The sequence below is a fragment of the Liolophura sinensis genome, chromosome 2, assembly GCF_032854445.1.
Source record: "Liolophura sinensis isolate JHLJ2023 chromosome 2, CUHK_Ljap_v2, whole genome shotgun sequence".
NCBI classification, from domain to species: Eukaryota; Metazoa; Mollusca; class Polyplacophora; order Chitonida; family Chitonidae; genus Liolophura; species Liolophura sinensis.
Genome location: NC_088296.1, coordinates 12,716,539 through 12,788,627, shown reverse-complemented (window position 1 = coordinate 12,788,627; position 72,089 = coordinate 12,716,539). Strand labels below are relative to the sequence as shown.

Genomic DNA, 72,089 nt, shown 5'->3' with positions numbered 1-72,089 from the left:
ATTTTGTTCTCACGGTGAGATATGTCTCGTGATGACGATTGTATCGCCAATATGAAAGTGCCGACATTGGTCAATGTTTATAACGCGCACCACCCTAGTCATCTCCCTGTAAAAAACACATAGGTAAAAAACAAAACGAGAATGTATGAAGGGAAAAACAAAACAAAAAAAAAAGCTGGGTAAGGGTGGTGCGGTTAAAACAAAAACACACTCACTCGGTCATCGTCTGGGTGGCCTGGGTAGCCTGGTCGGCTCGGTTGTTAGGTAGGATTGTAGGCTGCTCGTCAGGCGCGGAGAAGTTGTTGGCTGTCATCAAATACTCCACGTACATCTGGGCGAATGCCGGGTTCGATTTGTTGATTGGTGTCTCATTTAAAAACTGCCGCAGTTGGTCTTTCACACTCTTCTCAACAGCCCAGTGGAGGGAGGCTGCCTTACGAGCCTGGCGCATGAACTTGACCAACACAAGGTCCCTCTTTTAGGTAACGCATACGGGCCTCGTCCACGATACTCAGGGCCAGCTCTCGGTTCTCCAGCAAGGGAGGTCGGGGAGGAGATGGGTCACTCGCGGTGTTGACCGTACACATCGCGCTGTAACTTGAGGAGGTGAGGTTGGAGAGTTACATCGTAAGCTTGCCACAGCAAGGGGTTTAACGGCTCAACCTTTTCCACCTTTTCCACTGGGACGTCGGGGATGTTGGGGGTTGCAGTAGCAGCAGTAGTCGCATCATCAGCAGTCTCCTCATCAGCAGCCGTCACAGCAGCGATCAAAGCAGCACTCATAGCAGCATTCACCTCACCTCCAGTCCCTCCGGTCTCTCCAGTCTCTTCAGTCTTCCCCCCCTCCTCCGTCTCCATCATCATCTCCATCTCCATCCCCGGCTCTTGGGGCTCTTGGGGCTCTTGGATGTCGTCGTTATCACCAGCCTCGATCACCATCAGCACCAAGGCGTCGATGTCGGGGATGGCCTGGACTAGTTTTTGCCAGTAAGTCCAGTACTTGAGCGTGATACCCTCACTCGTCGGGTAGAGTCGACCGTTCGGTTGGTAGGCTCGCCATTTCTTCACATGAACGTACAGGACACCCTCCGAGTTCGTCAGCGTGGACGGAAAGTACCCGTTGGAGAGTGGCTCCCGCACAGGTAAACCCGCCTCAGGTAGATCAGCAGCCAGGTTCTTGAGCCGAGTCCACCCCACCCCGTCAAGCCTGACGCGTTTGGGTGGAGCGTTCGGATCTGTCGGTGATTGGCAAATCCCAATCGTCTCGTCTCTACACACCCCCACCCACAGCCAGGAGGCGAGTTGTAATTTGGCAAGAACCTCGCTGGGTAAGGGCAGGCACACCTTCCTCTTCTTCTCGGGAGGCTGTTGTTGTTGTTCGGCTATGGTGGATAGCCGGGCAGGTACAGACGCTGAGCGTTTCATCCTGATGGCAGCATGCAGGGGGTTCACGGTTGTGGAGCGTTTCATCTCGCCAGACAGTTAGGTAGGCAGGTACAGGTACAAGTAGGTAGGTAGGTCGTGTAGCAGTCTCTTCTCTTCTCTTCTCTCGGGTTTAACCTACTAACGGGTTGGTTATATACCTTTTGATTCTCATCAAGAATGTTATTTATTTTCTGGGTATGAAAGAACCTACAAAGAACTAACAAAACCAGTAGAGCATTATAATCCTCGTTTGTTGTTGTCCGTTGTAGACTTCAGTTTTGGATCCACTGTCTATACATCAAAACCTGAGTCTTAGAAAAGATATAGCGCTGTAGAGTGACGTGCCACCGAGGTGATCGGTCTTTTATAAGACAACCCCGGCTTGTAAAGTTGGAGGAAAACGCGGGGGCGCGGGCCTGGGTGAGAGCACTAAAAGTGATGTATCATTGGGCGGGCGTGTTTTCATATATCCATCTCGGCTACATTTTCCCGCGCGTTTCATCCAGAATCTCCCGCCTGGCAGTGCCTGGTAGTCCCTGGCAGAGTTGTGCGCGTGACGCTACATTGTTGTCAGCCGGGGTTGTGTTCACCTCGCCTGCTATGTATATATGTAATATATGTATATATGTCTAATACTGACAAGCCTACCCTCCACCGGCTGCACCGACTGACCTGCCTGCCTACCTTCCAACCACCCTGCATTGAAAATACATAAGTAAACACCAATACATTATACATACACACAAGAAAAATTTGGTGGGTTTTTTCCACACCGCGGTGGGGTATGTGTATAGACTAGCGTGATATTAGCGTGTAGTAGACTAGAGTAAAGTATAACAGTATAACAGTATATGGGATGTGGATATAGATAGATAAATAGAGAAAACAGTGGTTTGTTTGTTTCAGGCTGGGGTATAAATTAGGCAAAGTTTTAAGTAACTCTAAGTTTTTAGGTATGCATTAGGTGGAGTAGAAGGTTATCAGTATAACAGTATAACAGTATATGGGATGTGGATATAGATAGATAAATAGAGAAAACAGTGGTTGTTGTTTGTTTCAGGCTGGGTGTAAATTAGGCAAAGTTTTAAGTAACTCTAAGTTTAAATAAGTAACTCTAAGTTTTTAGGTATGCTTTAGGTGGAGTAGAAGGTTAGGAAGACCTTTGAGGATTTGGGATAAAAAAAAAATATCAGAACAAGTACAATTAAAAAAAAAATGGGAAGACTGTGTCTGGGTGTGGGGTTTCTTTTCTTTCTTTTTTTAGTGCTTAGATTGAGAAAGTACTCTTTCGGGAAGAGTTGGGTGGCCCTGAAAAGGGCCGTTGGAAAAAGTGCTGTTTCTTTTTTTCTTTTTTTAAACAGCCATGTTTCTTTTTTTTTTTTTTTTTTTTTTTTAAACAGCCAGCTGTTTTTTTTTTAGTTTTTTTTTCAAACAAATTTACACGAAAACGATTAAAAAAAACGAGGTATACAATTAATAAAATAAACGAACAACACGGAAAAATATATAGGTTACAAAACGGGCACCGCTGGGGGTCCAGTCTGCGGGCACAGGTGAGACAAATCGCCGCAATGCCCGCAGGGTAGGAGGCATGCATCCCACGGTCTCTCATAACAAATCCGACATGTCGGAACATCGTCGGATGCCTGTCCCCTACCCGGCGAGAACGCCGCAAGCCCCTCACCTGCGCCCGGTCCAGGTGCGATAGGTGGTGTCGCTGGTGGTGCTGCTGGTGGTGCTGCTGGTGGTGGTGTCGCCTCCGGTGGATTTGGTCGTCAACGGTAACCCACTAACCCCCGCGGGGGATGAGAAACCATTCTAGGGGCGGTTGAGCTCTTAACCGCTCCTCCCACATTCCTAACGAGGCTGTCGCGTTCCTCACTGGTTAGGTAATTGTTATTGTCGAGTTCAGCTGTGTGGAGCGGCATGTTGGGGTGAGCTCTAACCACCCCTACTTTCCCTAGCCGGGGGTAGAAGGCAAAGCCTGGGCTAGGGGTGATGATAACCGGTTCTCATCCTCACGGCGGTTACGGCTGGTGTCCCGTGGTTGGGGTGAGACCCGGGCTGTAGGGCGGGATGAAACCCCTCTCTGAATCTAGACGCGCTCGGGCCCGTCCCCGGCGTGCCGTCCACCCACCCAGGTGATCGTGGTGGAGTTGTTGTTGGAAATGGGTGATGGGAGTGCTGAGAGGGTGACGGTGGAACTAACCCGACCTGGGTTTGAACTCTCCGCTGAATTCAAATTCAACTGCCGGGGGGAGTCCCCGACCAATACCCCGCCCCACGGGAGCCCTCGGTGCGGTAAAAACGCTCCATGCGTGTTTGGGTGAGGCGGGGGTATCTCCGGCGGGTTGTTGTTTGTTGGCCGGAGGGGTAGTGGTGGGTGGTTATCTCCATCTACCGGACTCGATTCCCGTAGTTCCCCCCGCCCTACCCCCGCTCGCCAACCGGCTCCCCCTTCCCACAAACCGTAGGCAGGTGCAGGGACGGCGGTTTCTCCCCTCTCCGTCGGGTGGTGGTGGTGTCGGCGTATTGGGGATGATGAGGATTGGGGAGGGTGGGGATGGTGGTGGTGTCCACTGCTCTCTTCCGCATCCCGGTGATAAGAAGACGAAGACGAAGACTGATCCTCATCCCAGCCACTCCTTTGCTCCTCCCCGATACTTCCAAAAAAATTACCGGCCTGTTGATTTATAGTGTTTGAAAATAGCAAACTGAAGTCAACCGAATGTCGTAACAGTCTGATCAACTCAAACCCGCGGTTATGTTATATATACTAACAACCCTGGCCTGGGCGAAAGCACGACAAAAGGAATTATCAGCCCACTGATTGGATGATGAGTGTAAAAAAAAAACGAGCGGGCTTTTATGTTTTTTCTCTCCCGCCCGTTTCATACAGAATCCTCAGCCTGGTAGAGCTGTGCGCGTGACCGCTACATTGTTGTCCAGCCGGGGTTGTGTTTCAGCTCGCCTGCTATGTATACCAACATCGGCTGGTGGTTGTGATTTCTACGTGTATAAGTGTCAATTGAATAAGTGGTCATTGTAGGCTTACATGTCTTCTTCCTCCCCGAACCCGCTTTGCTTCTTGAAAGTTAATTGAAGACAGTAAGAGCTATCGCATGTTACATGTTTTGTAACAGTATATGAAAAAAAGTATAAAAAAACTTCTTTACTGGATATAATACGCAATAAGACAAGCTGCATTTCATTGCTGAAAATTACTATTAAAAAAGGGACTGTGTCAGTGTGTCATGCTAAGGCTGCTATCTATCGGAATGGTTCCTATGTATTATGTATTAAAAAAAATTTTTTTAGCGGATTGACGCTTCATTTTAATTAGTAGATTACCGCATAAAGTAGTTGTCTATCGATCACCTTCAGACGTTGTTGTTTCCAATTAATTAATATTACGTAATATTACCCTTCGTATTCGCTAGATTTCTTATGGAAATAACAGTAGTTTAGTTCAATATATTTAAAAATAGTTGTGTCTTTTAATAGTTTGTAACTCCAGTAAAGCTAGATAGAAAGCTTGAGTAGCTTAGAGGATATTTCCTTATGTATTTCGTAGTAGAAATCCACGAATGCGCGCGATGTCAAATGTATGTAAACCAGGGGGATAACTCCTGATGGAATACGCTTAGCAGGGGCGACTACTTTTGCTGGAATAATGGAAATAAGGGGCATAACTCTAAAGGTCAAACGACAATACGTGTCTGGAAAGAGTAATATATAGTCATTTTCTTTATTTTTTGTTCCAAAACTGTATAGGGGTTTTGCAGAGTTAACAATTGTATCAGTATATATATCTATATATATAGATTTATTTCATTTAGTTCATATTTGTGTAAAGCAAACTCATGTCACAGTTCATTTAAACACATTGTATGACTTTATTTCACTTAATTTACAATATCCCATGAAAAATTAATTATGATTTGTTGTTATTTAAATCGGGCGCTCATTTACCATCCTTGAGACGACCGCCAATAGTATGGGTCAGTGTGTCAGTGTGTCATGCCAGGGTTGATATCTATCGGAATGGCTCCTATGTATTATATGTATTATAAAATTTTTTAGCGGAACATATGTACATACGCACATATGTACAATAGTATGTATATAGAGTATGTCTAAGGTTTGGTTATAACGTCTACACCCTTCTATGTTACAGAGACCTGTTTCATCTACCACCACCACCACCACCACCATCACCGACGACAACAAACCCAGCACGAGTCAAGCTCAAGTGAGTTTAGCGGGGGCTACCTCGCTGAAAGAAGAAAAGAAAAAAAAAAGTCCAACGAGCCAGTTCGAGCCCGACCCGGTACAGCCTCACGAGGCTGTCTTACCGAGCGGTGACAGTGACGTGCGGGAGTTGTACCAGCGACATTGGCGATCGATCCGAACGCATTTCCATCGCCACAAACCAATTCAAGACTGTTATAATTACCGACTGAGTGATCTCGGTGCTATCCCAGCCTATGTAGACGAGATTTACGAAGACCAACCGACCGCTTTCACTATCAATTACAGTTTTGGATATATCCTCCACCACAAAGAGACGGGTCAGGTGCGGTATTATTACCCGAGCACCAACAACACCCGAGTACTCGACGCACCGTACCGCGTGGCGAGTCGGGCTGACCTGCGAGGATTCCACACCCAGCACCTCCTCACCCAAGACCCGCTTACCTGGGCCCAAAAACAACGCCCCAATACGAAATGGACCGTCGACCTCATCACCAACGTGCTGTTTTTCGTCCACAAACTCCCGCATCAGCCTATCGGTAAAGGTGGGGTGACGTTACCCTCTTACCTGAAAGGAAACAAGGGGCTACACACGTTGGTGGGTGGAAATAACGGTCCGTACAGGGACTATTTGTGTTTGTTTCGGTGTCTGGCCGTCCATCTAGACCAGGCCAACCCCAATAACTGCGACGCCCAGGCTGGGGTGTATTACCGCAGGTATCTGGAGGAAATGGAGATGGAGCCGAGGTATTTCCGCGGAGTACCGCTCAGTGCGCTGGACACGGTGGAAAGCCTGTTTCAAGTGAATATTCAAGTTTACCAGCTCATCCCCATGGACAGGTCGTACTCAGCACAACTCATTCACCGCAGTGCCGAGCGCTATTCTCCCCCTACCCTGCGGTTAAACCTGTACCAGCGGCATTTCAGCTATATCAAAGACATGGGACGTTATGCTCGATCTTTCACCTGCCAGGTGTGCCAGAAGAGTTTTCGGACACTGTGGGAGTTACGACGGCACGGTCAAACGTGCACCGACGCCATTCGACGAAAGTACCCGGGGGTGTCTTCCGCAATCAGGCCACCATTTTCGAAACGTTGGCGGACATGGGGATCGAACTCCAGGACGGTGACGACGACATCTTCCCGTACCGAGCGTGTTATGACTTTGAGGCGAGTAGTTGAGAATGTGGCTTTGGTGCCGTTTTGGGGAGGAGGTTTTGGGGAGTTGTTTTTTTTTTGAGGTGATGTGGTGGTGACGTCACACCTACCAGCCCTAAGGGCTGGTGGATGTTGCAGGTGTGACGTCACCCCTCAGTTGTGGGTTTTTCCCACACCGCGGGGCGTATGTGTGTATAGACGAGTGTGATATAGTGTATAGTATAACAGTATAGGGGAAAAAAGAGCGAAAAAAAAAGGCAAAACGTCGGCTTGTAAAGTCGAGTGGGACAGCTCGAAAAGAGCTCCCGGGGGCCAAAACGGACCAATGGGTGAGCCTGATTTGCCCCAAAACTGCCCAATGGGGGGCCCGCAAAACGGACCAATCAGCGTGCGAGAAGAGGTTACGTAAGAAAAAAACGAACCAATCAGCGCGTGGTGAATTTCCGCTTAGATAGGTACAAAAAGACAGGTGCAGCAGTAGCAGATCACTTCACCCGAAGACACCGACCGACCGAGCGAGCGAGCGACCGAGTAAAGAAGCAACGATGGATCAAGAGGATTTCGAGGTTAATATGGAGAAGAAGACGTTGGAGGAGAAGAAGACGGAGAAGCTATTTACCCTGCGAGGTGTGCGATCGAGGGTTCACCCGACGTGATAACTGGCGACGGCATCACCAAACACAACACGGCGATAAGGAGAAAAAGAAGAAGACGGAGAAGTATTTTTGCCGGGTGTGTGCCCAGCATTTTACCCGGCAGGATAACTGGCTCCGGCACCAGCGGACGCATCATCAACCCCAGACAAACACAAGATTCACCTGTCCGACCTGTGACCGGGCGTTTTTTCGCCGAGGACATTTGATCCGCCATCAACAGCGCCACGGCAACAAACGAGAACGTGTGTGGCATTGCGAAGACTGCGAGGAGTCTTTCTAACCGGTTGTGGGATTGGCGGACCCATCAACGTGGGAAACACGGCTCGGTAAGTTTTTTTTTTTTTTTTTTTTAATTATTTTATTTTATTTTTCTCTACCCCAAGCAGCAGGTTGAGTGACCTACTAACCCACGAGTCACCACAAACCTCCCACGCATTCCTCACCCTCTTCCCCTTTTTCCCCTTTCACCCATTCTCCCTGCCTTGGCTGTTGACAATGTATTATGCTGTATGTTATGACGTCATCATATGTAAACAAACACGTACAAACATGTACGGGCGACCGAGCCATTGTGTCCCTGCTCGGGTTGAGTGACCTACTAACCCACGAGCCTCCCTCACAGGCCTCCCCCTTTCTCCCTTTCCCCTGCCTTGACTGGTGACAATGCATTATAATGTATTATGATGTCTGTTATGACGTCGTCATATGTAAACAAACATGTACGGCGACCGAGTCATTGTGTCCTGCTCGGGCTGAGTGACCTACTAACAGGCCGGTTATATACCTTTTGATTCTTATCAAGAATGTTATTTATTTTCTGGGGTATTTATTCGCGTACCTCTAGGCCGGAATATTCGACCTTATAGACGGGTCGATTGTATGAAAGAACCTACAAAGAACTAACAAAACCAGTAGAGCATTATAATCCTGGTTTGTTGTCCGTGTAGACAAGGCGAGTGTATACATCAGACTGATACGGAGTTTGCTTGACTTCAGTTTTGGATCCACTGTCTATACATCAAAACCTGAGTCTTAGAAAAGATATAGCGCTGTAGAGTGACGTGCCACCGAGGTGATCGGTCTTTTATAAGACAACCCCGGCTTGTAAAGTTGGAGGAAAACGCGTGGGCGCGGGCCTGGGTGAGAGCACTAAAAGTGATGTATCATTGGCGGGCGTGTTTTCATATATCCATCTCGGCTACATTTTCCCGCGCGTTTCATCCAGAATCTCCCGCCTGGCAGTGCCTGGTAGTCCCCTGGCAGAGTTGTGCGCGTGACGCTACATTGTTGTCAGCCGGGGTTGTGTTCACCTCGCCTGCTAAGTGTATATGTAATATATGTATATATGTCTAATACTAACAAGCCTACCCTCCACCGGCTGCACCGACTGACCTGCCTGCCTACCCTCCCAACCACCCTGCATTGAAAATACATAAGTAACACCAATACATTATACATACACGCAAGAAAATTTGGTGGGTTTTTTCCACACCGCGGGGTGTATGTGTATAGACTAGCGTGATATAGCGTGTAGTAGACTAGAGTAAAGTATAACAGTATAACAGTATATGGGATGTAGATATAGATAGATAAATAGAGAAAACAGTGGTTTGTTTGTTTCAGGCTGGGTGTAAATTAGGCAAAGTTTTAAGTAACTCTAAGTTTTAGGTATGCATTAGGTGGAGTAGAAGGTTATCAGTATAACAGTATAACAGTATATGGGATGTGGATATAGATAGATAAATAGAGAAAACAGTGGTTTGTTTGTTTCAGGCTGGGTATAAATTAGGCAAAGTTTTAAGTAACTCTAAGTTTTAGGTATGCATTAGGTGGAGTAGAAGGTTATCAGTATAACAGTATAACAGTATATGGGATGTGGATATAGATAGATAAATAGAGAAAACAGTGGTTTGTTTGTTTCAGGCTGGGTGTAAATTAGGCAAAGTTTTAAGTAACTCTAAGTTTTAATAAGTAACTCTAAGTTTTAGGTATGCTTTAGGTGGAGTAGAAGGTTAGGAAGACTTTGAGGATTTGGGATAAAAAAAAATATCAGAACAAGTACAATTAAAAAAAAAATGGGAAGACTGTGTCTGGTGTGGGGTTTCTTTTCTTTCTTTTTTTAGTGCTTAGATTGAGAAAGTACTCTTTCGGGAAGAGTTGGGTGGCCCTGAAAAGGGCCGTTGGAAAAAGTGCTGTTTCTTTTTTTTTTTTTTTTTTTTTTTTTTCAAACAAATTTACACGAAAACGATTAAAAAAACGAGGTATACAATTAATAAAATAAACGAACAACACGGAAAATATATAAGTTACAAAATGGGCACCGCTGGGGGTCCAGTCTGCGGGCACAGGTGAGACAGATCGCCGCATGCCCGCAGGGTAGGAGGCATGCATCCCACGGTCTCGCATAACAAATCCGACATGTCGGAACATCGTTGGATGCCTGTCCCCTACCCAGCGAGAACGCCGCAAGCCCCTCACCTGCGCCCGGTCCAGGTGTGACAGGTGGTGGTGTCGCTGCTGGTGGTGCTGCTGGTGGTGCTGCTGGTGGTGCTGCTGGTGGTGTTGCTGGTGGATCACTCGTCAACGGTAACCCACTAACCGCCGCGGGGATCAGAAACCATTGTAGGGGCGGTTGAGCTCTTAACCGCTCCTCCACATTCCTAACGAATGAATGAATGAATGATTATGGCTTAACGCCACATCGGCAATATTTCAGCCATACCGTGGCGAGAACAAGGTGAAAGCAAGAGACGGTTAAGGTTTTCGATATGATAATATGAACACCAAAAGTAAAACAAAAAGTACAGACGTGATTAAAATCGAATAAAAGAAAAATAAGATCTAAAACTCGAAAACCAGGGTTATAGTACATGTATAAATATATATAACTGTTTATCTATAGATATTTATGACAATTAAAATTTATATTTTATGATATAGGCCAATGGCCTTCAAATAATTCATGACAACATCGCCAGCGATGCTGTCAAATAAATCATATATAGAGTTGACCGTGTAGAATCTCTGCCGAACATGGGCAAAGTCTACACAGTCAACCAGAATATGTTTGATGCCATATTGAGCATCACATCCAACACACTCGGGAGCACTGCTCCCATCCAAGATGAAATTGTGTGTTAGACGAGAATGTCCAATACGGCATCTGGTTAAAACGACTTGGTCTCTACGAGACATATCAAGTGTATATGAATTAAATCCAATGACAGGATGAATGACATGCAGTTTATTGTAAACCTGCAGATCCCATTCACCCTGCCAAAGGCGACGAATATATTTAAGAATATTAGACTTAAAATCATTATATGGTATTTTAACTTTTGACAAAGGTTTAGTAAGGGCAGCTTTTGCCTCCCTGTCTGCGACTGTGTTTCCATGGATACCAACATGACTTGGTATCCAACAGAATAGGATATCTTTACCTCTTTTAATTAGTTTTCGGTGTATGGTTAATATTTCGAAGATCAACGGATTTTTAAATTTATTATTCTGTATTGCCAAAAGGCTGGAAAGCGAGTCACTGCATATCACAGCCCTCTGAGCATGCCCAGAAGAGACATATGATAAGGCCAGGAGTATAGCCCTGGCCTCTGCAGAAAAGATTGAAGACGAGGATGGAAGACGAAGAGAAGAAACTCGCTGCTCTAAGACAGCTGCAGCTGCAACCCTATCCCCATCCTTTGACCCATCAGTATATATAAATTTATAATCCGAATATTTAGCCTTAATTTCAGCAAAACCTTGCTGAATTATAAGAGGATTTGTATTTGATTTATCATATTTACGTAGATCAAATATAAATTTAGGTTGTGGAAAAAGCCATGGTGGGGACTCCGGAAAAGACACCTGAGCTATGTCCCCAAGTTTAATGTTGGCTTCCACAATATGGTCCCTAACACGAACACCGAACGAAGGGATCTTGTTAGAACATTTATTATATTTGTCTACATATGATGGATTGAAAACACAGTCGTAGGCAGGGTTTGTTGGATAAGCTTTAAGTTTTGCAGCATATTGAAGGCTCAGTTTTACACGCCTGTGATGTAAAGAAGGCTCGTTAGCCTCTACGTATAAACTCCATGGATCCATAATCCATTTTAGACCTCACCAGAGAACGATATAAATTAAGTAAAACTGATCGGTCAGCACCCCAATCGGTGCTAGACACGACCTTAATTATATCGAGAGCCTTTGTGCATTTAGCTTTAAGCATTTTAATATGAGGTATAAAGGATAATTTTCTATCGAATATAACCCCTAAAAATTTATTTTCTCCAACAATTTTCACTGGTTTACCACAAAAATTAAGTTCAGGGTCAAGATGGAATTTCCGTTGATTACAAAAATGCATACCGACGGTTTTAGATGTTGAAAATCTAAAACCATTGGCAACTGCCCATTTCTCGATCTTATTGAGACAAAGCTGCAGTTGCCGCTCGATGTTATTCATATTTTTAGCACGGTAGCATATCAGGAAATCATCTACATATAAAAAACCCTCTGTGCCAGATGTTAATGTTTTAGCCAAACTATTAATTTTTATGCTAAATAGTGTTGGTGAAAGGATACTGCCCTGGGGTACACCCATTTCCTGCTCATAAGAATCAGAAAGAGTGGACCCAACCCGTACCTTAAACTGACGATCGGATAAAAATTCTGATATAAATATAGGTAATCGGCCTTTAAGACCCATATCCGTAAGGTCTTTTAAAATACCATATTTCCATGTGGTGTCGTAGGCCTTCTCAAGGTCAAAAAATATGGACACCACATGTTCTTTATTGATGAATCCATCACGAATAAAAGTTTCGAATCGAACAAGGTGATCCATGGTAGATCTACCTTGCCGAAAACCGCATTGAATATTAGATAAAAGCTTGTTGGTTTCAAGAAACCAAACAAGTCTATCATTAATCATCCGTTCCATAGTCTTACAGACACAGCTGGTAAGAGCTATGGGACGGTAATTATTTGGATCAGTATGATCCTTACCCGGTTTGGGAACCGGAATAATACACGCCTCCCTCCATGATGGTGGAAAATTACCAGTTATCCAAATACCATTAATCAAGTCCAAGAGAGTCTCCAGTGGCTCAGGTGGTAAATGGTTCAGAAACTTATAATATACATTATCAGGACCACAGGCAGTATCGTGGGCCTTTTTCAATGCAGTTCTAAGTTCCTCGATATTAAAAGGGTGATTATAATCTTCTAAATTCTTAGAAGAAAAAGGCAATTTAATTTTCTCCTTCTGGTTTTTAATATGTTGGAATTCTTTAGAGTAATTCTCAGAAGAAGATTTGTTTGAAATTGTTTCAGCTAGTTTATTTGCTATATTGGGTGGAGAAGTTAAAATATTATCTCCATCTCTTAAATGCTGAACTTTTGCTTTATTATTTTTGCCCTTAAGTTTCTGAACCATGTTCCAGACGTTACGCATGGGTGTTTTTGACGTAATGCCCGAAACAAAGTTCCGCCAACAAGATCGTCTCTTGGACTTGAGTAATCGACGAGCCTTAGCTCGAAAAATACGAACCTGGTTTAAGTTATTATCAGTAGGACATGTATTAAAATTTCGCTCGGCCTTTTTGCGGTCTTTAATGGCTTTGCGACAGTCCTTATCATACCAGGGTTTGCTTTTGGATTGTGGATTTGTCGAGGTTTTAGGGATAGTTCTATCGGCAGCTCGTAAGAAAAGCTCGTTAAATTTTAATATAGGATCATTTGTTGCATTGAGAGTCTCTGGAGAGATATCAGCCTCGCAGAACATCTCAAATGCGATCCAGTCTGCTTTATCGAATTTCCACCTAGCTACACGTTCTAAAGAATTAGAAGTGATATGCTCTAGGATAATAGGAAAATGGTCACTACCACAAAGATCGTCATGCACCCTCCAAGAAAAATCAAGGAGAAGTGATGGATCTGTGATAGTGAGGTCGATAGCAGAATAAGTGCCATTACCCGGATGTAAATAGGTATTAGAACCATCATTGAAATAACACAGTTCTTCCTTACATAAGAAGTCTTCGACTATCTTGCCCTTATTATTTATGTAATTACTGCCCCATAGAGGGTTATGGGAATTAAAATCTCCCATAATGATAAACGGTTTTGGCAATTGTTCTATTAGATTATATAACTGAGAAGCTGACAAAGAAGTGTTCGGAGGTATATACACCGAACATAATGTGACTGTTTTAGACAGTGAAATACGAACGGCCACAGCCTGAAGCTCTGTATGCAGAGCAACAGGGCTGTGGATAATACTGTTATTAATGAATATCGAGGAGCCGCCTGCAGCTCGCTCTTCTTCATTTGAATAAGTACTATATAATGAATAATTTTTAAGGGCTACTGTGTCTTTGTCAGATGTCTTCAGGTGAGTTTCCTGAAGACATAGGGCTACTGGATTAAAAGATTGAACTAGCTGTGTTATTTCAATAAAATTTACCTTAAGACCTCGACAATTCCATTGCATAATTTTGTCATATATCGCCATTATGGAGGAAGACGTATTGGGGATTTATGTCTTGACCGAGGACGACCCTTTTTGGGGGATCTACTAGGAGATCTCTCAGGTGCAGATGATGTATCCATCAGGTCTGCACATGAAGTTGAAGATCGACATCCTCCAAGGATCCAAACTTATTATAAGTTTGGATTGGGTCCCCTAGTGGCCTTAGAGGGACGCTCCAGGGGGCCACTAGGTTTATCCTTTTTATGATTTTTCTCAGATTTGTTTTTGTCACCCGTTGTTTTCTGTGAAGAATCAACGGGTTTATTAGATTTAGATTTATTATCACATGAAGTGTGGTCAGATAGAGAAAGTGCTGGATACTTAGGTAAGTTATTAGGTATTTTAGATGGGTTGATATCAGTCTGAGATGATGAACTGGCTGTCTTATTTACGGGTTTCGTGACCAGTTTCTGTGGCTGTTCTTTGTCAATGGGCCAAGTAAAAGTTGTTTGGACCCCCACAGAAACAGTGGTTTTCCTTACAACGTTGGCAAAAGTAGATGTTGTAAGGCCATGCGTGACAGAGACCATACGCTTCGCTTCCTGATAGGATATATTATTTTTACATTTTAAGGTTATAATTTCTTTTTCTTTTTTGAAAAGAGGGCAGTCCTTAGAAGAGGCCATGTGGCCTCCGCTACAATTGAAACATTTTATTGTTTTTGTGCAGTCGAATCCCTCATGCCCTGCTCCCGCACATCTAAAGCAGACCAGTGTGTTGCGGCATTGACTCCTGCCATGGCCAAGCCGCTGGCAAGAGAAACACCGGGTGGGGTTAGGTATAAACAACTCCACCCTCACACTATATGGCCCGATAAATATAGATGACGGAAGGGAAGGTCTGTTGAAAGTTACCATATAAGTGTTCGTTTTGATCAGGTTTCCATCTCGTTTTATTATGAAGCGTTTGACCTTTATCACTCCTTGATGTTTAAGTTCTTCAGTTATTTCTTGCTCTGTCATTTCAGTAAGGTCCTGGTCTCTGTCCCGAATTATTCCATGACAGCAGTTCAATGTATTATGTGGAGAAACAGAAACAGGCTGCTCTCCTATATTTTGAATTTTTAATAAATTTATATATTGTTGTTTTCTGGAAACTTCCAACAAAATGTTCCCAGATTTCATTTTTTTGACTTGTTTCAGAGTTCCAGCATAACTTTCTAATGTTTTTTTTAATACGAATGGATTTATTTTCATTTTGCCTTCATTTTTATTAGATATTACTAAGAAGGTAGGAAAATAAGTATTTTCTCCTTCAATATCTAACGGAACTTCATTTTTTCTTTTCTTAGCAACGACTGTTGTGATTTCAGATGAAGCCATGTTATATTTTATTTAATTTCACCCTGCGTGTCCCCCACCCGCCACGGAGTGCCAACAAGGGCGAATCTACCTCTGCGGATGACCAGCAGAGAATAAAAACAGGGAATCCACGCAAGGTATACTCGAACAGATTGAGTTATACCAAAAGGTTAAATTCAATCTACTCGATTGACCCATTAGCCACCGCCTTCTCCATTGACCCCAAAGGAAGTGCTTCTGAAGAATAGCCAACTTGACATCTCGGTAAGACAAAGAATAACAAACGGGATCAAATGTAGGGCTAGACATGACCAGCCGATTGATCGGACCGGGCCCATCCGACCTCCCGTCTCTCTCCAAGTAAGGGCCAAAGTGAGGTGTTGGGCGTGAGGATCTCGCAAGACCAACCCACCCTCAGCCACCAGGATCCCGTCCTCGTAGATTACGGGTCGCAACCCACGGCAAACAGGTCGCTCCCCGGTTGCCTCTCACACAACCGGGAAGATGTGAGCCTATTATATTCACCGGGCTCACACAGGAGAGCTCTAGGTTAGTCGACTTTTACGACAAGCTTGCCTAGAGGGCTGAGGTCCTATTCTTATCACCCCGGAAACCCCACGGGGGCATTCCTAACGAGGTTGTTCCGTTCTTCACTGGTTAAGTAATTGTTATTATCCAGTTCAGCTGTGTGGAGCGGTATGTTGGGGTGAGCTCTAACCACCCCTACCTCCCTAGCCGGGGTAGAAGGTAAAACCCGGGCTAGGGGTGATGATAACCGGTTCTCATCCTCACGGCGGTTATGGCTGCTGTCCCGTGGTTGGGGGGGAGACCCGGGCAGTAGGGCTGGGTGAACGCATCTCCGAATCTGGACGGGCTCGGGCCCGTCCCCGGCGTGCCGTCAGCCACCTGGATGCTCGTGGTGGAGTTGTTGTTGTTGGTATGGGTGACGCTGAACTAACCCGACCTGGGTTCGAACCCTCCGCTGAATTTAAATCCAATCGCAGGGGGAGTCCCCGACCAACACCCCGCCCCACGGGAGCCCTCCGTGTGGTAAAACGCTCAAGGCGTGTTTGGGTGAGGCGGGGTGTCGCCGGCGGGTTGATGTTGTTGTTGTGGGCCGGAGGGTGGTGATGGTGGTTACCTCCTCGACTTGATTGGCGTAGATCCCCCGCCCTACCCCCGCTCGCCTACCGGCTCCCCTCCCCACACACCGTAGGCAGGGGCAGGGACGGCGGTTTATCCCCTCTCCGGCGGATGGTGGTGGTGGTGTTGGCGTATCGGGGATGATGAGGATTGGGGAGGGTGGAGATGGTGTCCACTGCTCTTCTGCATCCCGGTGGTAAGAAGACGAAGACGAAGATGAAGACTGATCCTCATCCCAGCTACTCCTTTGCCCCTCCCCGATACGTCCAAAAATATTGCCGGCCTGTTGATTCATAGTGTTGGTTGAAAATACCAACTGAAGGCAAGTGAATCTCGTAACAGTCTGATCAACTCAAACCCGCGGTTATGTTATACATACTAACAACCCCGGCCTGGGCGAAAGCACGACAAAAGGAATTATCAGCCCACTGATTGGATGATGAGTGTAAAAACGAGCGGCTTTTATGTTTTTCTCCCGCCCGTTTCATACAGAATCCTCAGCCTGGTAGAGCTGTGCGCGTGACGCTACATTGTTGTCAGCCGGGTTGTGTTCAGCTCGCCTGCTATGTACACCGACATCACCCGCTTTGCTTCTTGAAAGTTATTGAAGACAGTAAGAGCTATCGCATGTTACATGTTTGTAACAGTATATGAAAAAAGTATAAAAAAAACTTCTTTACTGGATAGAATATGCAATAAGACATGCTGCGTTTCATTGCTGAAATTACTATTAAAAAAAGAGACTGGGTCAGTGTGTCAGTGTGTCATGCTAGGGCTGCTATCTATCGGAAATGGTTCCTATGTATTATGTATTAAAATAAATTTTTTTAGCGGATTGACGCTTCACTTTAATTAGTAGATTACCACATAAAGTAGTTGTCTATCGGTCACCTTCAGACGTTGTTGTTGTTTCAATTAATTAATATTACGTAATATTACGCTTCGTATTCGCTAGATTCTTATGGGAATAACAGTAGTTTAGTTCAATATATTTAAAAATAGTTGTGTCTTTTAATAGTTTGTAACTCCAGTAAAGCTAGATAGAAAGCTTGAGTAGCTTAGAGGATATTTCCTTATGTATTTCGTAGTAGAAATCCACGAATGCGCGCGATGTCAAATGTATGTAAACAAGGGGGATAAACTCCTGATGGAATACACTTAGCAGAGGCGACTACTTTTGTTGGAATAATGGAAATAAGGGGCATAACTCTAAATGTCAAACGACAATACGTGTCTGGAAAGAGTAATATATAGTCATTTTCTTTATTTTTTGCTCCAAAACTGTATAGGGGTTTTGCAGAGTTAACAATTGTATCAGTATATATATCTATATATATATAGATTTATTTCATTTAGTTCATATTTGTGTAAAGCAAACTCATGTCACAATTCATTTAAACACATTGTATGACTTTATTTCACTTAATTTACGATATCCCATGAAAATTAATTATGGTTTGTTGTTATTTAAATCGAGTACCTCATTTACCATCCTTGAGACAACCGCCAATAGTATGGGTCAGTGTGTCAGTGTGTCATGCCAGGGTTGATATCTATCGGAATGGCTCCTATGTATTATCTGTATTATAAAATTTTTTAGCGGAACATATGTACATATGCACATATGTACAATAGTATGTATATAGAGTATGTCTAGGGTTTACCTGGGTTATAACGTCTACACCCTTCTATGTTACAGAGACCTGTTTCATCTACCACCACCACCACCACCGACGACAACAAACCCAGCACGAGTCAAGCTCAAGTGAGTTTAGCGGGGGTTGCCTCGCTAAAAGAAGAAAAGAAAAAACAAAAGAAAAAAAGTCCAACGAGCCAGTTCGAGCCCGACCCGGTACACCCTCACGAGGCTGTCTTGCCGAGCGGTGACAGTGACGTACGGGAGTTGTACCAGCGGCATTGCGATCGATCAGGACGTATTTCCATCGCCACAAGCCAATTCAAGACTGCTATAATTACCGACTGAGTGATCTCGGTGCTATCCCAGCCTATGTAGACGAGATTTACGAAGACCAACCGACTACTTTCACTATCAATTACAGTTTTGGATATATCCTCCGCCACAAAGAGACGGGTCAGGTGCGGTATTATTACCCGAGCACCAACAACACCCGAGTACTCGACGCACCGTACCGCGTGGCGAGTCGGGCTGACCTGCGAGGATTCCACACCCAGCATCTCCTCACCCAAGATCGCTTACCTGGGCCCAAAAAACAACGCCCCAATACGAAATGGACCGTCGACCTCATCACCAACGTGCTGGTTTTTCGTCCTCAAACTACCGCATCAGCCTATCGGTAAAGGTGGGGTGACGTTACCCCTCTTACCTGAAAGGAAACAAGGGGCTACACACGTTGGTGGGTGGAGATAACGGTCCTTACAGGGACTATTTGTGTTTGTTTCGGTGTCTGGCCGTCCATCTAGACCAGGCCAACCCCAAAAACTGCGAACCCCAGGCTGGGTGTATTACCGCAGGTATCTGGAGGAAAATGGAGATGGAGTCGAGGTATTTCCGCGGGGTACCCCTCAGTGCGCTGACACGGTGGAAGCCTGTTTCAAGTGAACATTCAAGTCTACCAGCTCATCCCCATGGACAGGTCGTACTCAGCACAACTCATTCACCGCAGTGCCGAGCGTTATTCTACACCTACCCTGCGGTTAAACCTGTACCAGCGGCATTCAGCTACATCAAAGACATGGGACGTTATGCTCGATCTTTCACCTGCCAGGTGTGCCAGAAGAGTTTCCGAAACTGTGGGAGTTACGACGGCACGGTCAAACGTGCACCGACGCCCATTCGACGAAAGTACCCGGGGGGTGTCTTCCGCAATCAGCCCACCATTTTCGAAACGTTGGCGGACATGGGGATCGAACTCCAGGACGGTGACGACGGCATCTTCCCGTACCGAGCGTGTTATGACTTTGAGGCGTACTTGGCTCCGGTGAACCCGGTGGACGATGCGGCGACTGCCTCGACGGAATGGACGGCTCAACACATCCCCATGAGTGTCAGCGTCAACTCTAATGTACCGGATTACGACCAGCCCGTGTGTTTCATCTCCACCGGTGACCCCCAGGCACTCGTCGAGGACATGATGGCTTACCTCAACACCATCAGCGAGATCAGTAGCGCCTATCTCCACGAGCGTTATGCTTACATCCTGGACGCCTTAGACGAGCGGATCGATCCCGACGAGAAGAAACCGTCTTACACGCGCCGAGTGCGGGACAGATTCGTGACCTATATGGACCAACTCCCCGTCCTCGGCTTTAACTCGGGTAACTACGACCTGAACTTAATCAAACAACAGCTTTACCCCCACCTAGTCCAGAGCGGTGATTTGGAGTATGTGATTAAGCGGAACAATAATCACATGGCCCTCACCACACCGCAGCTGAAATTTCTGGACATTCGGAATTACCTGGCCCCGAATTACAGTTACGACAAGTGGGTGAAAGCTTACGACTGTCACGTGACCAAAGGGAAATTTTGTTACAGCTACATAGACTCCCTGGCCCGGCTGGAGGAAACCACACTGCCACCACAGCATGCTTTCGACAATGATCTCACCCACCAGCCGTGCACGGACGCGGAGTACAAGACCTTACAGACGGTGTGGCGAGAGCACGGCATGCGGACCGTCAAAGACTTGCTGCGGTGGTATAATAACCTAGATGTCATTCCCTTCATGGAGGCTGCGGAGAAGATGTCGGTGTTCTACCGAACCATGCATGTGGATGTCTTCAAAGACTGCATCAGCATACCAGGGCTTACCCTCCGCTACTTATTCCATGATTTACGCTCTGTGTTCACCCTCGTCGGCGAGAAAGACAAAGACATGCACGATTGCCTCAAAAAAAACATCGTGGGTGGCCGAGCATCATTTTCCACCGCTACCACGAACGAGGCGTGACCCGTATACGGGGAGGAAAGCTGTGTCAGCGCATCGTGGGATTCGATGCCAACGCGCTGTACCTGTACTGCCTGGCCTCACCTATGCCGGCAGGTCACTGCGTCCGTTGGCGCCGTCGGGACGGGGGAGAGAAGTTCGTTCCCTCCGGCACCACCACCCGTCTGGCTGAAAAATGGCTGGACTGGAAGTCACAGCAGCTGGGGGTATCGATCCGTCACCGACTCAATCACACCGAGAAGCGGATCGGCGACCGACAACTCCCCGTAGACGGGTTCGCCTATATCGACGGACAGCCTACTGTGTTTCAATTCCACGGGTGTTATTTCCACTATCACGGCTGTCACCTGAATCACCCTCGCCCGGGAAAGGTGTGCTACAACGAGCGGCGGGGATTAAGCCCCCAGGACTTACGGCGGGAGGTGGATGTGAACGACGCATACATTCGCTCCCAGGGGTATCCATTGGTGACGGTATGGGAGTGCGAGTTCCACCGCCAACGCACGACAAACCCAGCCTTACGGGACTTCCTTCAACAGTACGGTTTACCCCCGACACAGCGACAGCCCAAGACACAAGCTCAGCTCATGGAGGCTGTCATTCAAGGTCAGTTGTTTGGATTTGTGGAATGTGACATCCACGTGCCGGACCACCTCAAAGCGGACTTTGCCGAATGCCCACCCATCTTTAAAAACACCGAGGTGAGTCGGGCTGATATAGGCCCCACCATGGCAGAGTTCGCGGCTGTGAATGACATCATGCCCACACCCAGGCGTATGCTGATCGGGAGCATGTTTGGGAAGCAAATTCTGCTAGCCACACCTCTGCTCCAGTGGTATCTCGGTCGGGGATTGGTCGTCACGCACGTCTACCAAGCGATGGAATACACACCGGAGCGAGCGTTCGAAGCCTTCGCAGACGCCGTCACCCAGGCTCGACGGGAGGGAGATGTCGACCCCACCAAAGCCCTGATCGGGGAGACGATGAAGCTGTTGGGGAATTCAGGTTATGGAAAAACCGTCACCAATCAAGACCGACACGTGGATGTCAAAATCTGCGATCTGGCAAAAACACGAAAATTATTGGCGAGTGTTCGGTGTCGAACCGTCGACCCCATCGACGAGACCACCTTTGAAGTGACGAGTAGCAAGAAGACCATTCGATACAATCTCCCCTTGCAAATAGGGTGCATGGTCTACAAGTATGCCAAACTCCGCATGCTGGAATTTTATTACGATTTCATGGCTCGTTTTTTCGACAAGGCGGATTGGCAGTACTGTGAGATGGACACAGACTCTGCGTACATGGCTTGGTCTGACCCAGACTGAGAATCCCTCGTCAAACCCGAGCTGCGAGTTGTGTACGAGACCGAGCGGGATGCGTGGTTACCCCGTCGCGACCATTACGACCACGATAAGCGCACACCGGGGCTTTTCAAAGTCGAGTGGACCGGTGATGCCATCGTCAGTTTGTGTTCCAAGACTTATTATTGTTACGGCGGGGCATCCAACACCAAAGACAAACTCTCCTGCAAAGGTGTGAGCGCACGAGGTGTGGACAAGGCCGTGTACCTCTCTGTGTTGCGCAATCACCAAAGCGCGAGTGGTGTGAATCGGGGGGTGCGGATGCGGGGCAATACGATGTACACGTATACCCAACACAAAGACGCATTCACATACTTTTACGGAAAGCGAAAAGTGCTCCCCGACGGGGTGAGCACCACCTATTTAGATCTGTAGAACGGTGCTATGGATACTCTACACACCCGGCTCCTGTGGTCTTGTGCTCTTGTGACACTTCCCACGGCCCTTTTCAGGGCCAACCAACTCTTCCCGAAAGAGTACTTTCTCAATCTAAGCACTAAAAAGAAAAAAAAAAAAAAGAAAGAAAAGAAGCCCCACACCAGACACAGTCTTCCCATTTTTTAAATTGTACAATTTTTTTCATGTGTTTTATCATTCGCAGTGGTACGTATGTGAAAAAGTTAAAAACGCCTAGCGGGGGGCGGCGGGCCGGCAGCCGTAATAGCCTGACACACTGACCCGACTTACCGTGCCTGCTACATCGTCATACATTGTTGCCGAGCGGCGCCTTGCCGGTATACGGCAGACGGCCTGGTAACAATGTATGACGCAACAATGTATGCAGATGTAGAAGGCGGTGACTGGGTCAGTGTGTCAGTGTGGTATAGCTGGCCTGCATGCTGTTGTGGTACTCATCATAATAAAGAAAAAAGTCAAACCACCACGGTATGTGAGTCTCATAGTCTCTTTTTTAATTTTATTCCATACTGTATGGGGTAACAGGTCGAACAGGGAAAACAAGAACGTGGAATGCATAACACATCGAACTGGAAAGAAAGAATGTTATTTGATGTATGTTTTACAGTCCATGGGTGTGAAAAAAAAAACGAGGGATGAATCCCAAACTGACGATCCACCCAATCGAACACCCGTAAGTCATTATCGTAGGTCGTGCACGCTGTGTCCAACGTGTGTACAATAGCATCCATGGGACGGCCTCGAGCTCGCTGGGTTAAGTAATACACACAATATTGACCGCACACGGTCGTGTCCAGACTCTGCAGCCGCCGATCGTTCCACGTCCAGTGGTGTGTTCCCCGGTTAAGCCAAGCGGTGATATCGGGGTAGAGGGGTGGGAGTCCGTAGGAATCAAAGTATTCGCCCCGGAGATGGGGTGGATTGGACCACTGGTCTATGAAGACGGCGACCCAATGTCGTCCTGGGCGAAGGCACGTGTCTGTGTTAATGATGCAGGCCCAGGGAGTCCAGGGGATCCTAGGGGTGGGGCGTGAGGGGCTTGAGGGGAGTGAGGGGCGTGAGGGGAGTGAGGGGAGATGATCTTGAGGGTAGACCCCACCTCCTCCCCCCACCACACCCCGGGTAAACACGTCTGTTTGTAGCACACGTCGCAATTGTACCGTGTCCATGTTGTTGTTTGTTGTTTTGGGCTGTTCAACTGGCGAAGTCGAAGAGCACGTTTCGGCTTTGGTCTATTTCTATGATATTGCTGAATTCAGCGTAGCACACCACGTTAATGGTTTCCGGCAGTGGTTTGGCAAACCGCATCTCCAGGCGCAAATCCCCTTTTTGTACCAGGTTCAGTTGGTGGTCATCGTGGAGGCTAGGGGTCAAGTCGAAACAAAACAGCGTGTGGCCTTCGGCGAATGTGGTGCGCTTGATATTGTTTCCCTCGTCGTGGAACGCTTTCCCCGTGTGGGTAAAGAGGTTCATGTACGTGCGGATGAAATTCTCGTTCTCAAAGTCGGGTGTCAAGGGCTTGGTTGGAATCTGACGACCGCCGACGTACAAGGCGACGAAGTTTGTGTAGTAGTGTCGGAAACGAAACGGGTTTTTAGTGTAGTCCCCGTCAAAAGCCTTGTTGCTCACACACCCCACCACTAAACGTGTCGGTATGCTGCCCAGAAATAGGTTTTGTTCATTGATGAGGGTGTGACCTCTGGGGACAGAGAAATACTTGGTCAGCACGCGGCGGATTGGGTACTTGGCAGGCGCTTTGGCCAAGGCTTTCAAATGCCCCAGTTGCACACCGCTGGTGATTTTCACTTTGCGCACAAAGATCAAGACCTCCTCCAAGCGAGTCTTGTAGCCGGGAGCGGCTTCATCGGACATCAAAGCAAACGAATCCTTAGCCGGGGTGAGACGGATGCGGACCGTGACGTTGTTGAGCAGGTGTCGGTGTTGCAGGAACATGTCACAATGCAGGCGACCCAGCATGTCAACCGACCGACTTTCAGCCGTGCACTCCAGCCGATCGACAAACCCATCGTTGGTGTCAGTCATCGTGTCAAACTTTCCTGGGGTGTCCGCATACCACAAGGCAGCAGACAGCTGGCTCTTTTTAGCCTCTTTAGCGTAAGACAACAATGTCTCCAAGTAAGCCCGGTATGGGTACATGTTGGTGGACGGCGTGATGAGTTTATCGTTCAGGGAGACGTCGACCTGTCGCCACATGGATTGTATCCACAGGTTAGTCGGAGCCACCTTCTTGTCAGCCGCCACAGCCGTCCCGTCCCCGTTGAGGATTTTTGCCTTCACGTACAGCATGGTGTTGGCCAAGTCCAAGTAAGTGTCTGCGTCAGCGTTGGTGATGACAAATTCTACAGGTCCCACATCACTCAGGCTGGCGATGGGGCTGTAAGCATCCCAGCGGCCTTCTCGAACGCTGGTGTCGGTCGGGGGTAAGGTCCACAAATCAAACTCACTGCTGACGGACGGGCAGCATTCCGGGTGGGGAAGAACCATGGCTTGTGTATGTGCGCGTGCGCGTGTGTGTTTAGCTGAAAATATCCGGTGGATTCAGGGCATTCGATGTGGCTCGAGCTTTGATGTGTCTTCTTCTGGGCTTGACGGCACGTCTTTTAAGTCCCACGTGTCGGTGAGGAGTGGGCGTGACGCGCGGTGTCTTCCGTTTTATAGGCTCACCCAGTAACCGCTGTCGGGCGTAGCGACTAGCTTTGACCAGCAGCTGTTTTCCAGTCGCCAAACCGCGTCGTTTCAAAGCCTGTTGTGGTGACACGCCCCCACTCAGCATGTCCCCCACGACTTGCAGTCCGGTTCGTAACGCCGTTTTGCCCAGTGCTTTCACAGCCGGCGAGGTTAACAAGGGTTGTGGGAGGAGTTTGGTGAGACCACCCAGCAAACCGTGACCGCGCTGGACAGCCACACCCCGAAACACAGGTAACCCACCTCCGCCGGCTTGTTTGGTGTAATAGTCGATGTAAGCCTGCTGTGATGCCATTATTGCAAGGGTAAAGCACGCCGCTGTCGAAAGTGAAGTGTCACCACCACTTTACCGCGTTCAAATGCGACGGTCGACCCGTGTCGTCCCTAATATCAATGTCCACCGTCGAGAAATGTTTGGACTGCACGGGGATGTATTCCACGTGTTGGAAAGTCTTGGAGACGTGCTCCCCATACTGCCCTTCCGTGGTAACCGTCCGCAACAGCGGGGCCAACGTGTCCCCCACCACACGCGGTTCGATAATGTCTGTGTACACGTACAGCGTGGGTGTGCTGATCGTTAAATCCTCGGCACCGACATACATGAGGTCCGCCGGTCCCATGAGCCATCCGTACGGTAAATTCATGAGTTGCATTAGCCGTGGGCTGAAACCAAGCCCCAGTGGTTTCTCAAACCGCACGCTGTATTTCCGCTGCATATCGTCGAACTCAAACGTTAAGTCCCCGGCGTGCTCCTGGAGATCGCGGATCTCTGTCTCGCTTAACAATTTGGTCAATCCCCAGGCCAGGTCTTTGGGTGTCGGGTAGTAGCCGGCTGGTAATATGAGCTTATGCGTAGCGTGGTGCGAGTCCTTTGGGGAGTCTATGGTATACCACACTTCACCTGCCCGCACGTTAAACCAGGTCCGGGGATACTGTATTTCGACCAGCCCACATTCCCAGTCACATGTCAAATGGATGGGGCGGGGTAATTGGGTGGTGAAACGCGTCAAGGTATTGTTGGGGAAGTAGTCCAGCGAGCTGTTACTGGGTAGCGTCACGTAAAACATGGTGTGGGTGAGATGATCTCCCTCAAGTGGACTGATCGTTTTGTCCTCTGTTGCCTGTATTTAATTAATAGGGACTCCACCTGAGCGGGCGTATGATAGATGAAGCGGGTCGGAGTTCGGGTCGCTGGCCTCGTCGCGTCTTCTTGGGTCGCTTTGGTGTGGTGTGTGTGGTGTGTGTAGTGTGTGTGGAACTAGAGGCGGTAGTGGAGGGCTTGGTTTTTTTTTTATGTTGGCTGGTCGGGGTTCTGGCGATCGGGGGATTCCCCAGCTCGGTCGGGGGATTCCCCAGCTCGGCGGGTGTGCTCATTTTTTCCCGCACCCAAGCCCGGTAGTGATCCCGGGGTATTGAGCGCTCGTGTGAGGGGATAGGGGTGGTAGGGATGGTAGGGGTGGTAGGGGTGGTAGGATGAAGGGTTTGGGTCGGGGTGTCTAGCATCGCCTTATCCGCCTCGCTCAAAAAACGACTGGCTGTGGATTTGGCCTGAGGTGGGATCGAACTCGGTCGCTGCCCGATTTGGTATTGATCTTGAAACGTTCGGTATCGTTGAAGAGTGTGGTGATATCGCTGTATTTTCTCCTCGTCCGAGAGAGTCCTTTCGTGGAGGATCGAGGCCATCTCTTGATCGAGCGTGTTGAGGGCTTTCACTGTACTGGGGACGGGGTATGGGGAGCTGGGGTAGGCTGGGGGTGGGTGGGCTGGAGGTGAAGGTCGTGTGAGCGTCTCTAAGAGCCGTGGCTGGACCAAGGCCATTTTCTTGGCGTGCTGCATTACCTACCACCAGCTATAGCCTTACTAGTGACACCCTTAACGACACCGCCGACAACACCCCCGAGAACGGCTGGTACAATGGCTTTGGCGAGGAGGGGAGCGAGTAGCAGTGGGAGGAATCCACCACGTTGAACAATCCGTCCTTTCTTATGCAGGGGAACACTTTTCTTCACCAAAGTGCGAAGACCCGTCTTGTGTCGCTGTAACTTCACCTTCTGAGCCGGTGAGAGTGGGACGTTTCCACTTAACACATTCTTAGCACATTCACACAAGCACCGGAGTAATCCTGGATCGTTACCCCGCAGCACAGCCTGACGAATAGAGGGGGTGGCTCGCGCGAGTAGGGTTAATAAGGGACCGTAACGTTGGAGACGGTGTGACCTCATCACGGGTCGTCGTCGTGAGAGCAACTGAGGTGATAGACTGTGTGTTCAAAGTTTTATGATGACACACTGACACACTGACCTAGTCACCGCTCGCCGCAATAATACACTGTTTTACCAGTCCGTCAGCTGACACGTCAGCCAGCCCACCCACCAGCCTACCCACCAACCAGCCAGCCAAAACAAACTGATGTGGTAGATTGTAGGTTCAAAGTTGGTGTTATGACTTGGGGAGATAGGCGTGTTGAATCTCCCCGGGGAAAATGTGGGTGCGAAGTCGCAGGTGATCGGGTGTGGTTTGCTTGAAATCCACCAGCAAATACCCGTGAGGTTCAGCCGTGGCATCTTCAAAGGCCTCGCGCACGTACTGTGTCCGCCCTGGAGCCATTTGTTTAGCGACCGTGGTAATTTGGGATACATCTCGCGGGTTTTTGAACAGCACCAAGTAGTGTGCGTTGAGACTGATGGTCCGATGGTCTTTGGTTTTGTTAAACAAATTCTGCACGATGTACACCACGCTGATATTGCGGTGGTGACTGCCTTTGGTGAAGAATTTTGTCACGCGATCGTCGGCTTCAGCCATCAAATCATCCACGACGACTAACGTCCGCTCCCCCGGGTCGAAACTGGACGGGCTGGGCACACCTTCTTCAAATCGAACGTGAGGTAACGTGGTGTACAATGGCTGCCACTCCCCGTAACACCAGACGATGCGTTGTGGGGGTGGATGAATGAGAGCTGGAGCGTGTTCCACTAACCGTTTCACAAACACAGACTTCCCAGATCCCGTCGGGCCACTGACAATGCAAATAAAGGGATGCTCCCATCGCGTGTCCATGGGTAGAACTAGCTCCGTCGGCGGTTTCGATCGTCGTACGGGTGGGGGTGATGGATAGTGGGGGGAGTGACGGCAGGTGATGGTGCCTGCGTTGCCTGCGTTGCCTGCGTTGGTTGTGTTACCTGTGTTGTCTGTGTTGCCTGTCTTGCCTGTGTTACCTGTGTTACCTGTGTTGTGTTAGGGGGTAGATAGACAGGTGTGGAAATGATGCTAGGTATTGGTGTGGTGGGGTGAGTAGGGGTGGGTGAAGAGTTTGAGGAGTTTGAGGAGTTTGAGGAGAGTGGGTATCGTCGGTGTAGTGTGGTTGTGGAGGGTGTGGAGGGTTGTGTCGTGGGAGTTCGATCCCAGCTCGGGGTAATGGCGCTAGTGGCAGTGGCGGCGTTCTCGGTATTGTCAAACGGACGGGCAATTGACGGTGGTTGGGGTGGCGATACAGGTGTCCCAATCCAGCGGAAACGCGTCTTGTTCAATTGTCCTCGTAGATATTGCAGGGTTGACTGGTCTTGGAGTAGTTGTAGGCTGAGTTCCGCAGCCAATCCACCCACTAAAGCACCGATGTACAAGAGAACGCCCAGTACGGCTGCTACGGTCCCTTTATTCTCGCGCAAGCCTTGTATACACCGATCCATCCCCTGAGGCAGGTCAGTCGGAAGTGGTAGCGACCCCGTTAGCCTCGGGTTTAAATACGTTTCACGTCCGTGGCCGGCACCCAAGAATTAAAGCTGGGTGGATAACCGACCCACTTCACCCAATAGTACAGTTTCCCTCGCCGCCGCTCCCTTTTTAAGATCTTCTCCACCTGATAAAACTTATCCACCGCGGCTGTCACCGGTTGGAGTTCGGTTTCGTAAAACGTCCCTAGCAATTGGTCCCCGTTCAAATCCTCCAGTGTGTACACAGCAGGCTGTCGACGGTGGGAGCGGACGATACGGAACATTTCCGTGCTCCAATTTGGCAGGTATGATTTTTCAAATTTCCCTTTCACTTTACTGATACGCACGAGATCACCGGCCCGATACCGGTGGACCGAACGTTTGGCGGTGGGTGGACCGTACAAGACTTGTCGGACTTCCTTCTGGTTCTGGGGGGTGACTTCGATAGGGGCTCGTCGTATGCTTCGGTGGTAGGCTTGATTGTAACCGCGAACCAGCGCCGGTAAGGCGTCCAGGTATCGCCGAGTGTTGTGAGCGGTGAAATATTTGTACATGCGACCTTTCAAAGTGCGGTTGAACCGTTCTACCACAGAGGCTTTGGTTTCGTTAAACGTGTGAAAGAAAAACACCCCTTTGTCCTTTAAAAAGGCTTGAAACGGTCTGTTCAGAAACTCTTTCCCCTCGTCCGTTTGCAGGTACAACGGTCGGCGACCCGTCTTGAAAATCTGTTGAAATGCCTCGATCAAACGAGCCCCGGTTTTGGCCCGGAGTGGCATCACCCAGGCATACTTGGAGAGGACATCGATGCAGGTCAGTAGGTAACGGTTGTTGTCATTCTCTTTGGCGAACGCTGTCATGTCGACCAGGTCCGCCTGCCACTGACTGTCCATACCCCCAACCACCACTCGGTTACGCGGGTAATGGCGGCGTGCAGGCCGGTGGAGTGTGTACGTGTCCTGCTGAGCCAGCCAAGCCGACACGTGGGTTCGACTCACTTTGAGTCCCTGTTGTCGAGCTGCCTTGAGCAGGGGTTGAACCCCGCTGTAAGCCGTTGGACTGTCCGGGTTGTAATACAAAGCATGGAGAGCGGTATCGATCGGGTTTGAACCACGGCCCGGCGTGATTGATTTTTTTTTTCGTTCGAGGCATAGTCCGCCACGTCGTCCTTTGCTGCTTGGTGTCTGTTGTGTGTAATGAGTGAACCCACCTCAGATCGCCTATATATAGTATAGAGTGGCCCTAGCCTGACACACACTGACACACTGACCCAGTCCATATAAAAAGAAAACACAAAAAAACCGGGGATGGATTCCATAGTAAGGTAACAGTATTATTATTATTTTTTACAGCAATGTACAGGTCTGTAACACGGAGCGTTGATAGACCTCTGTTAACGTGGGACGAGTCCCCCGTTCACCCTACCATCCGCAAACATACTATGTATGGGTTGACTGGTCTTGGAGTAGTTGTAGGCTGAGTTCCGCACCAGGTGAGGTTGGAGAGCTACATCGTAAGCTTGCCACGGCAAGGCTGTTAGCGCCGTCTCAAGCTCAGGGTTTAACGGGTCCGCCTTTTCCACCTTTTCCACCTTTTCCACTGGGATGTCGGGGATGCTGGGGGTTGCAGTAGCAGCAGTAGTCGCATCATCGGCAGTCTCCCCATCAGCAGTCGTCACAGCAGCCGTCACAGCAGCGGTTAAAGCAGCACTCATAGCAGCATTTACCTCACCGCCCATCTCACCAGTCTCTCCAGTCTCTTCAGTCTTCCCCTCCTCCTCCGTTTCCATCATCCCCATCTCCATCCCCGGCTTTTGGAGGTCTTGGGGCTCTTGGGACTCTTGGATGTCATCGTTATCACCAGCCTCGATCACCATCAGCACCAAGGCGTCGATGTCGGGGATGGCCTGGACTAGTTTTTGCCAGTAAGTCCAGTACTTGAGCGTGATACCCTCACTCGTCGGGTAGAGTCGACCGTTCGGCTGGTAGGCTCGCCATTTCTTCACATGAACGTACAGAACACCCTCCGAGTTCCTCAGCGTGGACAGAAAGTACCCGTTGGAGAGTGGCTCCCGCACAGGTAAACCCGCCTCAGGTAGATCAGCAGCCAGGGTCTTGAGCCGAGTCCACCCCACCCCGTCAAGCCTGACGCGTTTGGGTGGAGCGTTCGGGTCTGTCGGTGATTGGCAAATCTCAATCGTCTCGTCTCTACACACCCCCACCCACAGCCAGGAGGCCAGCTGTAATTTGGCAAGAACCTCGCTGGGTAAGGGCAGGCACACCTTCCTCTTCTTCTCGGGAGGCTGTTCTTGTTCGGCTATGGTGGATAGCCGGGCAGGTACAGACGCTGAGCGTTTCATCCTGATGGCAGCATGCAGGGGGTTCACGGTGGTGGAGCGTTTCATCTCGCCAGGCAGGTAGGCAGGTAGACAGGTAGGCACAGGTAGGTCGGTAGGTCGTGTAGAAGTCTCTTCTCTTCTTTCGGCAGGTCAGTAGGTTGGGTCGTCAGCAGGCAGGCAGGGAGGCAGGCAGGCAGGCAGGCCGGTAGAGCGTCAGGTGCGTCTGAGGCTTCCGGTCGCTGTCTTCACCGGCTTTTATCCTATCCACGCGGAAATTCACCACACGCTGATTGGTTCGTTTTTTCTTACGTAACCTCTTCTCGCACGCTGATTGGTCCGTTTTGCGGGCCCCCCATTGGGCAGTTTGGGGGCAATTCCGGCTCACCCATTGGTCCGTTTTGGCGCCCGGGAGCTCTTTTCGAGCTGTCCCACTCGACTTTACAAGCCGACGTTTTGCCTCTTTTTTTCTCTCTTTTTTTCCCTATACTGTTATACTATACACTATATCACACTCGTCTATACACACATACACCCCGCGGTGTGGGAAAAACCCACAACTGAGGGATGACGTCACACCTACCAGCCCTTCGGGCTGGCAGGTGTGACGTCACCATCACATCACCTCAAAAAAACAACTCCTCAAAACCTCCTCCTCAATAATGAACGTGAGCCACATTCTCAACTACTGCGGGTTCAAGAAGCGGTACCACCAAACTCTTGTCAACCCTACTTACGAGAGCGTTACAAGAAGTAAAGTCATTTTGGAATAACTATTGTTGTGCCAAAACAAAAAATTCAGGTGTGTCAACTGCATGTGGATTCTTAACTCCAAACGTCTTAGAGAAGAACTTGATTCTCATATGCATATACCGTACAAAGACGTATCCATTTGGGATTTCTCTATTCTCTATACTACGATTCCTCACAAAGATCTTATTGAAAGAATGTCGTCGTTAATTGTCTCGGTATTTACTAAAACAGGTCACCGTTACATGAACGTCAGCAGCAATAAGGCTTTCTTTAGTTCTACTCTTTATAAAGGTTACCACTCATGGCATGTTATGTTATTTATTGAATTACTTGAATTTCTCATTAATAACATCTATGTGAAATTCAGAGATACCATTTACCAACAGTGCATAGGTATTCCAATGATTACGAATTGTGGGCCTCTTTTGGCAGACCTATACCTGTTATCATATGAATACGACTATATGCAGAAATTACTTAAAAGTAATATCTTTAAAGCTCGATTCTTTTCATTTACCAAGCCGTATATTGATGATCTACTGGCGTTAAGTAACCCTCATATTGCTGAAGCGGTGAAGGAAATCTATCCGCCTTCATTGGATTTAAAGGAGACAACAGATAGTCCTGATTGTACATCTTATTTGGATCTTTATTTGTACACAGACGAACAAGGTCTCCTTTCACGCCGCCTTTACGACAAAAGGGATAATTTCAATTTTGATATTGTAAATTATCCTTATTTAGATAGCAATATACTAAAGGGTCCTGCATATGGCGTATACATATCTCGCCTTGTAGCATTTGTCAGATCTCGCGTTAATTGTGATGACTTTAATCTGCGTCACAAGTTGCTAATTCAAAAACTGGTTTGTCAAGGATACTCGCCTTCGTTCTAAGTTTCTCAAATTTTACAATGAGTGTAAGACTCTCGTTGACAGGTATGGACAGAGCGTTCAGAATCTCTGGCGACCTGCATTGTGATCAACCACATAGACGGCGCTGTTATCCCTATGTACATAGCTATCACGTACATGGTATTGAACAACATAGATGGCGCTGGGTGCTCAGTGTAGCCGTCTATCTTGTATGTCATGTGTAACATCATAGATGGTGCCTCTTGTAGCATGAGATCTTTACATATTAACGAGAAAGACGTAATCGTCCGTTACTTTTGAATCACAATCTGTTCGGTTAGGGTCTGTAACGCTCGTCATTTTCAAACTGTATCTAATACCGCTTAACATGGGGCTAGGAGCCGTAAAGGTAGCCATGCTCATTACATCAGCATGATGCCTTTATGAACAGTTGCCATTAAAGCGCGACTGAGATACTTGTTTAATTGTTATTTGACCTGGAATATTCATTGCCTGCCCGGCATCATTGAAAACTGATGACCGCTCCTCTCTAGTGTGTTTCCAGCTTGATTTCTTATTTGTATAATTTCTTACATACCTTTGTCTTTTGGGGTTAGTGTTAAACGTTGTTTTGGAAATGGATCTTGCGATTATCGACTTGGAACGCCTTTTACGGACTACGAATGGTATATGAATGTCGGACTTGACGCTTTTATTTGAATCACAATCTGTTCGGTTAAGGGTATAACGCTCCTTAACCTGGGCCTAGGGGCCGTAAAGGCAGCCATGCTCATTACATCTGCATTTGAACATTTGAACAGTTGCAATCAAAGCGCGACTGAGATACCCACTGGAATATCCACTGTCTGCCCGGCATCATTGAAATCTGATGACCGCTTCTCTCCTGTGTGTTGCCGACCTTATTTCCTATTTGTATAATTTCTTTCATACCTTTGTCTTTGGGAGGTAGTGTTAAACCTTGTTTTGGAAATGGATCTTAAGAAAGGTGTAAGGATATACCTACTTGACGATTCCGGCAAAGAAGGTTTTCTCGGTAGATAGGATGTGTTGCCAGTTCAAAATGCGGATGACTTGTTTAAACATAGAATCACATGAACAACAAAGCCACGACAAGTCATTGCAAAAAGATGAAGCAGGTGTAACAGTTTACACAACCCAAGCTGACCTAGTTAAATGTCTGGCATGTAGTGAGCACAAAATGACTTTTAAAAACGACAATAATGCATTTGTTGGCTAATGTTTTGATATTGCACTTGAAAGTACCATTTGTATTGGAGAATGATCGTTGGGGTGGGGATGGGGGTGCTTTTCGTTGTGCTTTGGGAGACAATCAGCTTGGGACGTCACCTTGCGCCTGTGATCTTCCAAAACAATGGACAGGGAAATGGTAGAGGGGTCACGGCGCAGGGTTACGTCAATCAAGTGTTGAGGCCTGTAGTCCTTCCATTCTTCGCTCAAAGACGCAATCTTATTCTACAGCAAGATAATGCAAGAGCACATACCGCAAAATTGACATAGATATTTCTACTGAACAACGGCAGTCAGACGATGGATTGGTCAGTCCGGAATTAAATCCTATCGAGCAGTTTTGAGATGAAATTGAACGCTGCATTCGCCATCAACTCATGCAGCCATTTACCTTGCAACAAATGCAACAAAGCGTCGTTCAATCTTACATTAACATTCCTCGGAGGTTCATCCGAAGTCTCTTCAACAGCATGGGTAGAAGATGTGCTGCTGTTGTTGACGCTAATAGGGGTCACACTCGTTATTGAGTTTTATTCCATCAGAAAAACAATTACCAAAATGGGTTCTCCCATTTCCATTCATTCAGAAGAATCAGCATGATATGAACTCTTGATTAAGTTATTGTCTTCTTGTGTGTTGAGAAATATGTTTTAATAAAGTCAACCGGCTCTTACTCATTTGCAGTTTATATTATTTCTCCCATTTGTGTTTCTTTTGGAATTCAATATATTTGTTTCCTTTGATTTCTGTACTGTAAGTATTGTCTTACAGTATACTCCTTCGAGGTGCAAACACAAATAATAAAATAAAATTAAAAAAATAATAAATTCTACAAAGACAGTTAAAAGGTTATTCCTTATAAAGTTTATGGCTGTAGGGAGTTGACAAATTCGAACCAAGTTACATGAAAAAGGTTTCAAAATGCTACCAAGAGCTTTTGGCTGTAATCAAGGTGTAGCCAAGGCACTCGGTGTGAAATTAAATAAACTTCAGCTCGATGGCCATCAGCAAATAAAACTAAAACCACTGTCACTTTAATTAGTTTTCACTGTAGTGATGTTGACAGTACATGCATATGACATGATGTAAATAACGCAATCTCCATATGACTGCCAACGTAATATATGGTTGCATGCAATTTACATACGTTCTCTTCTCTAGTCGTTTAAATCAGCCTTGCATTCCTTACTAATTTCAATTTCATATAGAACACATTTTCCTCATCGGCTCCACACATCCTTGTCTGAAAGAACGAGGTAAAAAGCATGTCAATCCCATCATCTTATGTCTATTAAGATCGAAATTTAATTCCTGCTAACAGAGCTATATTTTTGCTTCCGATCACCATGCACTATTGAACTTCGGATTAACTGTCTTTTGCAACATTCAATGGCTGCGCATGCATATAGCCAATTTCTTATTTGGTCTCACCTTGCCGGCGAAGTATGAGTTTTGGGGCCTATAACGAAAAACTTGCATTGAAGACATCACGGGATAGTCGATCGCGTACAGTTCATTCTCTATATAATTGTGTTTTTAATATGGTTTTCTATAAGCTGTTACAGCGTGATAGTAAATGCGTGAACATTGCTTTTTTGTAGGGCATAAATAATGAGACGGATCTCATTGGTAAAGATGCCTCTAAGTCGATCACACATCTCATCGGTAAGGTGCTTCCAAGTCGCTCACTCATCTCATTAGTGAGTTGCCTTCAAGCCGCTTACACATCTCATTGATAAGATACTTCCAAGTCGTTCACACATCTTATTGACAAGAAGCCTCCGAATCGCTCACACGTCTCATTGATAAGTTGCTTCCAAGTCGCTCACATATCTCATTGGTAAGGTGCGTTCAAGCCGTTCACACATTTCATTGGTAAGGTCCCTCCAAGCCACTCACACATCTCAGTGGTAAGGTGCCTCCAAGCGGTTCGTGTATTTCATTGTTAAGGTCCCACCAAGGCGCTCATACATCTCATTGGTAAGGTGCCTCCAAGCGGTTCGTGTATTTCATTGTTAAGGTCCCTCCAAGCCGCTCACACATCTCATTGGTGATGTGCCTCCAGGCCGCTCATATATCTCACTGATAAGGTGCCTCCAAGCCGCTCACACTTTATTTGTGGGGTGCCTCCAAGCTGCTAACATTTTATTGGTGGGGTGCCTCCAAGCCGCTCACACATTTCACTGGCAAGTTCCCCCCAAGCCGCTCACACGTTTTTTTTTTTTTTTTTTGTTAAGTTGCCTCCAATGTGCTCGCACATGAGGTGCGGTTTCTGCTCTGGCCATGAACACGGAGTTTATTGAACTTGAATTTCTGTTAAAAACTACGTGTACATTTCTTCCCCCAATATGGACTTCTCGGCTTCAGATGGCTCAGTTGGTAGAGCGTCCGCTTCGGGGGGCGGTATATCTTGGGTCGGGTCACACCTAGACCTTAAAAGAGGAAATAGCAGCTTCCTCGCTTGGCGCTCAGAATTAACGGGATAGCGCAACGACTGGTTGACCCGCATCAGTATAATGGTTCGGGCGGGGAGGCTTACTTGCCTTCGGTAAGTCGTATGATTAACCGCCAGTTTTTGAGTCTGCTGTTAAACAACAGTTAAATGCGTAAATCTATTGTCAAATTGTACGTAATTTTGAACCAAAAGTAACACCCGTGTAAGGTAAGCAGGGGTCTTGATGAATCCATTTTAAAAACTTTATCTATGTGTAAATTGGTTTCTCTTCAAGTAATTTATGTAGCTTTTGTCGTATTCCCGTGAAAATTGTTTGGAAATACTGTTTTAATTATGGTCACGGTTGTCCAGTTCTGCATTTAATTGTGAAATCTCGATAATTTCTTGGTTTTAAGGCAAGTGCCCAATGAACGATGAATCATTTAACACGCAGGATATTGAACAAAACAAAATCTACGTACCGAGCCTTCATAGTGAACCATCTACTGAAGCACTGAGGGAGGAGGAGTGGAAAAGAGTGTCTCTTATCACTGCCAGAATGTTTGTCACAATATACGCTGTTGAGACCATAACCTGTTCTGCATTCTTTGCCCAGTAAGTCGTTGCGGACATTTGTGAACAGTTGGGACCGCGAGCCGACATTGTGGACACGTCCCGTCAACGGTACAAGGCTTACTAAAATATAACACGGCATGAATGATTCATTTCTATCTGTGTCTAGCATTTAAGGATTCTTCAAATTGTCCATCTTTTTTGCACCTTAAACTACGGAAAGGAGTTTTCGTGAATGTTCAGTACAGGAAAACTATTGTCGTGTTTAAGGAAGGGGGAGAGATGAAAAGTGAAGACCAGTTACAGATGTCAAGTGATTTTGGTTTCTACACTGTTCTCCATGTTTCCCCACAAAATTTTACTCTTTTGTAACCTGAAAAGTCAAACAAAAAGTCCATTGGCTTTGGCAAACGATAACTGTCAGATTTTTATCTGTCATCCCTTTTCTTTCCATCGTTTCATTGTGACGTTTCAAGTGTCTTTATCTTGCTAATGGTATCTCCCTAAAAATGATCTTGCTGTTGTTTGAAAATGCAGAGTTACTTGATTGATGGTTTTTGTTTTTGTGGGGCCTTCATGGCAGTATGCGATCAGCTACGTTTCTGTGACCGTTTTGCAGTTACTTTGGTTGAAACTCACTTTCCTGTCACTAATGTGATATACACAGTTGTACGCCATACGTGGAAAAGCTCATCAGTATCTTTTCAGGGGTGCTGGTTTACGCCTGGCGTCCCGGTTTCCTTCACCCATAAAACAAAACTGCCTTTGTTTCAAGTGAAAAATCATCGAACATGGGGTGAAGCAATCAAGTAAATATATTTAATTCAAAATATGATAGTGAAAACCTAGTAATATAGTAATTTTGGTAATATTTTATATTATATTTTTGGGGCTTACAGTAAATCTTGCAATTTGTCGGTGACTTCCATTCTTTTTGGCACTGAAAGAATACGTAGAGTAGTAGTTGTAGGCAAGAGGTTCCATTGATAGGGAAAGATATACATGTGTAATATCCGATGAGTCAAATCTTAGTCCACAACACGTTGTTTAAACATTGGAAGGTCCATCTTATTATTATGCAAAATGTCATGCTAGGAAGCAAGATAAAATTTTCTCAGCTGCGCTTTTATTGCAACTATTCATGCAAACAGAGGTGATATTAAAACTGCACCATGTTTATACTGCCCACTAGCCCCAGGTTAAGCGGTATATATCCCAACAAAACATTACGCCATACACCTTTCACATAACGATGTGTTTAGCTAAAGCCCAGGAGAAAGTGAAATCTCCAAAAACTGATGTGTTTGTTAACATGATACTTCTACAGTTTAGGGATACCATAATGCTATACACAGCAAAATGTTGCAGCAACAAAATCCATCTGCATACGCTTTGTAGTAGTTTGTAGCGGTAACATAATTTACCCTGTCAGGTGAAGACATTAGTTTCAGAGAAAAATATTCATAAAGTAGTGGGGTTAATAAGAAATATAGAATATGAATGAAAATGAAAAGTTTTCCCTCTCTTTTCATTGTCATATCTTTCTTCATTGCCCATAAACCATACTAGTTTTATTATAGTGCCTTTCTTCATTGCCCATAAATCGTACTCGTTGTATTATAGTACCTTTTTTCATGCCCATAAACCGTACTCGTTGTATTATAGCACCTTTCTTCATTGCCCATAAACCATACTCGTTGTATTATAGTACCTTTCTTCATTGTCCATAAACCGTACTCGTTGCATTATAGTACCTTTCTTCATTCCTCATAAACCATACTCGTTGTATTATAGTACCTTTCTTCATTGTCCATAAACCGTACTCGTTGCATTATAGTACCTTTCTTCATTCCTCATAAACCATACTCGTTGTATTATAATACCTTTCTTTATTCCCCATAAACCGTACTCGTTGTATTATAGTACCTTTCTTCATTCCCCCTTAAACCATACTCGTCTTATAGCACCTTTCTTTATTCCCCATAAACCGTACTCGTTGTGTTATAGTACCTTTCTTCATTTCCCATATACCATACTCATTATATTATAGTACCTTTCTTCATTCCCCATAAACGGTACTCGTTGTATTATAACACCTTTCTTCATTCCTCATAAACCATACTCGTTGTATTATAGTACTTTCCTTCATTCCCCATAAACCATACTCGTTGTATTATAGTACCTTTCTTCATTCCCCATAAACCGTACTAGTTGTATTATAGTACCTGTCTTCATTCCCATAAACCATACTCGTCTTATAGTATCTTTCTTTATTCCCCATAAACCGTACTCGTTGTATTATAGTAAATTTCCTCATTCCCAATAAACCATACTAGTTTAAGGCTCAGGTCAGAAATTGTAAGCGCTTCAAAAGTCATCCCCAGGAAAGGAAAGAACTTCATTTGGGGTTGGTGCATTTTGCTGCAGTAAAGAATCAGCATTGTAATAAATTTTAAACTTCCTAGAGCAAAACATTTTGAGTGTTTGTTTTTTTGGAGTGGGTGGGGGGGGGGGGCGTACTTAACAAGACAGTTGTTATTGTTTGGAACGTGATGGGTTCCCTCTTCATCACTGTACCATAGAGTTGCTGATATGGTGGAGAACGGGAGGTCGCCAGGTGTGATTGACCCCCTTTTTGGATGGACAAAAAATAGGCATAGGAAGCGGGAAAAAAGAAGGAAAAATACAGAAACGAAAACATACGTTATGTATGGGTTATCTATTTCTTAAAAAGCACATCTTATACTAAGTCGGGCTGATACAAGTGTCAGGTGTGTATTCACAGTGTGAAGATTGTTTCTACACGATGTTTGCTACATCTGCATGCCCATCCAACGTGAACTCCATATTTGTGAAACTGGTGAACGTTTGTTTTATATATGTACAGTAATCCAGATTATGGCGATGTATGGCACGGGGCATAGTGCACTAAAATAAATCGTAATAAGCACAAATTATCAACCATGATTATTGAAAAACGTAATAAGAAAAAGACAAACAGGTAGTATATTCGGATTTCCTTTGTTGTCGCCAGAAAACGCGTCTCCGAATATCAGGGGAAAATAAGCAGAACTTCCGGGCATTGGGGGACACCTGGACTCTCCCCCGTTAACCTTATATAATAGTTCAGACCTTATGAATATTTATGAATAAATAAATGAATGCAAAAAAAAAAAAATGAGACCAACTTGTAATTTATCACGGTCTCTTATTACAATCGTAGTCACGCCTAAAGCTCGTCTCCGCGACCATCACATATACCTGAGTTTCCGGGGTCTAGGTGTCTCCTGGACCCTCTCTCATTGGGCTATTGTGTATCTATTGTAGTTACGCTGCTTCACCATAAATCATATGACGTTCCTCCATGCTGCACATCGGATTTTCTCACGAGCCTTGTTTGGTATTCAAATAATGGCCCTTTTTCTTGTTGCAAAGCGTGCGTCCTGGGAATTGGCCTTGACGTGGAGCGCCCATATTGATAGACGGCAGGTATACCAATATCTGTTCCGACGCAGAGATCCAACTCATCTCGGGGTTCTAAAAAAAACACCCATGCATTTATCCCCAACACTAACCTCAGAAACTGAACAGCAATTCTATCTCGAGAATAATCTCATGGTGGAGAAAGTTATGGAACAATCGATACGGCGTATGAATCTCTTTTTATGTATATCAATGCTATAGATTTTAATATGCCATGACTTTTAAAATGTCCACATTATCAGCATGCTTGATAACATCCTTTATCTATATTTTTTTTTAGAATAACTTAATGTTTAAGAATAACTTAATGTTTAAGAATAACTTAATGTTTAAGAATAACTTAATGTTTAAGAATAACGTAATGTTCGCCTTGGTGCACATCATTCATTAGAATGGAGCCGCCATATGAAGAAACCCTCCTCGTCGCTGCCCTGGTTTTATTCTCTGCTCTGTAGTCTTGTTTTATTTCGTGCAAAGCCCGGTTTCACGCAACGCTCCTAACGTTACGTTCACTTAACTAGTACGCCAACCAGTACGGTAGGCATTACGTCGTCATGGCAGTTGCGAGCTCGTAGCGTTAAGAGAGCTTCGTGAAACTGGGCGCAGGAGTTGTATTGTAGCATTGAAGCACCAGGCATTCGGTACGGCTCACTAATCCTGCCATTCGTAGTCCTGTCGCCTGTGTGCTCTACTTTTCCCACGGAATGGCAAATTCTTATCAGTTGGGTCACTTACATTAGCTGGATCACGCTATCATACAATCCACACTCATGAATATTTATGACAAAAGGAGAGATTAATCCAACTAACACTAAGGGTGAAGTTCGGCATTTGCGCAAGGTTCTATTTACGGGATGATTACTCTCTGTTTTGGTGGCATCTTTAGGATGTTGTGCATGTACTGGAAACGTCCATTTGCACTGCTTTCATGTGTCCGTGTATCGTATGTGATGAAAATCCATGCTTTTATATTGTAATCTATGTAACAACCTGATTTCCACGATATTCAAAAATAAAGTTCTCTAAATGATCACTACCACTGGGAGACACAGAGATTTGCTCAGCACTATATGTTAATACCTTATTCACTTTTAGAATGCTACCATATTAAGCTCTATGTTCCAAAGCACCGCATCAGTTCTTTATGTATTATGATTCTCTACCATGAGTAGTGTCATGTGCAGAACATGTGCGTATAATTGCACTAAACACCACCACCTACTAAACAGCACCAATTTTACATTCTCATAATAACCAGTCGCCGACATTTTGAGTTCTAGATCAATCACATACATGTAGCTAGATATCAGGAATCGTGCGTTAATATCTCTCTCAAAACCAGGCACATACCACAACAACCTAAAGCAGGAAGTACGCTGGATGTGTACAGAATGTTATTGAGGGTCCAAATTTCGTTTTACGAAATATTACTTTATTAGGTTGAATGTAGGGGTGGCAACAGAAATTCTTACACCAATCACCAACCATAATGGACGCGCATTGTAAATATAAAGCGCAAGACAAAAATTTCCAAAACAGCGTAAAACAAGTATTTAGAAGTTAGGAAGTCGTGTAAAGAATATGTAGCAATTCTTTACTTGCAAAGTTACTGTTTTTTTTATTGATTGGGTTTAAGTTTTATGCCGTACTCAAGAATACTCCAATTATATGACGGCTGTCAGCATTATGGTGGGGAAAACCGGGAAAAGCCCCGGAAAAACCCTCGATTATCCACTGACCAACCATCTCACCTACGGCCGAAAAGAAGCATGAATTTTAGGTGTAAGGCCTTATCATTTGGAACAATTTCTGGTCTGATGGTTTACCCAGACGTTTAGACTAATATTTCAGAAGTGCAAACACCACCATGCACTGTAGCCCCAAAACGTTTACATCCTCTCCCCAGCTGTTTCTCGTCGTTAGATTACGTTATATCGATTCTGAGCAAACGAAATTAAAACATGATGATGGAAAGGAGACATTGTGTCGATATGGTAGAACTGATGGTGACATGTGCATGGATAGGCACGGTTCAAACAAAAAGGTGCAGCTCCACTTTGTGACTGTTTCGTGATGGCACAAGTGGCATTTGGATCACGTGATAGATCATACAATAAATCGGGCATGCCGCACACGACCTTAACTCTATTAGTCACCTTGACTATGGCATTTATGTATCCCTGTATTAGTCACCTTGACTATGACATTTATGTACCCATGTGTCAACCCAGACGTCAATAATCACGCTTTAAAGGCTCCCCCCCCCCCCCTCCAACGCCTTTTCACAGATTCTTTACAAACAATATTTCTATTTCATTCTGTATACTGCATTTTGAAAATAAAAAGTCAACCAGTTACACTGAAAAATGTAAAATAAAACAGCATTAATCAAGGACAGCCTGCCTTTTTTGTCCAACTGCCTGCCTATTTCATTATTTTCCAAATACCATTTACAAACGTAAATTAGTTTGTTGAGGAGAGCCCTTCCTGGCCACTGGCTGTGGGAAATCCTCTATAAATAAATAAAGCATTAAATTAGATTAACTTAAATTATTTTGTCCACTGCCATGCCAAGGCCGGATGACGTCATGCCGTGATTATGTACTCAGAAGCAGACCCACAGCTGTCCAGTATGTGTTTACCGCAACGCATTGTATGTACTTAATCTGTAATTATCCCTACGTGTGCACCACATTTTTTTTGAGTCCTAAAAGATGTATAGAATTCAGCATATTTTAAAAGATAACAACTGAACTGGATCCTTGAAAAACGTATCAGATCTTAATAACTGGGCGATACGAGGACCGATTTTCGCTCATATTAATTCCGGCCACCGTATGAATGAAGCTTCTGTTTAATTGAATGGAAACTTCAGTTGGTAACTTATAGAAATGTGAATTTAGACTTTGTCAGCTTTCTCGTTTTCTCGGTCTTTGTCACAGGCTTTAAGGTGCCACATGTCCAACTCCATCGTGAGGTACCGTAACTGGAGAAGTGACCAAACCCATCGTGAGATACCGTAACTGGAGAAGTGACCAAACCCATCGTGAGATACCGTAACAGAAGTGACCAAACCCATCGTGAGATACCGTAACTGGAGAAGTGACCAAACCCTGAATTAAACACCCTAACTAGAGCGGAAGTGACCAAACCCATCGTGAGATACTGTAACTAGAGTAGAAGTGGCCAACCCCTAAATTAGACACCGTAACTAGAGCAGAAGTGACCGATCCCATCGTGAAATACCGTAAATAGGGCAAAAGTAACCAATCCCACCTTGAGATACCGTAACTAGAGTAGAAGTGACCAACCCTTACATTAGACACCATAATAGAGCAGAAGTGACAAACCCATATGTGGAATATCATAATTAGAGTACCAGTCTTTTTGTGGGATGCCGTAACTAGAGTATAAGTGACCAGTCCTTTTGTGGGATACCGCAACTAGAGTACAAATGACGAGTGAGATACCGTAAGAGCGTCGCCATGGTTATTCATGAATACTTTAACTTTTGACGTTCATGCTGTTGTCTTAGCAGTTGATTAGACAATCTACACCTGAGGTAGTGGTGTGAGTGTTGAAGGGTGACGACTTGTACCACCTGAGTGCACCTTCGTTTGGTGTACAGTAGAGCGGAAACACAAGGCTCTAAAACATCCCAATATCCCACTGAGCTATATGGGAACACCATTCAGCTTTCTCCTTTTAGACGACTTTAAACGTTTGATGTGTCATCAGTCCTTTGTCTAACCGACAGCTTCTTCTTAAAGAATAGACGGGTACCGGTAATGGGAAAGGTGTCTTGATATAAGCCGATACCAAGCCGGTGCCGATCTTTGTAAAGGACAAACAGTCATCGGGCACCTACAGTGGAAATCCACACATAACCTGTATGTAACAGCTGAGTGACCAGGCTCCGGGCCTTGTCGATTCTTTTACAAGAATTAACTGTTCCTCCAGTACATAACAACATTATCAGGGATAGAATACAGAACACTCGTATAACTACAGCAGACACTGACCGACCACTGCGTTTTCCTATAATTACAGTTCTTTGAATTGGATACACTGGTTATAAGGCTTTTATGACTTATGATTTTTATTGTATTTATTTATTTTTTTTATTGGTGTTTTACACCGTACTCAAGAATATTTCACTGATACGAAGGCGGCCAGCATTATTGTGAGAGGAAACCGGGCGGAGCCCGGGGAAACCCACGACCATCCGCAGATTGCTGACAGACCTTCCCACTTACGGCCGGAGAGAATGCCAGCATGAGCTTGACTTGAACTCACAGTGGATTTTTACCGTAAGGCGGTTGGTTAATTAGATATGTTTACATTTGTTAAGAGATTCGTAATCCACAACAGTAACACAATCTCTACATATGCCATTGTGCAAAAGAAAAGTTAGATAATAAATTATTTATCTCGTGTTTAACGCCTTGATAAAAAATATTTCAACCGCAGAACGGTGGTTAGGGTGAAGGGTGGAGGAAACCAGATGGTCTGGAATATACCACAAACCTTTAGGAAGCAACTGACCAACTTTAGTGAACTTAGCCATATTAATGAAAGATAAGTCAATTGACAGACAGTCATACGAGTGTTGTCTACTAACTAGTGCCACCAAAACTCCGAGACCAATGTAGTGAGGCAAACCCTTTCCCCTCTGGGAGTGGAATGATGAAGGAAGCATTGCTAAAAGATCAACTAGACTCATTAATGACACGTATTTCAAAGTTTACATAATGAGTTTTTCAGGGTCTTTAATTGCAATGCACAGTCACAGTTTGGTCCAGTTTTTAGAACACAAATATGCCATAAACAAATTCCTGGAAGGTAAAATCGAAAGGTGGAGTCAGATGATATAGTATTGATATAACAGTGCTAAAGTATCTTGAAATCAGGTGTATATATTAGATACAAGCATGCAATGACATCAGCTCATTAGAAGTTCTATCAATTGCTTGGTCGCTGTAAATTGCCGGCATATCAGTTCACACAACCACTGATAACCGAAGGACACAACGCCATTCATGAACACGTAAAAACACAGAAATTTTAATTTCTCGACATATATGAATAATTTCAAGCTACTGAGTCATCAGTAGTCTGTTGGAAAAGTTTTACAAAAAAACTTATAACGTCACTGAATTCTGAAATTCGCCGTTTCAGAATGGACACCTTGTAGAGCAAAACTACATAAAAGCAAGAAACATCTTCATTGTACATTGAATTGTACTTTGCGGAAGGCAGGAAAAGAATTCGCCACAAGTGGCCTCAGGCCCAAAATTTGCCATAAAACTCTTCCCCACCATTAAAAAAAGCCATCCACAATCATGTACCGCTTTGTTCTTTCCGGTAGTGCGTCACACTTTCCAGGTATTACGTCACAATCTTCTGGTAATACGTCCCAATTTGCCAGTAGTACTCCACGCCTTTCGGTGCGTGTATGCTCATAAAACACGTATGTAATACACAAGCACTTCAGAGTGACAGCAGAAAACAACGTTTTACTGTGAGGTGGATCCCTTGTATCGCCGGTCTCTTACTGACTCTTCACCACAGTGTGTCTAGCAACAAAATTGTCAACTCAGCTTCCTCAATAAATCCTTTCAGACATATATTTCAGCGATTTACTTATAAGGAGAAAACAGCCATCATATTGTGTTCACGGAAAGCTCAAATGGATATACTTAGACTTACAAAAAAGGATGACTCTCACTTGTAAGTTTAACAACGCACGCACGACAACAAACACGCACAACAATTGGCAACAACAGATAGAATGCTTCATAACACGCTCTGAAGCGAAGAAAATTCCGATCATGTGCAAAAACATGATGTGGCCAAACTCTTTTTTTTTAAATTTCAAACATTTGGAATGGTATCCTCTCCACTAAATGTCATTTCATTCTCATACTGGATTCTTGAATTTCATGACTCGTAAGCCATGTTGTTTTACACGTTGGTTGCATCTGGTCGGTTTTTTGAAAACGTACCTGAATTCCCAAGCCTAACCCAAGTCTCTTCAGTCGTGCAGCGGTATCTTTTTCTTGGCAATTGTAAACAAAGAATCACAACATAAAATGTCACCTTATGTCACGAAAAGTACTTTCCAAATCGGAACGATTGAGAAATCAATGAACTTACGATTGATTTAACAGGAAAACTTCCGTCCTATAACGGGTGTCAAATACATCGTCAAAGTGCCATTCACGAATCCACGCATGCGCATGACAAATCAATTATAAATACGATAGCACATATCCTGTAATTGTTCCCGTGCTGATAAGAAACAGAAAGAAGAACACACGATCCAGGATTAGCGCCACGGTTACCCACTCCTTTTCGGCAGTTGCCTCCCTTTTGTCGCCAGGGGCCTGTATTTCCACTTCCGGTACGTAATGTCCATTCATTTCGCCTTTTCCTGCTTTCATGCCGGGGTCTTTGAATTCATAGGTTTGGGGTTTGACGGTATGGCAGTCACCACTCTGGAGCAAAATAAAGACAAACCTCTTTATTACAAATTTTATGTAATATAACGGAATTAGTACATTAAAATATATAGTGTTAAGAAAAATATAATGTATGCTCCTTTCCAATACAAATATTACAAATATTTTCCAAAAAATTTTACGCTGCATTAACAGAAGCAAATCGATAAAATATTTGTTTTAAATATAATAGTTTAATAATATTTTAATTTATAATTTTTGAGAATTAAAATTCGATTACATATATCATCAGTATGTACATAAAAGAGATGTGAACCTAAACACCAATGAAAACACACGCACTTTCTGATAACGCCACAACACAATGACTCAGGTGTCTTACCAATTGCGTCGTGGGTTTCCCCGGGCTTTGCCCGGTGCCTACGACCATAGCGGTGTCCTCAATCGTGTAATTGAAATATAAGTATGGTGTACACCATCAATCCAAAAAATGAATAAATTCAATCACTGTGACACGCGAGGTGCGGACTCAATCTGGCTTAGGACAGGAAATTTGCCCTCTCTCATGGAGGCAATAGTAAAGGGACATACCACCGCAAGTAAATCAGAATTTTTGAAGTGGTTCAACTAAGTACAAAAATGAGTTGTAAGGGGAGGTAACTGACTAAAAACTATCCGCCTTTCTAAATACAGGGACTTGAGTGAGTTGATGGTCGAAAGGAAACCCCGGGGAAAACTGAACATTCGATCGTTCACTCAAAGTCAGACACGTGTCAGTAGACATCTGGAAGTCTCAACTTTTTGTGGACGACGTCCAAAAAACCATCAGAATTTTTTCGGTATGTCCCTTTCAGTGTTCAACGACGGTCGAGTGAACGTTTGCGTAATCTAACGTTCATTAAAGAACCAGTGCATGCTGATCGGTACGTCACACGTGGTAATGTTCTTCAGTAACTTGTCACAGGTAGGTGGTTTATCCCGGGCGTTCCGGCTTCCTCCATGATGCATGTAACGGACCGCTGTCTTACAAGTGATAAATTCTTGGGTATCGTGTTAACAGCAATCATACCATCAAACAATCAAACACGTACGTACAACACGCATACACACACATACATATATATATATATATATATTCCCCATGATAATAAACACCTTACCGATACTGAAATATAGTGCTAAAATAAAAGATTTAATTATATCTAAATTAGCAGTTATTAACAATAAAGGACAGGGCTTTTTTTTTCATTAAGCCAATGTAACACAAGAGTAAATAAATACAACTAATCCAGATGTGTGGCGTGTAACTATGTATTATTGCATATATTGGAAGATCCGACTACTATAGTTCCTTAGACCGGTTTCCATCTTAGTGTTAACAGTAACAAGTCTTGTGAATGTAAACAGCAATCCAAAGATGAAGAAAACTGAACGAAGCTCACTTGTTTTATTATTTTACCATTTTTTTTCATATCAGACATATATTTAGACTCACCTTGCTATCTGGCCGGAAATTTGCCACCGCCAGCGTCTCTCTGTAACACGTGATAAATCCTAGCCATCGGAAGATACACTTGAGCCATGAGGGCACGAGGCGACCACGTGACCCCCGGAAGTGGAGATGGATCACAAACACGCTGGCCAGAGTACCGAGGCTGAGGAGAACGATACATACCCCAAAATACATGCCTGAAATGTGACAGCATTTTGATTGGTTACAAATATACAGTCATAATGGGACACGATAATAATCGTGTTAAGGCAACTTAAAGAATAGATGTGCCCATATAAATTTCAAAATACTGACATATGTTTTTGAAAATGATTACCTGCGAAATATGCATAACAGTATGTGTTAGTTTGACCTCTATGTGTGTCTTAGGTCCAAAACATTGAGAGTTGGTGTGTAAACATGAAAACGACGTTTTTACATCCAGACGTTTAAAACCATTCGGCGAAAACTCAGCCCTAAGTGATTTCTTTTTATTTTTTAGATTATCCCAGCTTTTACTTCTGTTTTCATATTATTTTAGCCATTTGACATTGGATTCTTCTTCTATAAAATGATAGTGTGAAATGTCAGTTGGCGTCGTATACAACAGCAAGATTTTAGCATTGGTAATACTGGAATAACTGGGTAGGCCAGCAGTAACGGTTCTGATAGCACTATGAGTATGCGTGTACCTGGATTTCAGACTGGTCTGCTACAAGAAGACACAGTTACTAGATCGCAGAAATAATGTTGAAAGCTGATGAAACCCCTAACTGGGGTAAATTGACAAGAGGCTGTATTTCGCCGGTTATGTGTGACCATATTCCAGCTATCACACGGTCGTCTTTGCTCTGGATTTACTCTCTATACTGTACACCTTTAATTTTATGTAAAATCAAAAGAGAGCAAAGAAAGAAATATGATGTGCAAGAACTTATTAATAGTCGAACCGTAATTCTCGGTTGCGAAATCTTATTCTTCTATATATATATATATATATATATATATATACATATATATATATATATATATATATATATATATATATATATATATATATATATATATATTCCCCATGATAATAAACACCTTACCAATACTGAAATATAGTGCTGAAATAAAAAATTTAATTATATCTTCATTAGCCATTATTATCAATAAACGACAGGGCTTCTTTTTTTTCAGTAAGCCAATGTAATACAAGAGTAAAAAAATATAGATAACCCAGATGTATGACGTGTAACTACATATCATTGCATATATTGGAAGAACCGACTACTAGAATTCCTTAGACCGGTTTGCATGTTAGTGTAACAAGTCTTGTGACTCGAAACAGCAATTATAGTTAGATTCTGCCCGGTCTGGTTCTGTTATATGTAGTGGTTTTATTTGATCGTTACCATAACAACATATCCATTGTGGTTACCATCGTCAATTCTGCGATCGCTTTTTGGAACATTGACCTGTCCAATGAATGTATCCCATGTGCCAGATGCTCTGCACACCTTTTCTCGTGACCTTTGTTTTCATTCCAATCTTGGTGAAAGCAACTGCGACGCCATGCCGTTACAAAAAGATTGAACATTTGTAAACAGTGCGTGCCAAACCCGGCGGCCTTATTTGTAGCGATACATTATGATTACCCATACATGCCTGTATTTCATTAATAGTGTGGAACGGTATATTCTTCCAGCTGATAAACATACCCCACGATTATAAAATGTATATGTTTGATATCTATAATGATACAATTAAGGGAACTCGAATACAAAGTTACTGTCCACAAATGACATTTGTAGGCCTGCAGTATATTGAGTCATGTCACTGCTTTGGTACGGTGATACACCGTGTAACCCATCCTACAGAAATATTTATCTACATCAAAATCGCACGTCCTCGTTCTCCCTGGGGTAATAAAAATATGAATTATTGATGAGAACCAATGACATACGGTCATTATTGCACTATCGGAGAGATTGATATTTAACCAATCAGTGTTCACAACGAACAAGGTGCGGTATTCATACCGCTTACACCATTAATAATCTTCTAAACCTTCATGCACAGAGTCCACGTAAACTTCCTATCCTCGTACATTATAACAATTAATGTCATTTGAGAAATTTTCATGGCAATAATTCATTTCCATGCAATAACTCATTTTTTGCACTATTTCGGAAAACAACTGCCAAATATGCAGGCTGTCACAGTTAAACTTGGACATTGAATACTCCCCACCGATACCATCGTAAATCTCGTTATTGCTAAATCCAATGTTATCAATCAACGACGTATTTACGAGTAATCAATAAAAATCAATAAACGCTGCACCATAATGTCGGAATGAAACTATGTGATATCATTGTTCAATATTTCATTCACTTATTCAAATAATATGACTTGTTTGTATAGTGATTTTATCAGAAAACAAGGTGTATGTTTGTCATGTGCAGACTGATGTAAAATGGTTTACTTCTATATCCCGGTTTGTTAATTACGTTAGGTAGCTTATGTTACGAGTCACACACAAATAATCACTTTGAAAACCATTTCGTTTTGTTTTCTCAGCAATCGAAATATGCATTACGCAGTTACCAAGGCAGACAGCCTTCTGGTTATTTCATTAGAGGTCTGTAAGCAACCACGAATGACCGAGTGAACTCTGCCCACTTTCCTCTCATCATAATACTGGCCGCCGTCGTATAAGGAAATATTGTTGAGTGCGGCGTAAAAAATCAATCAATTAAATAAGTAAATACCTCGCCGCAAAAGCCAGGATTTCTTATAAACAGTACTCTCCACTATGAGTACAGTGCAATAAACTGTGCGCGTGTCTCCCTTTATTTCAAGCTGTAAGCTGATGACAAAGCCGAGATACGTGATGAATCAAACTTTATGGTGTAATCCGAAACCTGATATATTCTAGTTTGACCTGGTGTGACATGTATTAATTGATATTTAGCAAGGGTCGTTAATGAAATGTCCGTATTTTTATTAAAATTATCTGCTTCGGACAGTGTCGCACTAGTCACGTTTTTTGTTTATCCCGACATAGTTTGCAAAGCAACAAGGCAACTCTTCTCCACACTCCTTCCATTATTCCTTGTTACGACGCCTTGAGTCTATGCGTCAAAACAGACATTCATAAGTCGTCAATCAAGATGGACGTTCCAGTTCAATAATCGTAAGTCCAAACCACAAAACGACGTACAACACAAACCATCAAAGAACTAAGACGAAAATAGGAAGGGAATCATGTAGAGAGAAGCAGTCAACACTTTTCAGTGATGTTGGAAAGACGCAAGGTATGTTCTAGGCGAATGAGTGAAATCAGTATTCAAATGGTGTACCATGCTAGAGTACGAGTTGTCGATAATAAAATATGTATCTCAGTTGTGCTTTGATTGCAGCTTATATCCAACGTTGCGATCGAATTCAACTCGATGAAGATACAGCCCCTACCTACCGAAATAATGTTGAAAGCAACGTTAAACCCAGATGAAATGAACAAACAAAATACTAAAAAAAAATTCAAATTGCAAAGCTTATATAGTCAAATTTGTCCCACCCCTTGAGAAATTGGCTGATACATTTCGCCAAAGTGAGGCCAATACAGCTACGTCAATATCTGGACACTGGCAGTCTGTTAGACTTTCGCCTCAGTAATGGTTCAGTTTTAAATGTTCACAATAATGTCTTCATTGTAGCTTAGAGAATCCATGCATCGAATCAGTTTGTTACCTTCAGGAGAATGACATTACAGGAACTGGTCTCTTACCTTATAACGGGAATAACCGTTTGCCCACACGGGAATGACCTCTTATCTATGATGGGAATTTCCTCTTACATATGATGAGAATGACCTCTTATCTATGATGGGAATATTCTCTTACCTATGATAGGAATGACCTCTGACTGGGGCGGCATGATCTCAGCGACGATCAGCAGGAACACAACCATTGTTAGCAGAACAGTTACATTCAGAGAAATCTTCTCTCCAGACTCCACCGGAAGTAGAAAAGTGAACAGATTGATGCACGTGATGAGAATACACGGCATGAGCAAGTTGTACACATGATACAGCGGAAGTCGCTTTAGTACAATTGTAAACTTCACATCCGGAAACGGCTCTGGGCAGCATGGGTAATATTTCACATTTCTCCTGCTTGGGATGCTTAGTAATTCCCATTCCCCATTTTCCACAAAGTTTTCCCAGTTTCCCAAAGGCGCGTATGGATACATATCCAGTTGGGCACCGGAGTAAGCCCACGAGCCAAATGTCAGCACACAGCTCTGTGTGTCGAAAGGGAAATGCGTGACGTCAATCTTACACGAGGCCTCAAGGTATGCCGGGAAAAGATACGTCACACTTCCGTCGTAGTGAATTTTTGCGTTGTAGTGCGAAGGCCATCCGTGATCTGTTGTACTGACACTTAAGAAAAATGAAAAAAATCAAATAGATTTTAAAAATCAGATGTTCCTTAATTTCAAAGGCTTACAATGCGAATACTGAGGGTGTATCTTTGTAATTTGTTGTTTTATTCAACTGAATTTTCTGGTTGAATACTGGTTTTCTCCAGCATCGTTGAGATTCCTCCGCCAATAAACTCGAGTGCTAGCGGAAACCTAAGATATCTGTACGTGTCGCTTAACGCTCTAACAAATAGTAAATACCTAAATAATGGTAAATTAGTAAATAATAGTAAAGTAAACACCGAAAAAGCAGTAGTATTCCCTTGAACATTCACAACAAGAAGTTATTGTGTTACGACAACAGTGAATGTACTTTATTTGTGTCAAGACGCTCCCCTTTTCGGCACCCTATGACAACTATACTTTAAGGCAGTAATTTGTGTGTTTAGGTATTCTATTAAGTATTCTGTTACTGATTTACGATGAACCATAATGTTAATTGCTCTATGAACTTTGAACCTGAGGCGTAGAATTCTGATCATTCTGTACTCACCTGTTATACAGGGTTACATCAGGAATCCAGATCCGTTTGGGTTGAATATACACGTCTTTTATCCCTCCATACTCAGAAGAGTTCCACTTTAGATAGCTGTCAACCCAGTACTAAATAATAAAAACAAACACGAATCATATATATCCTATCTGAAACCAAATAATGCTACAGATGAACTGATTGCTGGTTCTTTTGCATGAACCCGTCTTAATTTCTTTCCTTATATTTTTTCTTAGTTCCTGGGTGATTTGTGTTAAACGTTGTTTTAAAAATTGGTCTTGCGATTAATGAACTCAAGCATCCATCATGGTTGACAGTTGGTATGCGAATGTCAGCTTCGACGTCCAGATTTGCACGGAACAATATCAAGACTAGACACGTACGTTAAATTGGTTTTGTTTCCATGATGGAGACTTCACGTCGCTTTCTTGGGTTATAACAATACTTGCCTTCAGAGCAATGAAGTCTCAATACATATACCCATGTATGTATAGACGAAGTGCTGCCTCACCGAAACCTCATCAATAAGGCACCAAACATTACCATATGAACGTAGGTATAGCCTAACACCGACTAGTCCGGAAAATTCAACTATTGGAAAAAAGTTTAGGCTTACCCATCTCATCCAGATGTTCAGCTTTATTATTTGGTTTCTTTCGTCCTGAAAACAGAATAAAGAGGTAAGATAGCTGCATACGTAGTAAAATTACTGTTTAGTCCGATTTTGTTATTACAAACAAAATTTCTAACATAACACCGAAGCCGAACAGGGTAAACCTGGATTTCATCTTGTGATTTCATATGGATCAGATCTAGTACAGACAGCTCGGCTTGCTAGATAGGCACATTCCAAATGGTAAACCCACTTAGCTCAGTAGAAAACATTTTGTCGGCAAGCCATGATCCACGTGGGAGCAGCGGCCTTGTCTTTAAATCATCTTTAGCATATCAAACAGAAAGCGTGATTAAAATAGCTGAGCAAAGTCATCTTTTTGTAAGCCACACACGCCAAAACACGACTGGGAGGATTTATTCCGGGTGAAATGTGGCTGCTGGGAAACCTGTACGATCAACAGGCCTACTGTCCATGGTACGTTGCCGGAACATTTACCTGGTGATTTATGATTTGTTCCATGCCCACAACCGGACTGAAGTTTGGAAGAAGTGTATAAATACAAGTATCAATGGACTGGTGCTCTCTTAACTAACTCAACACCAACACCAAAGAGCCAGATACAGTTTTTATTTTAAACCAAAGCACATGTATTATATCAATTCTGTTGTAGATTACAAATTAAACCAATATATTCACAGGAAAAAGAAGAGGGCTCTGATAGGAATGTTAAACGATGGCATCGTATCGCTGCAATATAGAATCTTCGCCTGTGATTCTAATCTCTTTAAAAAAAGATGTATATAAATTACTCCTTTGTCTAAAGCATCAAGTATAGCATGGAATATCTGACAAATAAGTTTGTTTGTTTTTTGTTTGATTGGTGTTTTACGCCGTACTCAAGAATATTTCACTTATACGACGGCGGTCAGCATTATGGTGGGTGTAAAACGGGCAGAGCCCTGGGGAAACCCATGACCATCCGCAGGTTGCTGAGAGACCGTCCCACTTAAGGCCGGAGAGGAAGTCAGAATGAGCTGGACTTGAACTCACAGCTACCGCATTGGTGAGAGACTCCTGGGTCATTACGCTGCGCTAGCGCTAACCAACTGAGCCACCGAGGCCCCTTGACAAATAAGAATACCGGTACATGTATACATGGGTACAGCCAGGTGTTGTCTCGCAAAAATCGGTCTCCAAAAGACAGTCATTCCCAAGGCGAGAAACATTAATTTATCTGATTTATTTTCTTGGTGTTTTATACCTTAAGGAATATTGCATTCACACGACGGTGGCCAGGATTATGGTGATAAAAAACCGGGGACATCCCAGGGCAAACCCACGACCCGTCCACCGAACACTTATTGAACTGCGACATTTAAAAACAAGCTGGACAAAGAAACATTTTAGCGTGACCTTTTCTGAACCAGTGGTCAATCAATATTGTAATGTAAGAGGAAATATCATACATGCAAACTGATGTCCTCAAGTTTTGTGAAAATAGGCCAGGCGTGACTTCATCTAGTAGTAGCCATTGACGCTATGTATCTATTGTAGCTGTGACATTTACTTCAGACAATATGTTCCTTTGAATGGATTGTCAATTCAGTGTCGTAAAGGTATGCATGTGCTGAAAACCCAGATCACAACAATGAAATGCCACGGATTTATTTAGTTACTTATAGCTAAAGACAGCTATACCTCAGGGTATACAATGTTTGTCAGATGAAAGACCACTGAACGTCACAGAAATAGTTTTTAGAATTTAGTTATTAGATTTCTTTCAACCTAGTAAAATGCATATGAAATTTTCGGTTCGACGATGACTTTTTCTAAGATAGAGCAGTGACGTCAGATCAGCTTTTTGCAGCTTAATACACACAGATAGCTTGGTTTTATCATTCAAAGTGATCACATTGACTTTAAAATGGATTCCCCGAAATGGACCTTGAAACAAACTATTTCACGTCAAATAGTAGACCACAGCAGACCAAAGCAGAGTCTGAAGTTTAAAAACCATTTTACTTGGTTGGAAAAATTCTAAAAAAAAAAAGAGAGAGAATTTTCCTGGACACTATTTAATGGCCTTGCGTCTCATATGTATATTTTTAGTGTTTTCTTTGCCTTTATCCTCTGTGAACGTGTCATGTTTCCTCTCATTATGGCCAGTTCTCCCCAAGCAATGTTTGCTAACGGCAAAACTGAAGCGAGTTTTTCGTTAAATTAAATATGGAACGAAGCTTTAATTGTGCATGTGTACAGAAATCCAATCGTTTCCGTGTTGGTGGATGTACAAAAATAGCCCCACTGAAGCGCAGTGAAATGCTAGATAGAATACTAAGTGTTCTATTGTATTGAAGCGCACTGAAATACTAGATGACATACTAAGTGATCTGTTGTATTGGAGCGCAGTGAAATACTAGATGGGATACTAAGTGATCTGTTGTATTGAAGAGCAGTAAAATACTAGATGGCATACTAAGTGTTCTGTTGTATTGAAGCGCAGTATAATACTAGATGGGATACTAAGTGATCTGTTGTATTGAGGTGCAGTAAAGTACTAGATGGGATATTGAGTGATCTGTTGTATTGAAGCGCAGTGAAATACTAGATGGGATACTAAGTGATCTGTTGTATTGAAGCGCAGTGAAATACTAGATGGGATACTAAGTGATCTGTTGTATTGCAGTGCAGTGAAATACTAGATGGGATACTAAGTGATCTGGTGTATTGAAGTGCAGTGAGATACTAGATGGGATACTAAGTGATCTGGTGTATTGAAGCGCAGTGAAATACTAGATGGGATACTAGGTGTTCTGTTGTAGACCAACAGATCATGCGCTGGATGACTGTAACCTGTGGGATACTATAACAGATCATGCGCTGGATGACTGTAACCTATGGGGATACCACAAGAGTTCATGCACTGGATGGCTGTAACTGATGGGGATACTATAACAGTTCATTCACTGGATGGCTGTAATCGATGGGGATACTATAACAGTTCATGCACTGGATGGCTGTAAGCTATGGAGATACTATAACAGTTCATGCAATGCATGACTGTAACGTATGGGGATACCACAAGAGTTCATGCAATGCAATATCCCGCCTCTCAATGTGAATTATCTTCACAATTTCTTCTATCTTCTTAATTTCGCTGAAAAGCGTTATGTCACTCAAACCGATGGGTTAATACCAAACACACACACACACCATACAGAGCAAGTTTCCTTTCAACCTTTGGAGGGATTGGAGGTGGGTGAGTGGTGTACAATTTAGACCCTTCCTTAAATAGCCTGGAGTCCCCAACCTACGGTCAAATACATTGGGTGACTAGGATATCCACATTGCTATATCCAACCTACGGTCAAATACACTGGGTGACTAGGATATCCACATTGCTAAATCCAGTCTACGGTCAAATACATTGGGTGACTAGATATCCACATTGCTAAATCCAACCTACGGTCAAATACACTGGGTGACTAGGATATCCACATTGCTAAATCCAGTCTACGGTCAAATACATTGGGTGACTAGATATCCACATTGCTAAATCCAACCTACGGTCAAATACACTGGGTGACCAGGATATCCACATTGCTAAATCCAGTCTACGGTCAAATACATTGGGTGACTAGATATCCACATTGCTAAATCCAAACTACGGTCAAATACACTGGGTGACTAGGATATCCAAATTGCTAGTCCAACCTACGGTCAAATACACTGGGTGACCAGGATATCCACATTGCTAAATCCAGTCTACGGTCAAATACATTGGGTGACTAGATATCCACATTGTTAAATCCAACCTACGGTCAAATACACTGGGTGATCAGGATATCCACATTGCTAATCCAACCTACGGTCAAATACACTGGGTGACTAGATATCCACATTGCTAAATCCAACCTACGGTCAAATACACTGGGTGACTAGATATCCACATTGCTAATCCAACCTACGGTCAAATACACTGGGTGACTAGGATATCCACATTGCTAAATCCAACCTACGGTCAAATACATTGGGTGACTAGATATCCACATTGCTAAATCCAACCTACGGTCAAATACACTGGGTGACCAGGACATCCACATTTCTAAATCCAACCTACGGTCAAATACACTGGGTGACCAGGATATCTACATTGCTAATCCAACCTACGGTCAAATACACTGGGTGACTAGGATATCCACAGTGCTAAATCCAACCTACGGTCAAATACATTGGGTGACCAGGATAGCCACATTGCTAATCCAACCTACGGTCAAATACACTGGGTGACCAGGATATCCACATTGCTAAATCCAACCTACGGTCAAATACATTGGGTGACTAGATATCCACAGTGCTAAATCCAACCTACGGTCAAATACACTGGGTGACCAGGATATCCACATTGCTAAATCCAACCTACGGTCAAATACACTGGGTGACTAGGATATCCACATTGCTAAATCCAACCTACGGTCAAATACACTGGGTGATCAGGATATCCACATTGCTAAATCCAACCTACGGTCAAATACAATGGGTGACTAGGATATCCACAGTGCTAAATCCAACCTACGGTCAAATACATTGGGTGACTAGGATATCCACATTACTAAATCCAGTCTACGGTCAAATACATTGGGTGACTAGATATCCACATTGCTAAATCCAACCTACGGTCAAATACACTGGGTGACTAGGATATCCACATTGCTAATCCAACCTACGGTCAAATACACTGGGTGACTAGATATCCACATTGCTAAATCCAACCTACGGTCAAATACACTGGGTGACTAGGATATCCACATTGCTAATCCAACCTATGGTGAAATACACTGGGTGACCAGGATATCCACATTGCTAAATCCAACCTACGGTCAAATACATTGGGTGACTAGATATCCACATTGCTAAATCCAACATACGGTCAAATACACTGGGTGACCAGGACATCCACATTTTTAAATCCAACCTACGGTCAAATACACTGGGTGACCAGGATATTTACATTGCTAATCCAACCTACGGCCAAATACACTGGGTGACTAGGTATCCACAGTGCTAAATCCAACCTACGGTCAAATACATTGGGTGACTAGGATATCCACATTGCTAATCCAACCTACTGTCAAATACACTGGGTTACCAGGATATCCACATTGCTAAATCCAACCTACGGTCAAATACATTGGGTGACTAGATATCCACAGTGCTAAATCCAACCTACGGTCAAATACACTGGGTGACCAGGATATCCACATTTCTAAATCCAACCTACGGTCAAATACACTGGGTGACTAGGATATCCACATTGCTAAATCCAACCTACGGTCAAATACACTGGGTGACTAGGATATCCACATTGCTAATCCAACCTACGGTCAAATACAATGGGTGACTAGGATATCCACAGTGCTAAATCCAACCTACGGTCAAATACATTGGGTGACTAGGATATCCACATTACTAAATCCAGTCTACGGTCAAATACATTGGGTGACTAGATATCCACATTGCTAAATCCAACCTACGGTCAAATACACTGGGTGACTAGGATATCCACATTGCTAATCCAACCTACGGTCAAATACACTGGGTGACTAGATATCCACATTGCTAAATCCAACCTACGGTCAAATTCACTGGGTGACTAGGATATCCACATTGCTAATCCAACCTACGGTCAAATACACTGGGTGACCAGGATATCCACATTGCTAAATCCAACCTACGCTCAAATACATTGGGTGACTAGATATCCACATTGCTAAATCCAACCTACGGTCAAATACACTGGGTGACCAGGACATCCACATTTCTAAATCCAACCTACGGTCAAATACACTGGGTGACTAGGATATCTACATTGCTAATCCAACCTACGGTCAAATACACTGGGTGACTAGATATCCATAGGGCTAAATCCAACCTACGCTCAAATACATTGGGTGACTAGGATATCCACATTGCTAATCCAACCTACGGTCAAATACACTGGGTGACTAGGATATCCACATTGCTAATCCAACTTACGGTCAAATACACTGGGTGACTAGGATATCCACATTGCTAAATCCAGTCTACGGTCAAATACAATGGGTGACTAGGATATCCACATTGCTAATCCAACCTACGGTCAAATACAATGGGTGACTAGATATCCACATTGCTAAATCCAACCTACGGTCAAATACATTGGGTGACTAGGATATCCACATTGCTAAATCCAGTCTACGGTCAAATACATTTGGTGACTAGATATCCACATTGCTAAATCCAACCTAAGGTCAAATACACTGGGTGATCAGGATATCCACATTGCTAATCCAACCTACGGTCAAATACACTGGGTGACTAGATATCCACATTGTTAAATCTAACCTACGGTCAAATACACTGGGTGACTAGGATATCCACATTGCTAATCCAACCTACGGTCAAATACACTGGGTGACCAGGATATCCACATTGCTAAATCCAACCTACGGTCAAATACATTGGGTGACTAGATATCCACATTGCTAAATCCAACATACGGTCAAATACGTTGGGTGACTAGATATCCACATTGCTAAATCCAACCTACGGTCAAATACACTGGGTGACCAGGATATCCACATTGCTAAATCCAACCTACGGTCAAATACACTGGGTGACCAGGATATCCACATTGCTAATCCAACCTACGGTCAAATACACTGGGTGACCAGGATATCCACATTGCTAAATCCAACCTACGGTCAAATACATTGGGTGACTAGATATCCACATTGCTAAATCCAACATACGGTCAAATACGTTGGGTGACTAGATATCCACATTGCTAAATCCAACCTACGGTCAAATACACTGGGTGACCAGGATATCCACAGTGCTAAATCCAACCTACGGTCAAATACACTGGGTGACTAGGATATCCACATTGCTAAATCCAACCTACGGTCAAATACACTGGGTGACTAGGATATCCACATTGCTAAATCCAACCTACGGTCAAATACAATGGGTGACTAGGATATCCACAGTGCTAAATCCAACCTAGGGTCAAATACACTGGGTGACTAGGATATCCACAGTGCTAAATCCAACCTACGGTCAAATACACTGGGTGACCAGGATATCTACATTGCTAAATCCAACCTACGGTCAAATACACTGTGTGGCTAGGATATCCACATTGCTAAATCCAACCTACGGTCAAAAACACTGGGTGACCAGGATATCCACATTGCTAAATCCAACCTACGGTCAAATACACTGGGTGACCAGGATATCCACATTGCTAAATCCAACCTACGGTCAAATACATTGGGTGACTAGGATATCCACATTGCTAAGTCCAACCTACGGTCAAATACACTGGGTGACTAGGATATCCACATTGCTAAATCCAACCTACGGTCAAATACAATGGGTGACTAGGATATCCACAGTGCTAAATCCAACCTACGGTCAAATACATTGGGTGACCAGGATATCCACATTGCTAATCCAACCTACGGTCAAATACACTGGGTGACCAGGATATCCACATTGCTAAATCCAACCTACGCTCAAATGCATTGGGTGACTAGATATCCACATTGCTAAATCCAACCTACGGTCAAATACACTGGGTGACCAGGACATCCACATTTCTAAATCCAACCTACGGTCAAATACACTGGGTGACTAGGATATCTACATTGCTAATCCAACCTACGGTCAAATACACTGGGTGACTAGATGTCCATAGTGCTAAATCCAACCTACGCTCAAATGCATTGGGTGACTAGGATATCCACATTGCTAATCCAACCTACGGTCAAATACACTGGGTGACTAGGATATCCACATTGCTAAATCCAGTCTACGGTCAAATACATTGGGTGACTAGGATATCCACATTGCTAAATCCAGTCTACGGTCAAATACAATGGGTGACTAGGATATCCACATTGCTAATCCAACCTACGGTCAAATACAATGGGTGACTAGATATCCACATTGCTAAATCCAACCTACGGTCAAATACATTGGGTGACTAGGATATCCACATTGCTAAATCCAGTCTACGGTCAAATACATTTGGTGACTAGATATCCACATTGCTAAATCCAACCTACGGTCAAATACACTGGGTGATCAGGATATCCACATTGCTAATCCAACCTACGGTCAAATACACTGGGTGACTAGATATCCACATTGTTAAATCCAACCTACGGTCAAATACACTGGGTGACTAGGATATCCACATTGCTAATCCAACCTACGGTCAAATACACTGGGTGACCAGGATATCCACATTGCTAAATCCAACCTACGGTCAAATACATTGGGTGACTAGATATCCACATTGCTAAATCCAACATACGGTCAAATACGTTGGGTGACTAGATATCCACATTGCTAAATCCAACCTACGGTCAAATACACTGGGTGACCAGGATATCCACATTGCTAAATCCAACCTACGGTCAAATACACTGGGTGACTAGGATATCCACATTGCTAATCCAACCTACGGTCAAATACACTGGGTGACCAGGATATCCACATTGCTAAATCCAACCTACGGTCAAATACATTGCGTGACTAGATATCCACATTGCTAAATCCAACATACGGTCAAATACAATGGGTGACTAGATATCCACATTGCTAAATCCAACCTACGGTCAAATACACTGGGTGACCAGGATATCCACATTGCTAAATCCAACCAACGGTCAAATACACTGGGTGACTAGGATATCCACATTGCTAAATCCAACCTACGGTCAAATACACTGGGTGACCAGGATATCCACATTGCTAAATCCAACCTAGGGTCAAATACACTGGGTGACTAGGATATCCACAGTGCTAAATCCAACCTAGGGTCAAATACACTGGGTGACTAGGATATCCACAGTGCTAAATCCAACCTAGGGTCAAATACACTGGGTGACCAGGATATCTACATTGCTAAATCCAACCTACGGTCAAATACACTGTGTGGCTAGGATATCCACATTGCTAAATCCAACCTACGGTCAAAAACACTGGGTGACCAGGATATCCACTTTGCTAAATCCAACCTACGGTCAAATACACTGGGTGACCAGGATATCCACATTGCTATATCCAACCTACGGTCAAATACATTGGGTGACTAGGATATCCACATTGCTAAGTCCAACCTACGGTCAAATACACTGGGTGACTAGGATATCCACATTGCTAATCCAACCTACGGTCAAATACAATGGGTGACTAGGATATCCACAGTGCTAAATCCAACCTACGGTCAAATACATTGGGTGACCAGGATATCCACATTGCTAATCCAACCTACGGTCAAATACACTGGGTGATCAGGATATCCACATTGCTAAATCCAACCTACGGTCAAATACACTGGGTGACCAGGATATCCACATTGCTAAGTCCAACCTACGGTCAAATACAATGGGTGACTAGGATATCCACATTGCTAAATGGACACATTATTTTATTTATTTACTGACTCACAAGTTTAACAAAGTAAGAGAGCAAAGCCTTTACATGGATGGGTACAACATCCTTAGTTACTTATTGGTATCGTTCCCGTGACTTTCTAAATCATAAAACATATTCTATAACTGTTTTATATTACATCAAATCAGGGAAAGTGATCAGTGGAAATCCCGGCCATAGCCAGCTTCCAGTTTCTGGAGAAGCTAGATCTTGGCGAAGCTTCGATTCTCGCGGGTTCTTCGATTCTCGCGGGTTCTTTTGTGTTTGTTTTGGATTTGCTTTGTATTGTAGTCGTTGCATTTCGAGTAAAATAGATTTGGAGCTACATCTTGGTGAGACAAGCTAGTTTCTGGTGACAAAACAATAATCCTGAATGGCAAAATCTACCTCAAATTATCTCTTAGTGAAAGTTTCAGGCATACATGTCTTTTATAGGTCTCCAGTGAAACAGTTTTAGAGAATGGCCTTTTCACAATATACACAAGAAGCTTAGCGGTTAGCATAAATGTACATGACAAAATACGTCACAGCAGAGCGCATGAATGTACAAGACAAAATACGTCACAGCAGAGTGCACGAATGTACATGACAAAATACGTCACACCAGAGCGCATGAATGTATATGACAAAATACGTCACAGCAGAGCGCATGAATGCACATGACAAAATCCGTCACAGCAGAACGCAAAGTTCCTACATGTTCGAAAGTAACATTGTTTGAAATACGGTCTGCTATAGAACTGTACAATCTATTACTCTTTCGTTTAAAGCAATCACCTAAAATGTTTAATTTATATTTCCTCTTTTCAACCTTTGAATACCTCGACTTACAGTGACAGAATTAATTAGCAAGAAACGCAGTTAAAATGCGACATGTCATCAGACTTTTGTCAATACTATGTAGAAGAGTAAACAGTGCCCTGCAATACATGCATTTGGCGTCACCATTAAATTGCTCTGTCAGTCAGTTATGCATTAGTGAAACTTTGTGCATTTGCTATGTAATCGATTATTTCCCACCAGTTCAGCTTTACATTAACATCTCTATTTAGACCGCAGACAATTACTGCCGCTCACATCTTTGTCTGAATCGATATTCAATTTTGATTGTAAACAAAATTACAACGCATGGGGCGAAGACTTTTTTTCACGGTTGTTAAGCGAGTACGAGCTTGCCCGGCATGAGCATGTCCGCTGCATGCTGTAGGTAAACTTGCACTGAGGTCTATTGAGTAGTTAACACGGCTTTCACCTCAGCTTTTTTATGTATATATATATATATTTTTGGAATAATGTTAAACGTCGAACTTAAAATATTTCACTTAATACACAAGGGTACTGAGTTTATAGATCGTAGATGTCAGAGGGTAAGTCAGTGCTATTTGACAAGTACATGTAGATGACTAAGCATTTCCGCGTATAAATGGTAGATATGGGTGGAAGGCGTTTTATCCAAAAAACGTTATGAAAGAGTGCCTAAAAATGGTTCTAACGCTGATCACCAGGAGGAGACCCACAATGCCACGAATGACGGGCATTGGTGAGAGGCTCCCGAGCGAGTTAGCTCATCACATTAAATTACTCACCACATCGATGACCTGGTTGAGGGAGACGTCCATGGTAAAGTTGAGCACGTCGGACACTTCAGAAACTGGCCGCACAGCAGTGTCATAACCATTCAATAACTTCTCTAACAGATCCCACTCCTCGGACGCCCCGCAAACGTCGCCTGGAAAATGAAAGTGAAAGTCAGCTCATTCTGATTAGCTACAAAATATCTAGAAGGACGCTGGTGGTTTTCCAAGGTAACGCTCTTCGTCAAGCGTACTTTCTGTGTGGGAAAAATAAGTTTGTAAGGGTTATGTTTGGTGTCGTATTTGTAAGGGCTATGTTTGGGGTCGTGTTTAATGCATGCTGCTTCAAGAAAACATCAGTGCATCAGCACAAGTCATCTGAAAAAGCATGGCTAAAGCAATTTATCTGAAACAATGAATCCGCGAAGTAAGATGGACAGTTATGCATCTTGGAAAATCGTTTTGGCCTGTATAAGATTAGAGTGAGGCTAAGTATTCGCACATACCGATTACACACACTTTAAAAAAGATTTTAGAGCCTTTTTCTCTAAAATTAAAAATTTTGACCACATCATCAATATTATCTTAAGACCAATGTTTAAAAAGCATCTTCCCTTGTCATCTTCCTGTGCCAAGTATAGCAACCTTGCATGACGGTTATTGTCGCGATTCGTTTTACGAGCAGTTCCGAGTGGCGCAGGCAAAATCTTGATAGGTCCTAAACACTTTTGGACACTGATATAACCTAAGTCCTTAGGTCCTAAACACTTTTGGACACTGACATAACATAAGTCCCTAGGTCCTAAACACTTTTGGACACTGATATAACCTAAGTCCTTCGGTCCTAAACACTTTTGGACGCAAATATTTTAATGGCTCGATTTGTGACCAAATCATTTTGACCACAAAGAGAAAATATCGTATTCGTTATTGTAAAAAAAAAAAGTGATGCATAAATTTTCCTAAAGTGTTCAAAATTTTGTCTCTTCGACATCATTGATAACGTTGTTACTTCTTTTTGGGGTGTCATTATTCCAATGTATTTTTGTTTTCACTTTTACGAAATCAGTGGAGACAAATTGAAATTGTATAGTTGTATGTTCTTCCACTGCCAGTTTAACTGAAACGCTGTTTACGCGAAGCCATTGCGCAAGTCTAAAAATAAAATTACGTGGTGATTTAATGACTGTAGGAATCACATCTACTACAAAAAAAAACACCGGATATACAATAGACGTTAAGACATCCCTCAAAGGGGTCAGATTTCCCTGGATATATCTTTCCCATATTACACTGTCTCTTTACGTCCGAAAGTTGACGAAGCAGCGTCGTCAAGTAAGACAAAAATGCTCGAGGTATGCTGACGATTTAATTAGTTTATTCCTTCATTTTTCCGATAAAACGGTCTGATAAGGAAACATCAAAGGATACACACAAGCTGACTGACTACATCCTTCCTCGATAAATTCGGGATCATTAGACGGAAGGTCATAGATAATCAGCTCATTGTGGCGTCAATTTCCGATATTGATGTTCCAAGACAATCTCCTATCGGGTTTGCAGACGGAAAAGACCGATGTGCATCGCCGCCTAATTGCAGCTTACTCTTGTGGGGTTTTTTTTCTTTTTCTTTTTTTCTTTCTTTGGTGTTATTTTCATGTTCAGTTTTCAACAACATGTCCATACTTCCCACAACGAAGGTTTCAACGACTACCCAGCAAATTCAATCTGAGCACTTCCATACTCCTCACAGTGGAAGCGCCGTCCACATTAATGACGGATGCCACGTGCGTGACAAGTAACTGTGTACACAGCTGAGATTCACCATTATATACTCTTGTAAAGTTGTGCTACCGAATAAATTTCGAAATGGATCCAAGTAGAATTCCTTGTATGCAGATACACAGTAGCGAGCGTAAAAGATTACAGAATAGAGAGTGCCACGTCCTCACCATAATGAATAACATAAGAGCCATAAGGTAAATACCAATCAACGATTAGAGACTTGGACTAGCGAACGTTTATATGGCTACAGACAAATTTAATCGACTAGCAAACGTGTTATGGCCCTACTGCCCTAATGAGTTACTTAGATTTCTGTTATTACTGACATACTGAATCAAGCACTGACAATACAAACGTCCATGTGTGTGTGTCTCTGTGTGTGTGTGTGTATGTGTGTCATGAGAAAACCAGATGGTACTGGCATTAATTTGAAAGCAATAAAAAAGATACATAAGCTATTCCTTAGTTAATTAAGCGAGAATTTATACCATGTTTGCTTTTTCAGCCAAATAAAATTGCTAAGTTATAACTTCCTTTTGTAGATAAACTGAACAAGGTCGAATATCATCCTATCATTCTGATCTGCTTTCATATTTCTTAATTATCGAAAAACCCACGACCGACCGAGGGAATGGTAAAAGTCATAAGCAAAATGACAGTTGATACGCACATCAAATTTCCTGCTCGATATAAAACGGACTGAAGATAGCTAGAAGATTGCCACAGATGTCTGAAGCCCTGCGTGGGCAAACTATTGTTAACTTCATGATTCAGTTATAATCTGTACATACCCAATTCAATTATAGAAAGTCTGTGGATTTTTCAGGGCTTCATTCGGCATGAACGGTTTCACTCTAAATGGTTTCACTCTCGAATGTTTCATTCTTTACGGTTTCAGTATTTTTCTCTTTGACTTTTTTGTTTTTAACTTAGTGATTGCATTTTTATTTGACACTGTTGAAACTGTTTAAGGGCAATCCGTTTTCAAAACGAACCTGCACTGGACAGTGGTTACAGGCGGAACTCATTAACTCAAGTAACATATAGAAATGTTGGACTCGGTGTTGGCAGGACGTAACATGAAATGGATACAAGGATAAGTTGAGCTGAAGATTGAATGACAACATATATTGTGACCAAAGAGATTATGTTATATTCCGGTGTTTGTCGGTCTGTCCATCTGCAAACGTTATATGCATCGATTTGGATTACACTTTATGCGGAGTTTGGGCCTTGGGACAAGCTGCAATTTATTATATTTTGGTGGAAATCAGGATGTTTAAGGCCTGATTCGGAACTGTATCTGTCTCTCTCGTTATCCAAGCAGCGACCCTTGGTAATAAGCGTATTAAAGGTTTAGAGCAGAGGCACATGGTTCGTATATCAGTTCCAACCTCGACAGCTGCAAAACTTAAGCGCTCTCCTAAAATAGAGGCGGGAATCACTGGAGAGTTGATATTCGTGAGGTTGGTGTTAAATGCTAGACTATAAGCGAGTACTACAAAACAGAATGAAACCTTATGCATCAGATGGACGCAAGCGACGTAGGCTGGGTATATGATGTTGACCCCAGGGCTTCTGTAAGCGACTCATGTTTTCCGTATTTTAATGAAGCTCAAGCTTTGTTGTATATATGGCATCATGTTTACATGCTGTATATTCTAGCCCTGTGGTCATGTCTTGGAGACTACTAAGTTCCACCCTCCAGTATAATAACCTCTTTAGTCCACCCACTTAGGCGTACCAACGATGTGGGTTTCAACGGCGATGTGTGTTGTGAAATGTCATGAAGTGAGTTACTTACGAATAAAGCTGATTGATGAAAGTGTTGTGAGAGTTTGTGGAGTTGGATCCTAAGCCCTTCACCCCCTGGGGGAAGATTCCCGGAGAATGGAGAGGTTTGCGACGAAATGAACGAATTTTCGTTAGGAAACGCCTTTCTTTAACGAACTTATCGCTCTATTATACAGTTGTAGCAATAGTCAGATTGGATTCGATGGCACTGTATTACATGTACTCGTGTAATAGATAATGATTCGTCAAGTGTTTCATACATTACTTCAATGTCATTAATTTGAATTAATGTTTGATGGCTATCTAACGGTTACATTCCAGATAAACATTTAGGCAAGCATGTGTGATGTGTGGATTTTCAAGCCGTTTGGAACATGTTGCTATTCAGGCTACTGTGTTTTAATATCTCAGGAAGAAAACCATATTGTATTTTTTTTTGTCACCAAGTTCATTAAGGTCAACATCATGTTATTTTCATGTATTTGTACCATCATCCCAATAATCATCGTCATATCTTTGCCTTGTTGTCATTGTATATTTATGTACATCGTCAGGTTTGAATAAACCTTCAGTAACACTAGAAGATAAAATTATCTCCTCCCCCTTGTCTGGAAATCACGGGCAGAACCCTCTCGTGCACAGGTGTTTCGCTTCACCCTCCCCCCCCCCCCCACTGAGTTATTTATACAGCCACTATACAACATACATGTAGGTCCTTAATTAATTATTCAACTGTAAATAGCATCGTAATTATAATGTCCACTAATAATTGTTATAATTGTGTAGAATGACTGGTCAGAGTTTAGCCAGTGTGTCGTTATTGACATTTAGACTCCCACACTTACATCAGAACTGGCCCTAATCACCCCTGCGATAGTAAATACCGTCCTGTAGTCGCTATTAATCAATCTATAGTTTACCTAGTTGGGTGGAAGTTGTAAAAATGGCTAATGTCACAAATCCCTTTTTGATGCAATGTTCTAAGGCCCATTTTCGCAACACTTCGTAAATCAGTTTTTCGTAATTTTCGATCGTAAATTATGTGGCCGTAAAATGGCCATAACCCAGACAACGTCATTTATAAAAAATCTTACGAGATATTTTAAGTTACGAAATTTTGTGAAAGTGATCCCAGATTTCGAACCAAGTAATATTTCTCCTTTGTTACAGATAACAGATTAATTAAAACCTTTCCTGGTCATACGTGCTTCTGCCAGCAACTTGCGAATAGTCGTGGGTTTTCGCAGGGCTGTACCCAATTTTTTCCCATCATAATGCTGACCGCCGTCATATAAGTGAAATATTCTTGAATACGGCGTAAAATATTAATCAGATTAATGAACAATCTGGTTATTATATACAGAAAAGGATAAACTTTTCTGGTCACTGGCAAGTCTTGTAATGAAAATATCTAAAGTGAACTTAAACTGTACTAACAGTCAGTAAATGCAGGAATAAATATCTAACTAAATACATGAACATCAACAGATGTACCAATAAGTAAATGAAGATTTAAATAAATAAATGGCTTACCTAGTGAATACAGGAAGAGGAAACAGACTGGTGAAAACCAAACCATCTTGCCTGACTTTTAGGAACGGATATGACAATATTTTAAAACGGCATCATTATAAAACCGAGCAAGATATATGTTCCATTTGTTATGACAAAACCACACCTAGCATCAAAAGTGGCAACGGACTTCTCGGCGTTGTTCGCGCAGCAGGTTAAAGGATTTCAGGCTTCATCTGCCGTGAGTAACTCTTCCGATAATCTGACTTCTGGGCGGCTATTTTTCTGCGTAGGCTGAAAGTGTACCTTGGTTAAATGCCTGTCCAATAATTCTGTGCGATTAAAACCTGTGGGGTGAATAGCATCAGGGCTGGTTCCCTCGTTACATGGGTTTATCGCCTGGCATACAGTTCCTCACATCTTCTGTTCGGATTTCGTTATAAACCGTTCAAATCCCAGGTGATATCATCTCCCCTTCGTTTTTGTTTTAAACCTTATAAATGCCCAACCATTAGCGCTTGTGATGGAGTTAAAAGTGTGCTAGGAAGGCTCTAGCGTTGCTGTGGGGAGCAAACCAACTGAACACGCTGCCTGTTGCACATTGGCCAGCTGACGCCCTTTGTAACAGCTTCCATAATTGGCTATCGCTGAATGCCATTGCACACCGGGAACTTTGCACCTCCAAGCCGTGAGCACGAAGTGAGAAGTCGTGGGAGAACTGATACCATTCTGTCCACGTTTCGTTTCAGTATACAAACCCAAACCAGAGAGGCAAGCATGGAATAATTTATAGTAGCTACCCGTATGAAAGAGGAATAGTATTGATTATGTGCTTGCTGGTAACAAATCAGTCCTTAACACACAAATACTCTAGGGATCCCGTCAAATCCCAAATGCTGTCGTTACGCCAAGATCGGATTTAAAAGCTTTCGGTGTTTTGTTTGTAATTTTGACAATCCATTTGTTTTTTTTTATTATTTATAAGGTTTCATTTTGAAAATGTGCCACTTCTGGGACTGCAGAGAGCTTTCTGAGCCGAGAAAATCCGACAGATTTTCCTTGGCAGTAGTTGTAAACGACCGCGCCTCACCCGGCGCCTTGTAATTCTCCTGATGTAAAGCCAAAGTCGACACACTGGGAACCGCTGTGTAAGATTACACTAAGTTGGTGCTTATTTTGTGGCTGATATTTAGCGCGGAACAATACAAGGGGACTAGAATATAGGCTGTGTAAATGTAGCTTTATCATCAGCATACTGTTACCAAAATGGCTTTCCAAGATACAGTCATTAGTGGTGGGCCCATTTCACAAAGCCAAGTCTGACTTAAATCCCCATTGTTTAAGATGAAATTTGGATTAATTTTGTCTTAAGATAACATTGATTACGTGGTAGAAAGTTTAATTTTTAGGCCCAAAGGTAAACTTTAATATCACATTTCAAATTTTGACCTGTCAGACATGGCCTTTTGGCAGCGGGTTCCTAAGCCTTAGCGGATGGATTCTCACAGAGCATGGCATTGCTCTAGGGCTCAGTTGGTTAGCGCGCTAGCGCAGCGTAATGACCCAGGAGTCTCTCACCAATGCGGTCGCTGTGAGTTCAAGTCCAGCTCATGCTGGCTTCCTCTCCGGCCGTACGTGGGAAGGTCTGCCAGCAACCTTCGGATGGTCGTGGGTTTCCCCCGGGCAGTGCCCGGTTTCCGCCGTCGTATAAGTGAAATATTCTTGAGTACGGCGTAAAACACCAATCAAAAAAAAAAAAGAAAAGAAAAAAAGTCATTGCTCTAGGAGTGTTGATCCTAGCTGACTAGACTATTTGACCAGCAGAGTAACCTAGGCGAAGCAGTGTTGCAATGCAACGGATAAGGATTCCACGAAAAATTTACTTTCGCTTTGCAAAAGTATTTACTTTTAGGATACTGTCAACTCACAGTACATACGTTCAATAAATAATACATATGTAAGACAATGTATCTGTCAAAATTTTACCTTTTTGATCAGTACATTAAAAATTTTATTGAAGACTTGGGGTTTTTCTAATTATATACATCAAAAACAACTTTGTTAAATAGGGTTTGTCACAAAGACGGTTTCTTCTATATCAAAACAGTTG

General features: G+C 43.6%; 2 protein-coding genes across 2 annotated transcripts; both read right to left on the bottom strand.

Moving 5' to 3' along the window:
• Window positions 1-23,116: 23,116 nt before the first annotated feature.
• Window positions 23,117-24,687, bottom strand: LOC135462497 (uncharacterized protein F54H12.2-like). Its single transcript, XM_064739723.1, has 2 exons — window positions 23,518-24,687; window positions 23,117-23,314 (listed from the first exon to the last, which is right to left on the bottom strand). Exons 1-2 carry the CDS (start codon window positions 24,685-24,687, stop codon window positions 23,117-23,119), a joined length of 1,368 nt encoding a protein of 455 aa, XP_064595793.1.
• Window positions 24,688-44,975: 20,288 nt separating this feature from the next.
• Window positions 44,976-70,439, bottom strand: LOC135462857 (neuronal acetylcholine receptor subunit alpha-10-like). Its single transcript, XM_064740143.1, has 7 exons — window positions 70,001-70,439; window positions 64,901-65,043; window positions 53,832-53,876; window positions 53,216-53,325; window positions 52,143-52,681; window positions 48,253-48,446; window positions 44,976-46,793 (listed from the first exon to the last, which is right to left on the bottom strand). Exons 1-7 carry the CDS (start codon window positions 70,044-70,046, stop codon window positions 46,548-46,550), a joined length of 1,323 nt encoding a protein of 440 aa, XP_064596213.1. The 5' UTR covers window positions 70,047-70,439; the 3' UTR covers window positions 44,976-46,547.
• Window positions 70,440-72,089: the final 1,650 nt, after the last annotated feature.

What these genes read in the sequence shown, in the direction of transcription:
- LOC135462497 (XM_064739723.1), bottom strand. Translation starts at nt 24,687, where the DNA reads ATGGTTCTTCCCCACCCGGAATGCTGCCCGTCCGTCAGCAGTGAGTTT. An exon ending in ATGACCACCAACTGAACCTG is followed by an intron (nt 23,315 to 23,517) that starts GTACAAAAAGGG and finishes TGCTACAAACAG; the next exon opens with ACGTGTTTACCCGGGGTGTG.
- LOC135462857 (XM_064740143.1), bottom strand. Translation starts at nt 70,046, where the DNA reads ATGGTTTGGTTTTCACCAGTCTGTTTCCTCTTCCTGTATTCACTAG. An exon ending in CCTCTTCCTGTATTCACTAG is followed by an intron (nt 65,044 to 70,000) that starts GTAAGCCATTTA and finishes TTCATTTTCCAG; the next exon opens with GCGACGTTTGCGGGGCGTCC. An exon ending in TCAACCAGGTCATCGATGTG is followed by an intron (nt 53,877 to 64,900) that starts GTGAGTAATTTA and finishes TTCTGTTTTCAG; the next exon opens with GACGAAAGAAACCAAATAAT.